The 72,089-nt window shown below is 39.7% G+C and overlaps 1 protein-coding gene and 1 long non-coding RNA gene across 2 annotated transcripts; one reads left to right on the top strand and one right to left on the bottom strand.

Moving 5' to 3' along the window:
* Positions 1-41,607: 41,607 nt before the first annotated feature.
* LOC148026630 (17.9 kDa class I heat shock protein-like) lies at positions 41,608-43,058 on the bottom strand. Its single transcript, XM_087691081.1, has 2 exons — positions 42,842-43,058; positions 41,608-42,012 (listed from the first exon to the last, which is right to left on the bottom strand). Exons 1-2 carry the CDS (start codon positions 42,948-42,950, stop codon positions 41,735-41,737), a joined length of 387 nt encoding a protein of 128 aa, XP_087547207.1. The 5' UTR covers positions 42,951-43,058; the 3' UTR covers positions 41,608-41,734.
* An 11,717-nt stretch (positions 43,059-54,775) lies between these two features.
* Positions 54,776-55,224, top strand: LOC148026629 (uncharacterized). Its single transcript, XR_015692908.1, has 3 exons — positions 54,776-54,835; positions 54,945-55,064; positions 55,174-55,224. It is a non-coding gene; the product is annotated as an uncharacterized LOC148026629 (long non-coding RNA).
* Positions 55,225-72,089: the final 16,865 nt, after the last annotated feature.

Below are 72,089 nucleotides of genomic sequence, written 5' to 3'. Positions count from 1 at the left end.
AAATTTAAGGAGGTTAGCAGCACGAAGAAATTCGGTGCGAGTCCTTAGCAACGCTACATGTACGACTAGTTTCGGAAAATCACTAAAGGACTGTTTTTGCACTTTATCAAGCTAGTTTTTAATTATGAAATGCTTGAGCACAATGGTCATCCACACTTGCATTGAGCATAACATGGTATCAAGCATGGACGCATTGCAATTGCTTTCCAAACATATGTGGAGTGTGTAAGGAAACCCAAGCTATAGGGTAGATGAATGGTTTCTTGGGAAAACACTTGGTAAGGAAAGATCAAATCTCCTAGATCAATCAAAATATATAAGAGTGGAGATTGTTCATATGTGCTTTATGTTAGAGTACTGCATCGGGGGGCCAATCCCCAAGGTGTAGGAGAGCTACAGTGGGGCCATGGCATTTAGCCGAAGGGTTTCCTCCCCTATGTTTGTATTACATTGGTGTACTCTACCAAGATGTGTGGGATCTCCCTCTGAGGAGTAAGGAAGGGAAATTGTTGGACTACATTCTATTATAAATGCAATATCCACATTAGCGATTAGGGCACTTTGTCCCTTAGTTGCTCCTGGCTGTGAGGCCATGTGGGGTTGTCTTGTGAGTGTTAGAGAGGCCCGCCTAGTGCCTATAGCCTGTGTTGGGCCCGTTTTATGTCCCGAAAGGTGGTGCATTTTCCAAGAGCTTCCTGCAAGTGGCAGTTTTTGTGCCTTGGTTGATTGGGACCTATTCTCTAGTGTATGCCAGAAATTAGTGAGCTAGACTCACAAGACCGTCAAACTGGAGGTGCAAAAGCAAGAAAGGGTTGAACAAGCTAGATGGCATGCCGAGATAAATAGAAGATACTCTCTACAAAGGAGTGGCCTAATATATTTGCGAGGGCGGGGTTTTAATAATCCTAGCTTGGCACACAGTCCATTAGGGGGAGAAAGCTCTAGTTCTTTCCCCCCTCCAATCAATTCCTCCACTTCGAGTGGAGCTATAGTCCCGGTCGTTCGAACCCCTATAGTGAATCCAGTTGTTACCATGGTGGCGCAACCTATTGCTATACTTGCTGGAATGGCAAATTTTCTAGTTTTAGGTTTCCTCCTACCCATCTTTAATGGGTTAGCAGAAGAAGATGCGGAACTGCACATTAATGAATTCCGAAAGTTGATGTTCAACTATCATATCCAAGATGAAGGACATTTAATGATGTTATTTAACATGACTCTCAAATGAAGAGCTACCATATGGTACAACGGCCTAGAGGCCGGAATCATAACCACTATTGATTTATTTTTTGAAGCTTTTTGAAGGGAATTTGTGATGGGAGCTCAGATATGTGGAAAATATATAGCATGTAAAGTGAATTTATTGTATCAAAATTCCATGTAATCTATCCTCTTATGTATTCCAAGATATAAAATGCAAAGTTTTGTATGGTCTATTATGTGAACAATGAGGACTAAGGTTCTCGGGGGGTTCACTATATATATATTCTCTATATAACGTGCATTCATGGCCTATTTATAAATATCCTAATCTGTGAATTTTTCTTGAATAAAACACAACCCTTTTCTATTCTATCTATAAGTAACACCTTTATATGACACCCTTCTGTATGTAAAAAAGTATAAAAATGCTAATTTAAAAACCCCTTATTTTGAACTCACGTTATATATACATATATTTATCAGTGACCCCCCTGAGCTAAGGTTATAAAGTCCAATCTCTTTGATGTACTCAAAATACTTTTTTATCAAGAATATAATATGGAAGAGTTGAGTGAGAGGTGGTTGGGGAGTTGCAACTGAATTGCTCTCTCTTTATCATCTTCCTTATACGTATATTTTCCTCTCTCTTTTTGCGGCACAACTCTTGCTTCTTTCTCTATGTGTATTTCTTGTTGTATCTATGGAGGAGAGAGAGTGTGAGGATGAGGAGAGTGCTGATATTTTGTGTGCCTTGTTTGTGAAGGAAGAGAGGCTTGAGATTCAAAGTCAAACTTTCCACATAGATTCTGTGGGAGTGTTCTCTGGTTTTATTGCTATTCTTGGTGTCTGTGGGAGGGACATTCATGTGGTGCACGACTGGGGAAACTCCAATTTCAAGTCAGGAAAGAGAGAAGGTGAAGTGGGGTCTTTGAGGAGGATTGAATGCGATGATAGAGAAGAAGGCATGTTGTTGTTGACCAAACTATTCTCTATTGCAGCCTAACAGTAGTCAGCTACTCTTCTAAATTTGACTCATGCATTTACCTATCCTATTCAAGCAGATCTTGGTGTCGTTTTTAGGCCACTATCTCGACATCAGGTGCTTAATACGCTTGTAACATGACATCAAAGTTGGTCTATTTTCTAGTGCAATTCTGATGAACAGCTCGAGATGCTCACTATCTCCCTTCTTCATACAGATTCGACACCCTTTTCTATAAATCTGATAGCTTGTTCATTGCACAGTTGAGGCAATGATTCCATCTTCTTTTCCTTCACAAACCCTTATTATCCTTTACCTATTAACCCTCATTTCTTTTACTTTATTAAACCATGTGAATAGACATTGGAAAAAAACCCAATAGAGAGTCCCTTATTCACATGCTATATTGGGCACACAAATAAGTGGCATGATATCATGGTCTCAAGAAAATTGGTGGAAATCTTCATGGACTGATATGGAAGAACATTTTTTCTTGAGACTATGTAATGTTTTTAGTGTGGGAGTTTGCAAGGGCCCCTTCCCTACAAGCTTCATGTGGCAAGTCGACTTTCCCCTTTTGATTTCCCTTTTCCCCTTTGCTTGATGGTGATTCTTCTTCAGTGGTTTGTGAGGATGCCTCACTTCTTAGTATGGGAGTATGATGGGAGCTCAAATTGTGGAAAAATATATGGCATGTAAAGTGAATTTATTGTATCAAAATTCCATGTAACCTATCTTTTTATGTATTCAAGATATAAAATGCAAAATGTTGTATGGTCTACCATGTGGACAATGAGGACTAAGATTATAAAGTCCAATCTCTTTGATGTACTCAAAATAATTTTTATCAAGGAATATTAATATGAAAGAGTCGAGTGAGAGGTAGTTGGGGAGTTGCAACTGAATTGCTCTCTCTTTATCATCTTCCTCATACGTATATTTTCCGCTCTCTTTTTGGGGCACAACTCTTGCTTCTTTCTCTCTGTGTATTTCTTGCTGTATCTATGGAGGGAGAGAGTGAGGATGAGGAGAGTGTTAATATTTTGTGTGCCATGTTTATGGAAGGATTATAACATTCAGGTGTAGCTGAGTAGTGTCACTTTGCCGGATGTAGGCACTACCATTAGATGAGCACAAGAAGTAGAATCCCGACTACAAGTGGCCTATGCCTCTCACATCAATCTTAATATGGATCTAGTTTTGGGAAATAATCTAGCATTGACCAATGACAATGGAAGTCAAGGGATAGCTATGACTAACCCGAATGTGAAAGGAAGCATGGTCCAAAATGTGCCTTTATTGCCAGCTCCTCCCATAGTGACTATGCCTATGGCTAGTTAGATGGCTCCACCAAATGTTAGAGGCGAAGCATCAAACCCTAACATTGTTCTTGTGAGTTAGTGACCAATGCCCAATCAAATTTTTAGGCCAATGGAACGATGAATAGATGATCATGGCTATGAGTCAAGTGCATCAAATGTCCTTGGCGAAGTTAAGGATATGATGAAGCACTACACTTACATGATTTTTGAACAATATCGAAAAATAGATGTTTAGGATATGATGAAGCACTACACTTACATGATTTTCGAACAATATCAAAAAATAGATGTTAATGTCGATTTCCTTAAAAAACAAGAGAATTTGATAGGAACTAGACGCCCTGAAGAGGATGCAGCATCAGGATTTAGTTGTAAATGGTGTGGTGGCCAACACTACCCTTGAAATTGTCCAAACGTCAAATGCATAATTGTGAAGTCCGGCCATTTGACTGCCACCTGTTGGACTAAGATTAGTTCTCTCCAACAAGGTAGTAGACAGCTAGGTTCTGTTAACCATCATGCGCAAGGGAACAATCTTCATCAAGATGATGGACCAAAACAAATACTTCAAAGAGGTAAGGCTACTATAGAGGATCTGCCTAATGGCAATGGAGTTAGCCTCATTGAGGCTATATGGGTTAATGGCACTGAAGCTTCTAATCTGCACACCATTACAAGAGGTCAAAAGGGTAGAGAAGGCAACAAAGTTAATGTAAAATCTGTCGATGGAAAACCTAAGCAAGACTACAAATGGATGAAGGTCCTTAACTGTGACATGGAAGGGGGACCTTTAAAACTTGTAGAGAGTAAAGCTAATGCCAAGAAGGATAAGGAATTACCAAGGAGAAATGTGAAAGCTAAGAAGGAAGCACCAAAGCCAGTTCAACAACCAAAAGAGAGAATGGTCTGGTGAGAGAAGAGAGCTCTAGCAAATTATCAAGATTTTGATTTGGCAAGCTCTCTTTGGGAAGTTAAACTAGACGTGAATCTCTTGTAATTGATTAAGCTGTCTCGTGTGAGTAGGAGATGATTGGTGGGAGCATGCTGAAAGACATTGCCCAAGGGTTGTAGCCTACGTTGATGGAATACTAGTGGATCATTCTATTGTAGATACAGGATCATATGTTAACATCATGAGTTCATAATTTATGGAGAGGTTGGGTTTAGCAATCCAAAAGGATGCCTCCACAATTCTATGAATGGCTGATGATAGTTTAAGACAACCTGAAGGTTGTATTACCAAAGTCCTTGTGACTGTCGCGAGTGTGGATTGCACTGTGGACTTTAGGTTATTAGGTTCACAAGAGGGCCAAGCTATAAAGTATTGTTAGGAAGGCCATGGATCTTGCTATCTAACTATTAAGTGGATATACCTGCTAGTTGATTGATATTTGGCAGAGGTGCCAATCATGTGGTAGTCGATGCTTACCCTGAGTCTCCTCAAAGCGATAGAGATCCTCTATCCTCTACGGAATTAGGGACATTAGAAGATGTATCTGCTATAGTGAGACATCATCACGTGATGAATTAAAAGAAGGGTCTATTACAGAGGAGATCTATCAAATAAGTTTGAATGAGCCAATAGAGCCCCAATATTGAATAAGAGACATGGATGTAATTGAGTAGGATCTTGGTACGCCAAATGATCCGCGACCAATTAAATTAGGGTCCATGCTTAGTGTGGAAGAAAGGGAGGACTATGTGTCCCTTATCCAAGAGTTTTGTGACATTTTTGCCTGGAGTTATGACGAGTTGAGAGGAATTCCTCCCATCCTGGTTATTCATACCATTCCTCTAAAGGAAGGTAGCCATCCTATGCGTCAGAATGTAAGGCGTATGCCTTTCGAAATGAGGGATGGGCTGTTTAAGGAGTTACACAAATTGCAACAAGCTGATTTGATCTTCCCTATTCATCACACTGAATGGTGCTCACTTATTGTTATGAGGAAGAAGAAAAATAATCAAATCCGACTTTGTGTAGACTTTAGAGAGCTGAATAAGCAAATAGTTAAGGACTACTACCCATTTCCCTTTATTGACCAGATTTTGGACTAGTTAGCGGGTAGGGAAATATATTCATTCATGGATTGCTTTGCAAGATACAACCAGATGGCAATTGCAGAAGAAGATAAGCTGAAAATAAATTTCATTACTATTTTCAATACCTTTGTGTACCGTGTAATGGCCTTTGGTGACATCTCCCCAGAGGAGTTGAAAGTATTTATCGATGACCTGGGGACAACCACCATATGAGAAAGACAATTGATTATTTTAAGAAAGTGTTTTGAGCACTACAGACAATTTTTGATAGCTCTTAACCCACGGAAGTGCATCTTTGGGGTGCCTTATAGGCTATTGTTAGGCCATCTAGTTAGTTCAGTAGGGATCGCGACTGACCCTAAAAAGATCAAGGCCATAGTCGCCATGAGTCACACACTCCAAATAAGTACACAGCTTTCTGTCATTTGTAGGGTACTATTGGAGGTTCATAAATGCCTTGGCAGAAAGAACATTGCCACTAACAAATCTATTATCTTTTAGCTATCTATTTGAATGGAGTGACCCTTGTACGGTAGCTTTTGATGATGTGAAATAGGAGCTAATGAAAGCACCGGTTTTAAAAGTACCTAAAAGGGATGGAATATTCTACATATTTTCAGCATCCACCATGTATATTATTAGTTGTTGTTTATCCCAAATCTCAGATGAAAAATGGTATCATCCAATCGCATTTGCTTGTTGAAGTTGGGCACATTTGAAATCAACTACACCTACATGGAGAAGTTTGTCAAGAATCACATGGTGAGGGGACTCGCTTGAGCTGCTGCGCCAAACACACACTGTATACACAAGAGGAAGCTCACTCAAGAACACAAGAAGAGAGATGGAGGCAAAAATGTTTTCTTGCTGATTTTTTGTTCTTCTTCCACACACTCTACAATGTACACAAAGTATAGATAAGATACAACATAAAGGAAAGTGGCCTACTAAGTCAAAAAGTGCATAACAAACTACACTAATTGACTGACGCTATATCTTTGCCAGCTGTAGGTAGGTGTAACAAATTAAATATAATAAGCGATAATTCAGTGGCCATGTGAGTATCATAATGATCACCAACATGCTAAGTATAGACATGCAGACCCATCTATCCAGGCGGTCCATCAATGTCCCACGTGTTGAGCTTGCCATCTCAACACTCCCCCTCAAGCTCAACTCTATCTCTCCAACTCCAAGTAAGCTTCGGAACTTTTGAAGCTTCTTTGCACCCAATGCCTTTGTGAAAATGTTAGCTATATGATCCTGTGTGCTGAAATATACCAAGTCAATCTCTCCTACAAGTACCTTCTCTCTCACAAAGTGGTAGTGTATCTCAATGTGTTTTGTCCAAGCATGGAACACTGGATTCCTAGCTAGCTGTATGCTGCTCATGGTATCACAATGAATGACAACTAGACCATTCAAATCACCTAATAACTTTTGCAGTCATATCACCTCACATGCTACCATAGCAGCACCTCTATACTTAGCCTCTGTACTCAATAAAGAAAATGTAGGCTACTTTTTGATGCTCCATGTAACTAATGCATTACCAAGGGAAAACATGAATCCGCTAGTAGATCTTCTATTTGACATGCTACCAGCCCAATCTGCATCCGTGTATCCAAAGACATGTACATCCTTACCTACCTCATAAAAAAGTCCATAAAAGTAGTAGACGCTATGTGAGAGGTAGCCATTAGTACTCACTTGAAACACTTGAACAATAAGTGGTTTGTGGATCTTGGCAATATAGCTCATGTTTGTCTCTACATTTTGGTTCCGTTTCTAGTGCAACGGATTTAAGCTTGAGCGCTTACACGTTTCAAATCAAGCATCAAAGTAAGGGTTTCATCCTCGAACCGGAGCTTGATGTAGATAGGAGGTTTTGGGTCTTTAATCCATGCTATCTTTGATGGTTAGTTTAGTAGGAGAAATTAGTTCACTACCTTGCTTTTGATTCTTATTGCATTTAGAGTAGGTTAAGGTTAGAATATCGGTTGGAAAAGAGTAGGGTTTGCTGCTGTAAAATAGGCCAAACATGGCACAGATCTATGAAAACGGGAGGAAGGAGAGCTGAAGGGGGTTAAGACCGGCGAGCGAGGGGGAAAAGTGGCAAGAAATTTGTGGAGGAGGGGTTTAATAGCCATGAGACCAAGGGGAAGCTCATTTGAAACCCTGGTTGCCTCAGAGAGTGAGAGTGAGAGAATAAGAGATAGCTTCATTGCGTGGACTTACTTCAATCTCATCATTGACGAGTTCATGGCCCACTATAGGTATTTCCACACCTTCCTCTGCATGTGTAGCTAGGATTTGGAGGTGCTCAACCAGTGGGAAGGCCTCAATTTCCTGGTGCGACAAGTTTTGCACAAGCTCTGGGTCGCATTCAGCCCAAGTGAGGGCAATTCCGGGCCAAGTCCTAGAATTGGCCCTCGGCCCACTTCAGCCATCCAGCCCACTTGACTCAGATACCCGCCGTTCAGCTGCCATCTGAGTCAACTAATTGGACCATTTGCATTCGCAGCCCACTTGACTCTACCCTTGGCCGTTCCCAAAGCCATTTGGACAAACCAGTTGACTCTCAACCTGGTTGATTTGGCCCACTGCCATTTGGTCATTCAGCCCTCGGACAACCTCATTCAGACTGGCCAAATTTGACACTCAAATTGATCGCATTCGGCCCTTTCTCATTTGGCCCTTGGCCATTCGGACAGGGCTGAATTAGACATTCAGCCCCTAAAATTCGGACATGTTGGGCGAAGTCTAATTTTTTAGAATTTTTTGAACATTAGACCAGACCACCTAGACATCGACTATCTGAACATCCAAAGACCACATAGACGCTAGAGAAGCCTTTCTGGCACAAGGAACAAAGAGATCAATGAGACTCGAGCATAGAGTCGACTCTAGTTGACCATCTAGCAATTCAGCCTGACAGCAATAGCAAGTGGAGTCTTAGAGCACTATCAAATTATGACAAAGTAGAGAATAGCAGAGAACCCTATGAACCAGTGGGGATGGCCAATAACCGAGCATAGAAGCCTATCTGGCTAAACCCACAACGATATTAATAGAGTCATCTCTAGGCACTTTTCTTGTCACTCACTCTAAATTCCAACCCTCGAAGCACAATTGAGAAAAGCTAAAAGCCTGACTTCTCACACTGCACGAAAAAGAGCACACACACACACACACATGCACAGAGTGAGGGTAAGTTGTGGACTAGTTGTAATTAATAAGGAACTCACCCAATAAGAACTCGAAGGAACCCACCAGCAGGAGAAGACCCAAAGACATAGGTGGGCGATTGAATCCCCAAAGGTAGGACCAAACGAGGAATACAGCTGAAAACCAGACGCGTATTATTGTGGAAGTGGATCTACTTGGACTTATCGACTTGATCAATGACTTGGCAAAATAAGAAGTCATAGACATGGAAGAGGGCAGCTCAGGCCATAGAAGCAATGAGGAGCTTAACCTAGAAGACTTTCCTGAGGTTGTTCAACATTTAGTGAACCGATACAATGCTCAAACCCGAACACCATGATAGGTTGGTAGAGGACATCATTGCAGACCTAGAGAAAGAGAGAAAACTAGCCCACTGGGCTTTGCAAGGCCTAGTTGCATACAACTAGGATCAGCAAACTAGGAACTTATGCCATAGTTTAGAAATGCGAGAGATCCAGAGGGTGCTAGCCCTAGCAGGCAAAAGTCGGTCCAAGAGCAAGAGATTGTTAGAAGGAGACCTTACGTTGAGCGAGCTCCTGACGAAGTAACTGCTAGATATCACGATTGTAGAACAAAGTACTGCAACTCTGGCAACATCACTACTGATAGGGTTGGGAGTTAACCAAGGCTCTAAGAGCCAATAAAAAATCCCATGGTGAGCTTTGAGGCATCAATGCGCATGTGAAGTGTTACGTTCCAATCTGGGGCTCATAGAATCGGCATGGTCATGAGAGAATTTTTTAGTTACTTGTAGGCATGGTCCACTCGAATATGATCAACAATTTGTAAAGGAGCTTATCGATCAATGCATAGTTTTAAACAAATCGTTGATAGTACCTTGTGTGTCCCAGGAAGCACTGAACTCCCTTACAGTTCATGGGTGGTGATAAATCAACAATGACTCTGACTTTGGAGAAGTTGGTTGCAATGCCATTCTTAAAAACCACATGCCGTAGGATACAGCCATGTTTCACCTAGAACTAGCACTTCAAGGGGTTCAAGGAGAGATTATATAGCCTACACTGCTCAAATATTGCACAAAGTTTATTTAGGTATTTTGACTCTGACTTTGGAGAAGTTGGTTGCAATGCCATTCTTAAACACCACATGCCGTAGGATACATCCATGTTTCACCTAGAACTAGCATTTCAGGGGGTTCAAGGAGAGATTATATAGCCTACACTGCTCAAATATTGCACAAATTTTATCTAGGTATTCCCTCCAACTAGAGTGAACGTATAGATCACCAAAAAACACCTCCAATTCTTGCCTAAGCATGTCTTTCAAGATGGTACACATGAGGCATTGAAAGGTAGTTGGTGCATTCATCAGCCCAAAAGACATGCCTATATAGGCAAACACACCCCTCAGGGTGTACCTACACCACCTAGTTATAATCTAAGAATTCGTCTAGGAAACTATAGGCCTCACTTCTTGCTACTCTCTTGAGCATGCGCTCAGTGTAGGGTAGTGGATAGTTATCTCTCTTTGTCATAGCATGACTTTTTTTATAGTTTACGCACACTCAAATTTTTCCATTCTTCTTCAAGATAACACTATGGGTGATACCTAGTATGTTTCTTCAATTTTGTAGATTAGCCTGAATTCTAACAACTTATGTATCTCCTCCTTGACAGCATGTTCGTTCTTTGGATTCATTGGGTATGGTTGTTGCTTAATAGGTGTTGCATTAGGAGTCATCGGGATGTCCTTTGAGTTCATCTACCAAAGTGAATACATCTATGTACTCCCACAGGAGAGCAACAAGATCAGCCTCCTCTTGCTAAGTCAAGTCATCAACTATGAACACATGTCGAGGCTTTTCCCCTTCCCCTACCAAGTTGGCTCCATTGACTTTAGCAGTCCCTTTGATAGTTTCATTTGCTTGTCCTTTCCTCTTAGCTCTTAGCAAAATCGCTACCCTACCACCCTTTTGAATTTTGTGAATTGCTTAGGTAGGTCATGGGGCTTTTGTTGTTCTTCAGCTTCCAATCCCCTTAGTTGCTTTCTCTTATCCTCCTTCAATGGCCCGTGGGGACTGGGAGGTTCCCTTTGGTACATTTGGCCTTCGGTGGTCAAAAAATTTCCAAGTCACTCTAAGAGCTCACTTCCAACTTGGATTCAAACTCACAACCTTCGCTAGAAGAAGGAGTTTCCCCTGGTGGTTGCAACTCCGAGGCTGAATTTGTTCTAAGGAGTGGTGTAGTATTGGTTGAACTAATTCAACTTGCTCATAGTCTATCACCCCTAGGTGGTCCATGGTCACATTTCATTCTAAAGTCTCCTCTTTTTATCCTAAAAATATTGGCTTTTCATGGCTTGGAGTCTACTCATATCTATTCAATCACTTGGTTGTCCATGTCATACTTTATTGTGTCGACTTCTTTCTCACTTTCCTCATTTATATAGTAGCAAACTTCATACTTGTCATTCGAATCATTATCTTCTAACTGTTCATCATTCCCTAGGCTTCTAGCCTCAACCCTCTTCTCATCTGTGATCAATTGTCCAATTGCATGTTTAGGTTCAAGTTGTGCACTTTGGTCCACAGCCACTTTGGCTCATCCATGATATCCTTAAGGGGTTTGAGATTGGTAGCTAGGTTACCTGCAAGTCCTCTTGTCAAGTAATCAAGGCTCCCCTAGAGTTTGAGTCTTTTAGATGGAATGTTGAAAGGGACATGCATTGGTTGTCTACTAGGGCTCTTGGTCATCATGCAAAGTGGTACTACAAGTGGGGTCTCTATCAGGATACAAGGCTGAGGGTCGGTGCTAAAGTTGTTTTCTAGGCCGTTAGATCATGATTCATGAGTTTTGTGGCCCTATGAGTTGTTTCATGCATTTGGAGTCCTACAAGGGTATTGTATAGATTGGGCTTAGCCCCTTTGCTTGCCCTGGGTGGGTCCAATTTTCTAGAATCTAGCTTTTGTGCACTCTATCTGAGTGATATTGTCCGAGTGCCTGACTTGGACCATTCGAGTTTGAGTGGCATGTCCGAGTTGCTTGCAGACTTGGATGTCCGAGTCGAGAGGACGCATCTGAGTTCAAACTATCGGAGTCTGAGTGGTCTGGCACTCGTCTGTCTAAGTTATTCAAATCAGATGGTCAAATTGTCTAAGTCGGAGTGGTCCTGGACTATTTAAGTCTATGTGGATGGCCATCCGAGGCCAAACGAATTAGGTCCAGGGTCCGAGTTCGAGTCTCAGACAACTCGGACGGTTTTGTGGCTGTCTAAGTGGAATTGTGACTTGGACTATCTAAGTGGTAGTGGGACTCGGACAACTATGGAATCCGTTTGAGTGTGATAGTAGCTAGGGGCCCAGAACGACAAAAAATCACTTAAATACTCATGGTGCCTATTCTAACATTGCAACCAAGCTCCTGACTAGGATCAACAAGCATCAATTTAACACTCAGAGCATACCTATAGAGCTTAGGGATGCAAGAATGCTAATCGATGAACAAATCTATGCTCTTGCTTGTAGCTCTCTCTCTCTCTCTCTAGCTCTCTCTTAACTAAATGCACACAAATGAGCTCTCTCTATGCCCTCTTGGCTTCCAAAACCCTTTCTCTCTTGCCCTGTTACTTTCCCCTTCCCTCTCTTTGCTATCCTAATGCCTTGAAGCTCTCTTTTCCCTGTTTTGGGCCTACTATTATAGCAAAAACTCTACTGTGTGTTTCTCTATGTTCCTTTTTTTTAAAACCTAAGTGCATCCAAATCACAAGCAATCACTTACACTAATTCAATCTACTTACCACTAAATCCAAAAAACCAAAAAAAATAACTTGCAAAGGAGATCAAATACCTCTTTAACTCCCTCGCTTCCTACCTATCTCAAGCATCATCTTAGGGCAAACCCTACTTCAATGCTCGAACTCGATTTGGAGTACGCAAGCACTCAAAGATTGAATCTGTTGCTCCCAACAATGGAACCAAAATGTGGGAGCTTCTTGCTCGACTGCCAAGACCCACGGATCGCTTATTGCTTCAAGTGTTTCAAGCCAAGTGCAATGGCTACATCTCACATAGTCATGCACACTCTCACACTTACGAGTGTAGTGAGGTTACCTCCATTCTCGATCGAGTTGCCTCTTTCCTCAAGCACTCTGGTAGCTCCACGATCCAAGGTGCAAGCTTAAGCAAGCTCGATCCTGAAGCTTCAAGCTCCATGCTCTCCATGCAAGACAAGAGAAGAGAAGAGAAGAGAAGAGAAGAAGAAGAAGAGAGGAGACGATGGAGAGTTTCTCCACCATGGTCCCTCACCCTCACACACTCACTCCCTCATACTCCCTCTCTCAAGCACAAGATCAAGCAAGCAAGAAGAAGAAGAAGAAGAAGAGGAGGAGGAGGAGGAGGAGAGCTAGTTTTGGCCACCACAAGAATGATCTTCTTCATTCACTTTTTGCCTTTTGTATCGAGAGTAGAATTTAAAAGCACAGGACATGCCAAAAAGGAATAGTATGATGCAAATTATATGTGGAATATAAAGCTTGACGATGGAAGTAGAAGACACAGATTTCATGATTTTAAGTGATCATGGAAGATGGAAATGCAAATTTCAATCATTGAGGTGGTTGCAAAATTTTCATAAATTTTGTAACTACCGAATTGAAGTAGGATGACTTCTTGATCGTTCGGGACCTTAGGCCGGATACACATGATTTTTTGGATTGTCAATTGGTCATCGATACAAAGGAGTTATGGGATGCTAGTTGAAGGGTCAAGAATGACTAAGATTTTAAAAACATAATGGCCATGGGCCTTTTGGGGGCCCAAAGGCCCCAAATTCTTGGCATGGGGGCATTTAAAAAACAGCGTTGGATAGACACCACCCCCCATCATGTCGATTTGGTGGAAGAGGGGATATGGAGGCAAAAAAAATCCTACTAATGAGAAGACATCAGCATGATCCTCAAATTTTTCACTTCCCATCACTTATCTTTACTCAATCACAATGGATGTGTGGATGAGAAGAATAGAATCTAGTATTTCTCTCTCCTCCCTCTCTCTCCTCCTAGTGCTCGTTTTTCTACACATCAATCTATGTGAGAAGGGGGTGGGCCGATTTGAGAGATTTTGACTAGGAGATAATGATGAGACATGTGAGCATAGATTGATGTTTGGTGGAGCATTAGTGGCCATTAATTAGCGTAAGCAGTCTTCCAAATATGAGATACATGTGAAATAAAGCATAGTTTTATAAGTGATGAATTTCATTGTTTTATGGTAAATCTCTGTTGCAAATGGTTTTTTTTAATTGTCAATGATCTAATTTATGAGAAACACTAAGATAATCAACAAGAATGGTCGTTTATTATTCTTTCTACAAATACATAAAACCCTAAATTATAGTTTTAAGGTAAATAATCGATTTTGGGGGTTCTGATATGTTAATATTGTTCACATGGGATAAAATGAGGGATGCAAATAATTCTTAGCAAAAGTGTAATCAAGTTGCATTAGAAAATTAGGAATTTTCAGTACTTATTGATAAATAAATAGGAAAAAATAGAGAAAATTGAATAAAATTAAGTTTTTCATGCTTTAAAAATAGAAAAAAATATATATGTGTCCATGGATGTATGGTATGACTGAAGCATAAGGTTTGGTCCTCTCTTTATGTTAAAGTGAGTATTTATCACTTTTTATGAAGAAAAATGCATCAAAACGCTCTCTAAACCTACCACCAAACTGCACAATTTTAAACGATAGGGAGAGGAGGGGGTAATAAGTGCTTATTAAATGTTGAATCTGATTTTTTCTTATGCACTTTGCATATAGAATACACATATTTTGAGAATTAAAGGGTTTAGTAGCACGAGCATGATGCTCGATGTTGACCCTAGGCAACACAGAATTACAATTAGAATGAAAGCATGAAAAGAAATGGCTTCCCCTTGTCACAATGCTTTTTAATTGAATAAAAATGGTTGAGCACTATGAACCATTCACAATTGCATTGCATTCAACACATGGTATCATCTTGGATGCATGGAAATTGTATTCATAAACATTGACCTAGCTGAGAGTGAGGTATTTTAAGCCATATGGCTAGTTATTCTTTTCCTTTGGGGAGTGTTTAGTGAGGATTATCTTTTATCTCTTTGAATGATGATTTAAAAGAAAGGATTATGTGTCATAGGTGTTTTGTGTGTTCACATCGTATCTTAGGGCCAATCCATGAGGTGTTTTATGTGTGCACATCGCATCTTAGGGCCAATCCATGAGGTGTAGGAGAGTCGTAGAGGGGCTATGGCAATTAGCCGAGGGGTGCTCCATGTGTCTATTTTATGTGGTATACAATACTAATATATGTAGGGAATTCCTGTGAGGAGTTTGGGAAGGATTATCCATTGGACTACGAGCCATACAAATTCTTATTTGGATAGTAGCCTCCAGATGCTCCTGGCCGCAAGGCCGTGGGATGCTTTGGTTGAGCATAGAGACTCAGGTAGAGCTTTAGAGCCAGTGTCGGGGCCTGTTTTAGGTCTCGATATGTGGTGCATTTTTCGAGAGCCGCTAACAAGTGGCAGTGTCCAAATCTTCGTTGATAGGGATGAGTTTATTAGTTTATGCCAAAAGGCAATGAGATAGATCCAAAAGACCATCAAGCCGAGCTTCAGAAGCAAGAAAAAGCTAAATACACTAGATAGTGGGCCGAGATTATTAGGAGATATTCTCTTGATTGGAGTGGTTTGATACCCCTATAGGAAGAGGTCATAGTAACCCTAGTCCCAGCCATAGTCCATTAGGGAGGAGGATAAATTTCTAGTATTTCCCCTCTTCCAGTTAGTCAACCCACTTCTAGTAGGATAGTAGTGCCATCAATTCAAAATCCTTTGCTGAATCCAATTGTTATCATAGTGCAACCTATTGCGATCCCAGAGCACGAATGTTGCACTTGCCAACCTTAGGATTTCCTCTTCCCATCTTTAATGGGTTAGTAAAGGAGGATGCAGAAGTTCATATTAATGAGTTCCAAAAGTTAATGTTTAACTATCGAATCCAAGATAAAGGACACTTGATGATATTCTTTAATATGACTCTGAAAGGATGAGCTGCAATACGTTATCATAGCCTAGAGGATGAAACCATAACTATGATGGATCTATTTTTTGCGGCCTTCCAAAGAGAGTTTACCCGTAGAAGGGGAGGTTAGTATTGACTACGTGTTCTCAATGTAACATGGCAAGAACCTCATGAGAATGTTTGAGGTTATGCCAAGAAACTGAAGAAAGTATTTTGTGAGTTACAAACTTACATTCCCATTCCAATTGCTTTGCTAAGTTACAATAATTTTTGCATGGGCTAGACTTTAACATTCATGTGCAATTGAGCACTGTTACGCTTATCAACATTGATATGGCTATTACACAAGCACAAGAGGTAGAGTCGTGATTACAAGCGGCCTATATCTCTAGGGCAAACTAGAATCTGAGTCTAGGCACTGGAAATACTTTGGCATTAACAAATGGTGGCCAAGGGACACCCATGAGTACTGCCAATGGGAGAGGAAGCATGATTTTGAATGTGCCTATATTGCCAGATCCTCCCAGCGTGACCATGCACATGGCTAGTCAAATGGCTCCACCAAATGTTGGAAGCCAAATGACAAATTCTAATGTTGTTCTAGGGGATCAATAGCCCATGAGTTCAGAATTGATGGAAACTCTCGGGTTAGAAATCCAAAAAGATGCCTCCATGATTCTCCGAATGGTTGATGATAGTTTAAGACAAGTTGAAGGTTGCATCACTAAAGTTCATGTGAATGTCGCTAATGTGGAATGCATTTTGGACTTTAGGGCGATCATATTTGCAAGGTGGCCTAGCTATCAAGTACTGCTAGGTAGACCATGGATCTTACAAGTGGAGTGTCATGTTGATATAGCCATTGGTCAATTGATCTTTGGTAGAGGTGCCAGATTGTAGAGATTGAGAGAGACAGAGACAGAGTGAAGAGCTTTGTGCTCTCTTCTTATTCAATTCATTATCTCATAACCACACACATAGCATAAGTGTATACAATAGTACTAAGGTTTGTAGGACCATTCACACTAGGTCTAAGACACCGACTTATTTAATGTCCCACACTTGCTGATACAGCTAGACAAGGCTAATGTCGGTCATACATACTAACAGGAGAATAATATGAGCTTGATATTCTAACACTCCCCCTCAAGCTCAAATCATCTAATGAACTCCAAGTAGCTATCTAAAACTACTAAACTTATCTTTACCCAAAGACTTGGTAAAGATATCTACAACCTGTTCATCAGCCTTCACATGCATAAGATCTACTCTCCCTGCAAGAACCATCTCTCTGATAAAATGGTAGTGTACCTCTATGTGTTTTGTCCTAGCATGGTATACTGGATTCGTTGCCAGGAGTACACTACTGAGATTGTCACATAATATGGTCACTGGAGTATCCACCTGAATATCCAAATCGGCCACAAGCTTGAGCAGCCATGAAATCTCACATGCTGCCAATGCAGCACCCAGGTACTCTGCCTCAGTACTAGACAATGCAACCGTTGGTTGCTTCTTGCTGCTCCAGCTGATCATGCCACTTCCAAAGCCAAAAGCATAACCACTCGTAGATCTGCGATCATATGAGCATCCTGCCCAATCCACATCTGTGTATCCAACCAGTTTCAAGGGCTTATCTCTCATATAGAACAGCCCATAATCTACAGTGGACTTAACATATCTCATAATCCGCCTAACAGCATCCAAATGTGGCTTCCTGGGCTTCTACATAAACTAACTTATGAGCCCAACTGCATAACTCAAATCTGGCCTAGTGATGGTCAAGTAGATCAGACTTCCAACCATCTGCCTGTACATAGTCACATCCTGAATTTCAGCTCCAGTGCTAATGTCCAACTTGATGTTCTGATCAAGGGGTGTATCCAATGGTTTGCATTGCCATACGTTTTCAACATTTCCATGGCATAATGTTTCTGCATCAGCCATAAACCATTTTCAGCCTTAATTACCTCAATACCCAAAAAATACTTCAATTCACCTAGATCTTTCATGTCAAATTCAGATTTTAGCATCTTCATTACATGCTGTATGCCCAAGTCATCATTACTAGTGATTATCAAATCATCAACATATTTGACTAGCACTACCAAGCCACTGTCAGTCTTCTTTCTAAATAGGCTATGATCAGCCCTACCAACAGTCAATCCCAACCTCTGCAAGTAGTTACTGATCCTAGCATGCCAAGCTCTCAGAGCCTGCTTCAGCTTGTACAGTGCCTTTTTCAGCTTGCATACATAATGCTGAAAATCAGGGTGAACATACCCTTCTGGTTGAACCATATAGACATCCTCTACTAAGTCACCATTAAGAAATGCATTCTTCACATCCATCTGTTGTAATTTCCAGCCTCTAGCAGCAGCCAAAGCAATCACAGTGTATATGGTTGCCATCTTGGCAACATGGCTGAATGTTTCCTCATAATCAAGTCCATACTGTTGGGCATACCCCTTAGCAACCATCCTGGCTTTGTATCTTTCCACACTGCCATCCAACTTGCATTTGATTTTGTAGACCCATTTGCAGCCAATGGTCTTTTTTCCTTCAGGCAGTGGCACAAGATCCCATGTCTTATTTTCAGCCAAGGCATTCATTTCTTCATCCATGGCTGCACACCACTTCTCATCTTCCACTGCTTCAGCATATGTACCTGGTTCTTTGATCTCCATCACTTTTGTCATGTAAGCATAATGCTTTGTAGTGTAGCCACTATATGTCAACCTGTCAACAGGGTATCTGACCCTCTGTGAGCATCTAGGCTCTGGTGCACTGCTCGATTCCCCTCTCTCATGAGGCGGAATGTACCTGCTCTGCCTTGCGCCACGCGTATAGACAGTCAGAATACCAAGTTCACTGTCTAAAGTGTCAGAAAACTCATATCCAGAAGTCATTCTACCAGGTGTTATCATCCTCAGTAACTTTCTCTTTTCCTTTGCTATCCACGACATCATATCTCCCCCTCACTGACATACTGGTGTCAGTGGACGGTGAGCTCCTCAATCTCCCTGTCCATGGGAATACTGTCTGACTACTAGGTCCTATCATAGAGCAATGCTCTACTACATATCAACTGTAGATACATGAGTAGAAGGCATATTTGATGGCACTGTAGCCGGTGATACATACCAAGAACCCATCTCATAAAAAATAACATCCTTGCTCACCAAGGTCTTCCTAGTAGAGGGATCATAGCATTTGTATGCCTTCTTCTCCTGCGAATATCCAATGAAAACACACTTATGTGCTTTTGGATCCAGCTTCTTCCTTTTTTCATCTGGATTATGCACATAAGCAAGACAGCCAAAGACTTTCATGTGACTTACATCCAGCTTATAGCCATACAGCTTCTCAAACGGTGTCATCTCATGAATACCTGCAGTGGGAGTCCGGTTCAAGATATACATGGCTATCATAATAGCCTCAACCCAATAATAGAGCAGCATCTTCTTCTCATTCATCATGGCACGAGCAGCTTCCATCAAAACCCTATTCTTTCTTTTAGCTACCCCATTCTGCTAAGGAGTGTAGCTGCAGGTAAGCTGCCTACGTATGCCATTTTCAGCTAGAAAGTTGTCAAACTCATTTGACACATACTCCCCACCGCTATATGATCTCAAGCAAGAGATATAGCAGTCAAATTCCTTTTCAACCTGCTTTTTAAACTGCTGAAAAATAGCAAACACCTCATCCTTTGTCTTTAGAATGTAAACCCAAGTATAGCGATTGTAATCATCAATGAATGTCACATAATACTTCGAGCCTCCCATGGATGCATTATGGGCTGGCCCCCAAACATCAGAGTGCACTAACTGCAACGGACGTGTACTCTGCCTTACATGCTTGAAAAATGGCAACCTTGACTGCTTACCAAACTGGCAAGCATCACATACATGATCAATATCTGAATATTGGAACTTGGGTAAACCTGTAACAAGCCTTTTTTTCTGCATAATTTGCATCCTTTGCAAATTCACATGCCCCACTCTCTTGTGCCAAATTTCCAAATCTCTGATAGTGCCAGAACCATGGGCAAACATAGCTGAATTCAGCTCTGGCAAGGTAGCATCAAGAGTAAACATTCTGCATTCCTGTGGCCACGAGCTATCAACTTGCATCCATTGCCAAACTCTTCAATAAAGCAACCATGCTTGTTGAATCTAACCTGCAAGTTTTGCTCTGACCAACAGACAGTAAGTTCTTCGTAATCGAAGAAACATGCAATACATCATGCAAATTTTTCTTTCTGCCATCATGAACCACAAGAGGCACTTTGCCCTTATGCTCGATGCTATGCTGCGTGTCATCACCTGTACAGACATAGCCATGTTTTTTAGCCACCATATCAGTGAACCAATCACCGTGAGGAGTCATGTGGTTCGATGCCCCTGAATCAATGTACCAAACTGCATCATTAGTGCATTTTTCAACAACTCTGTCTTTTACATACTGCATGGCAAACAATCTATCTCCTGAAGTATCATCTGTTTGACTAGATGTAGCAAAATGTCCATGTTGTTTGCCTTTCTGATTGCCCTGCTTCTTCCAACAGTCCTTGGCAATATGCCCATACTTCCCGTAGTAATGACAATCCTTATCCTTGTTCGGATTGTCAGATGGACGCTGCTATTTCCAGGAGCCTCTACCTCTAGGGCTAGATCTCCCCCTGCCTATAAAGTTTCCACCACCACTTGCAAACATTACCTACTTGTTGTTATTGCCATAGGATGCATTTTGCTGGCCTCCTCTGCTAGATCCATAGCCTCTACCATGGTTTCCACGGTCGCGTTGATTGGAATAGAAAACTACATCCTTGTTTTTAGAACTGATAGATCCTGTAGCCAAGTCAAGCTTAACCTCTTCATGGATAAGCAATGCAACCAACTCATTGTAATCAGGCATTTCAGCCCGCACAGACACAGAAGTGTCAAAAGACTTATACTCAGGCCCCAAGCCATTCAAAGTCACAACAACCATGTCTTCATCTTCAACCTATGAACCAATAGATGCCAACTGATCCTCAATGGTCTTAACCTCGGTGACATAATCCTGTATAGATCTACTCTTCCTCTCCATGTTGTTGAACTTTTGCTTCAACTGTATCTTCCTGGCACTTATGATTGTGCCATAATACTTGACCAAAATGTCCCATGCATTCTTAGGAGAGCTGCAGTTTATTATTTGCATTACCATGGCATCTAAGATACATAAAGAGAGCCAATGCAAGACTCTACGAGCTCTTTCTGTCAAGCTCGGTGTAATCGTCTCTGATCAGTCGATCTGGGAGCTCAGGTTCAGCTTCTGCTCCAGTCACCAACTCCCAATAGCCTTTCCCTATTAAGAAGTTCTCCATGCGAAACTTCCATATGGCATGATTGTTATTGTCAAGCTTTTTCCCCACTATCTAGGTTATGTTGTCAGTCATCTCTGCATTAGCCATGTCGTATGCTATGTCTGACTACCTGCAAGCCAACAAGTGTCCCTGACTCACTGCAGTTCTTGACTGTTTTTGATAGTTTTATGCAACAAATTTATTGTCCAAACCAGGGTATTTCAGCCCTTTTACTGCTCAAAAACATCCACAAACATGTGGTCCCACCTGTAGACACATTTGTCAATACATATGCTATGTAGTTGCTTCAAGTATGTAACATGCAGCCTTACTGCCAAGGTTCATACATGCAATCTGAAAACTGTAAAGTGTCAGTGAGACCAGCAGCTTATTCAAAGCCAAAATTGAGTCTTATACATGTCATACATGTCCCAAACCTTCATAGACAGCTGCTAGTACATGTAGCAGTCCAAACATAACCATACGGGCACAAATCAATGCATAGACAGCAAGTATAGGTGTCAAACTTCCTGCTCATAGATTGCAGTCACCAAATGCTCAGTAAAACCTAGTCTATCCAGCTCCAAAACAACCTCAAATCATGTCATACATTCACTTTGAAATGTTAGGTTCAATACATGAGCATTCGAGTAACCATAGACATCCTGTCTTCACAAATCCAAGTCATAGATTGCATTTATAGCTAGCAACCAGCCAAGACAGTGTCACTGTAGTAGTTTCCAGGTCCAGATTTCAGTTTTTAAGAGCCTTCAATGCTTATTTTAATCCTCAACACATTCAACATCCATATCCCATACCATACATCTCCCTGAAGCTAACAGAAGGCATGCATTTCTTCAAAGCCAATGAGTATATATTGATGACAGTTTATGACATATTTCAGCCTATCATAAACTCACAGATCTCAAATAATTCCAACTCCAATGCATGACATCAAGTCTATATGTCTTCCTGGCATATACCTGTGCTTCAATGATGCTTCTGGGCATGTTTGAATGCTCCTGTCTCATGTTAGAGATGCATACCTACTGTGTGTTACTTGTATATAGCAGTCCATTATTTATTCCAAATCTGTGATTAGTCCTTCAAGCTCATTAATGAGTCCATGATCAAGTACTGACATATCCAGAACTTCAATTACCTTCCAAAGAGCATAGACAAGATGTGTGTCAATCTATGGATGATGGAGATGATGATTTGCAGACCATGAAGGTATCAACAAAAACAGGGGCAGTCACGCTGTTTTCAGATCTTGGAGTAGTAGCTAATGTTGATGATAATGATGATGATGAGCACTCAAATGTGCTCAAGGATGCTCCCAAAGAGTCCCAGACAAGTCTTCACCACTGCCATGAAGCATAGAATCTCACATGAACAAATGCATACCTTGGAGAAACAATGGCAGCCTGTTTGGTCTTTGAGAAATCTTGATCTTCAACTCCTGCAAGTCTTCTTGACTTCCTCCTACTCTAGAGAGCCCGCCTAGCATGGCTCTGATACCATGTAGAGATTGAGAGAGATAGAGACAGTGTGAAGAGCTTGTGTGCTCTCTTCTTCTTCCATTCATTATCTCATAACCACACACATAGCATAAGTGTATACAATAGTACTAAGGTCCGTAGGACCATTCACATTGGGTCTAAGACCACTGACTTATTTAATGTCCCACACTTGGTGATACAGCTGGACAAGGCTAATGTCGGTCATACATAGTAACATGAGAATAATATGAGCTTGATATTCTAACACAGATGTGTAGTAGTAGATGCCTACCTTGAATCTCCTCAAAGTGAGAGAGTTCCTTTATCTTTGTCAAAGTTAGATACATCAGATGATCCATCTATAGTGAGATGTCATCAAATGACGAATCCAAAGAGGGGTCCACTACAAAGGATATTTATCAAGTAACTTTGAATGAACTGATAGAGGATCATGAAAGGATAAATGATGCAGGTGTAATTGAGTTGGACCTTGGGACGATGAATGATTCATGGCCAATTAAATTAGGGTCTATGATTAGCTTAGAAGAAAGGGAGGACTATGTGTGATTGGTGTTATGATGAGCTGAGAGGTACTCCTCCTAACCTGGCTGTTTATACCATTCCCCTTAAGAAAGGTAGCCCGCCTGTGCATCAAAAAGTGAGGCATATGCCTTTCAAACTAAGGGATAGGCTATTCAAGGAATTCACAAAATTACCAAAATTTGGCCTGATATTTGTGGTACAACACACAAAGTGGTGTTCACTAGTCATTATTAGGAATAAGAATAATAATCAAATTTAGCTTTGCATAGATTTCAGAGAGCCTAATAAGTAGACGGTTAAGGGTTACTATCTATTACCATTCATTGATTATATTTTAGATCAATTAGCAAGTAGAAAAAAGTATTTATTTATAAATTGCTTTGTTGGATATAAGCAAATGGCTATTGCAAAGGAGAATAAGCTGAAAATGATATTTATCACTATCTTCATACCTTTGCATATCATGTTATGGCCTTTGGGTTATGCAATGCACATGGTTCTTGGCCAACGAATAGCTTATAAGACTTTTGGTGACACCTTCCCTGAGGAGTTGAAATCTTTCATTGATGATCTAGGAGAAGCCACCATAAGGGATAGACAGTTGATCATTTTAAGGAAATGTTTTGAGCATTGTAGTCAATTTTGCATATGCCCTTAATCCACAAAAGTGCATCTTTGGGGTGCCTTATGGATTGTTACTGGGCCATGTGGTTAGTTCGGCTGGTATTGCAACTAATCTTGAAAAGATAAAGATCATAGTCTCTATGAGTCCACCACATACTCCCAAAGAAGTGTATAGCTTTTTGTCATCAATGGGTTGTTATCATAGGTTTATCAACGCATTGGCAGAAGACATTGCCATTGATGAACCTATTATCTTTTTACTGTTTGTTTAGTTGGAGTGAAGCATATTATGTACCTTTTGAGGATGTGAAGCAGGAGCTAGCAAAAGTGCCAATTCTAAAAGCATCTAGAAGAGGTGAGGTCTTCTATATGTTTTCATTAGCAACAATGCATAATATTAGCTACTATATTCAAGCCAAATTTGGGAAGAGAAATAGTATCATCTAATTGCCTTTACTAGCCATAAATTAGGAATATCTTAAGTTAATTATACTTATATGGAGAAATTATGCCTTGGAATGGTTTTCATGACAAATAAATTTAGGCACTATATTATTCATGAGAAGGTGGTATTTTTTACAAAGACCAAAGGACTTAGACTGTTGATGAACATGTTGCATTCACTTGATCGGTTAGCAAAGTGGTTAATCACCTTTGCAAGAGTTTGATTATGAGATTAGGAGTAAGCCACCAAAGCTATAGGGCATTGTGGAATGTCTTGTGGATTTCGGAGAGCCAAAGGAAATTATGGCTGAAGGAAGTGGCATTGATGGTTTATTCAAAATTGATACAACTTCCATCCCTTCTTTGTTTGCAACTACAATGCATTATCTATCTATAGGAGAGGTTGGTGCTGCTCTATCAAAGTCTGAGTAGAGAAAGATTAAGCACTAATAGGTGCTACACTTTTCAATTATAGCGGGTGTCTTGTATCGAAAAGGTGTGGATGAGATTTGTTGTCAATATGTAGTACTTGATAAGGTACCATTTATTCTTAAAGGAATGCCATGATTCAGCATGTGGGGACATTTTGTTGGATGCCTTACTACCCAAAAAGCTCTATGTGCTAGCTATTGGTAGCCAACAATTTTCTAGGATGCTTTCAATTATGTTAAGCGTTGTGATGTCTATCAAAGACATGATGCCAGGGAGAATCATGAGCGACCGTTGAGTCCCATTTTAGTTATGTTACCCTTCAAAAAATGGGGTATTGATTTTGTTGGACCAATATACCCTTCATTGACTATGCGAAGCGATATATCATTTTAGCGACATACCATTTTTCAAAGTGGTTTGAAGCTCGAGAAACAATGAAGGATAATGCTAAGGAGATGGCTAGTTTTATTATGGAGCAAATCGTTTGCCATTTTGGTCCACCTAAGGAATTAGTGTCAGATCGAGGGACACACTTTTTGAATAAGGTTATAGTAGCCTTACCAGAAGCTTTGAAGATTAAACACAATAAAACCACCCCGTATAACCCGCAAGTAAATTGTCAAGTTGAGAGTATGAATAAATAGCTCGTACGGATCTTATCCAAGATAGTGTCTGAAAGTAAGAGAGACTGGGATAAGAAATTGTATGTGGTAGTATGGGCTTACAATATGACACTTAAGAGAGCTACTACAAGTCACACCATGTTTAAACTGGTATATGGGGAAGAGTGTGTCTTATAATTGGAAATAGAGTTGCCTGTGTGTGATTTTCTCTCAATCATTCGTTGGATGAGGCAAAAGCATTACAGAAAAGATTTATTTCTCTTGCGCATCTTGATGAAATTTGATTGTAGGCTCTATTACAACAAGAGGTAAAGAAGAAGAGAATGAAAGCACTTCACGACCTTCGGGCTAAAAAATATAAATTTATAAAGGGTCAATTAGTGCTGTACTATGATGCTCGTCATGAGCTATTCCCTAGTAAACTAGAACCCAAATGGGATGGGCCATACAAAATTGTTCATATAGGAAAGAATGGCTCTACACCCATTTCAACAGACTTGCAAGGGATAAAGTTTAAAGATAAAGTAAACTTTAATAAGTTGAAGCCTTACTATGTGCAAGGGGCTAACATTGGGCTTGGTGCCTGTGCAGGTCCTTCAAGATTTACCTTTAACTTGTAATAGATACCAAGACAATCAAATGGGAAGAATCATTCCTTATCTTGACCATCTGTATTTAGAGCAGCATTAGCACCAAGGTCGAGTGATCTGGTGAAGTAAAGTTTATGAGGTTATTGAGTGGTAGGATGAATATTTCATGTGGGATATTAAAGTCTATTGCCACCATTATCAAAGGATTCTTATGAGTGTCCCTATCAATTTCAGCAAAGAAAGGAGGGATTGTACCTATTGTACATCCTCTCTCTTATCTCGACTTTGATTATCATAAGTACGAATGAGTTGATCAGTAGTATGGCATGGCCTATCAATGAAGACTGGGTCTATACTTTGTACTTTAATGGATCTTCTAGAGAGCATATGAGTGTTAGTGTGGTCATTAAAGATCCTCAGCATAGAGTTGTTATGAAAATGGGAGCATATCTTGGCATTGCTTATGAATAACATGGTGGAATACAAGGCCTTAATCATGGAACTGAATGCATCCGAATGTGGTGGTATCCGTCAGTTATTGGTAAAAGGTGACTCACAACTAGTGAGATCAATCAATTGAATGGAACCTACACTGTGAGGGATCCTATTCTACACATGTACCATTGTGCAGCCTTGGATATGATGCATCTTTTTGAGGAAGTGACTTGCCAACTTATTCCCCGACAGAGGAATCACTTTTTTATAGACTCCCTAGCTAGTTAGGCTTTTGTTGACGATATATTTTTCAATTGTGATCATGGAGCACTCTTACAATTGCCTCCTAATATTAGCTCAGGGATACTTTGGGGATTTCTTGTTGTGTCTACTAACACGTCCTATTTTGGCCACCACTGGTTAGTATTGATTATGAGTTGGGCAAATGGCAGTGGGCAAATGGCAGTTCATCACCTCCTATTGTGTCATGGACACATAGGATTGTTTATTGTTATATTCATTGAATACCCCTTGCTATTTATGCAGGGGGGTTAGCCAATAACATGATGCACCTAGTGTAGGGCTAAAGGAGCGGTCTTATGCTTCAATAGAGCTATGTCGATACCAAGGGTTTGTTTCAGTAGAACATTGTTGAATGGTCGTTTCATGATTTATTCCATTAGGCCAAGAGGGCCAGCTATTTTGTAGTGAAGTGCTATATTGCACTAGGCCAAGAGTGCCATGTGTCTATCTAGTGTGGGTGCAATTAATCGTTTTGTTTTAGTGTTGTGCTATACAGATTCAGTGGAACCTAGGGGAGCCTCTTGTTGCATTGCAGAAGCTTCTTGTGGCCAAGACCAGGTGATACTTTTCCTTTTCAAGTACTTTATTTCTATGCTATATGTGTTTATGTACTTATGGGGGATTGTTTTTGTTGGGGATCAACAATCAAGGCATGAAGTCCTAGGGTTCCGTTAGGTGTGTCTGAGGGAGGTTTCAGTTGTCCCCAGCCTCCTGTGAAGACATTATCAAGCACTTTAAGAACTACTTTAGAAGGTAATCATAGTGACCCTATTCTACTAGCTTGCTAGGTAGTTGTTTCTAGGAGCTTTTGTTACTAATGAGGCAATTAGAGAAGCTTGTTAAAATAAACAAAATAGATAATTTTGAACATCCTTGAAATATAAAAATACAGAGGTGTGCAAAAAGGAGTTCTAACCCCTCATATAGAAAAGGAAAAGAAGAAAAAATCAAAGAGTAGTTAATCATCACCTTGCAAAGGCCTGGTAAGTTCCTACGGATGAGTCGAGAACTTGGGAACTTATGCCTTGCCTATCCCTTGTGGGTTTCATGCCTTGATTTTGCCAGGGGGTAGGGTAAGAGCTGTGGTTGTGCTTTGTTGTGTATTCTATTTTGTGGCAGCTTGATATTTTTTATGGTTGTTGTTTCTACAAATCAATTCATGGATTTGAGGGGCTGAGTCACCCTATCTTATGGTCGTAAATGAGAGAAGAATTTAAAAGCCCAGGACATGCCATAAAGGAGTGGTATGATGCAAATTTTACGTTGAAGATAAAGCTTGACGAAAGCGAAAGATGTGGATTTGATAATTTTAAGTGACCGTGGAAGATGGGATTGTAAATTTCAACCATTGCAGTAGCTCTAGATTTTTTTTGTAATTTCTCTAACTACCCAATTGATGCACGATGACTTCTCGGCCCTTCAGAACCTCAAGCCAAATACGCAAGATTTTTTGGATCATCAATCGATCGTGCCGGACGAAGGAGCTACAGGAGACCGGACATTTGAAGGGTCAAAATGACCAATATTTTTAAAAAATAATGGCCATGGCCTTTTGGGGGTCCAAAGGCTCCAAATTCTTGGTGGGGGGGCCTTAAAAAACAACGCTGAGTAGATGTCGCCCCCCATCATGTCGATTTGGTGGAAGAGGAGATATGGAGGTAGAAAATATCCTACTAATCAAAAGACATCAGCTTGATCCTCAATTTTTTCGCTTCCCATCGCTTGTCTTTGCTCAATCAATGGCTGCCTTGATGAGAAGAATAGAATCTAGTCTTTCTCTCTCCTCCTAGTGCCTATTCTACGCATCAATCTTTGTGAGAAGGGAGTGGGCTGATTTGAGAGATTTTGATTGGTAGATGATGTTAAGACATGATGAGCATATATTGATGTTTGATGGAGCATTAGTGGCTATTAATTAGCATCAACGGCCTTCCGAATACGAGAAACATGTGAAATAAAGTGTGGTTTTGTAAATGATGAATTTCATCCTTTTATGATAAATCTCAATTGCAAATGGTTGTTCTTGATTGTCGATGATCTAAATTATGAGAAACATTGAGATAATTAGCAAGAATAATTCATTTATTATTTTTCTATAAAGACATGAAACCCTAAATTGAAGTTTTAAGGTAAATAATGGATTTTGGGGATTTTGATGTGTTAATGTTGTTCGCATGGGATGAAATGAGGGATGAAAATCGTTCTTAGCAAGTATAATCAAGTCACATTAGAAAATTAATATTTATTAGTATTTATTGATAAATAAATAGAGAAAAATAAAAAATAGGTTTTTAATGCTTTAAAAATAGGAAAAAATAACATATGTGTTTGTGGATGTATGGTATGACTAAAGCATAAGGTTTAGCCTTAGTTTGGCCCTAACCTTATATTAAAATGAGTATCACTTTTTATGAAGAAAAAATACATCAAAACGCTCTCTAAACCTATTATCGACTGCACAACTTTAAATGGTAGGGAGAGGAGGGGGTAATTACTGCTGATTAAATATTGAATCTAATTTTTTCTAATGCACTTTGTATATAGGATATGTGTGTTTTGAGTATTAAAGGGTTCAGTAGCACGAGCCTGCTCAATGTTAACCCTAGGCAACACATCAATTATGCTTAGAATGAAAGCATAAAAAGAAATGATTTCACATTCTCACAAATCTACAATGCTATTTTAATTGAATAAAATTTATTGAGAACCATAAACCATTCATAGTTGCATTGCATTGAAAACATGGTATCATCCCCTAGATGCATGGCAATTGTCTTCATAAACATTGACCTACGCTGAGAGTGAGGTATCCTAAGCCATATTGCTAGTTATTCATTTATTTTGGGGAGTGTTCAGTGAGGATTATCTTTTATCTCCTAGAATGATTATTTAAAAGAGAGGTTATATGCCGTATGTGCTTTATATGTTCACATCACATCTTGGGGCCAATCCCTGAGGTGGTGTAGGAGAGTTGTAGAGGGGCCATGACAATTAGCCAAGAGGTGCTCCCTATGTCTAGTTTATGTGGTATATAACACCAATATGTGTAGGGACTCCCTATGAGGAGTTCGAGAAGGATTATCCGTTGGACTACGAGCCATATAAATGCTTATATGGTTAGATCTGTGTGTAGCCTCCGACTCTCCTAGGGTCGCGAGGCCGTGGGATGTTTTGATTGAGCATAGAGGCTTGTCGACTAAAGCCTTATAGCCAGTGTTAGGCGTGTTTTAGGTCCTGACATATACAAAAACCTAATCCCCACTAAAGCCTAATAGCCAGTGTTAGGCGTGTTTTAGGTCCCGACATATACAAAAACCTAATCCCCTTTGGGCACCCATCTCTTTTTTACATGCCTGGCCATTTTAGTCTGGGTTTTCTTTTCCTATTCCCTTCATATTTGCATTGTGTCTTCACCCATGCGCATCTATATTTACAAATTGCACATGAGGGAGCTCGGCGCTCTTTTACAAAGGATTTAGAGTGTGCTTTTATATTTAAAATGCACATTTTCTCTTTTGCACTTGCCCTAAACTTTTAAGGTTATCCTTGCACTTTTGGCCTTTTTTCCTCCTATTTCTTTAGCTAAGGCCGCCTCTTTCTGCTTTGCCCTACGTCTTTTTAATTTTCTTTTTGCTTTCTTGGCATTGGGATTAACACCTTGTCACAATTTGGGCAAAAATTTATGAGTGAATTTCACTCATTGTGCTAGTGAGAAGCTGATTTTAAAGCCGAGATTTAAGTGTAAAAATACCATGAGACCCATAAAAGATGCATTTTTTGTGCAAAATGAAATGGTTGCAAATCAAGGAGCTAGAGTTTTCTTGGATACATTTCAATACCACGATTCCAATGCAAGCATTTATTTGTTAATCCGAGTCTATTTGACCCTCCATTTAATAGCCGCAAGGTTTGGTGTTATGAAGCAGTTACTAGATCAAAAGCTGAAAAGCATGTGACAGAGGCCAAGTGATAGATTTTGATGCTAGAAAGCTACATGTCAAATCAGATCGCATTTCTGAGATCATTGCCTCCTCAACCAAGTCGTAACCACTTTGCTCAAGTGTGAAAATGCTAGAATGAACTAGATAATTTAAAGCTTATGGTTAAACTTGATTAAAGAAGAAGAAACAAAGCAAGAATTGGAACTACATGGATGGGAGGGGGACGGGGAGTGCATTTTATCGGCACCTCCTCCATCCCTCCAAAAATTGCATTTTCAAGCGTGCCATGATTCTCTCCCTACTCGGGCCTTGAATGCTTCAATTTTTTGCTCTTCAATGCTCTGACCTACATGAGAAATGATGTAGTATTCAACAGATACAAAAATAGTCTTTCTCTCTCCTCTTACTCTCTCACCATAAACATAGTCCATATGGGCTGAGAGGATGAGGGACTGTGTGTGCATGTTTGTGATGGAATGCAAAGGGATAGATCAAGAAAGCACCAAGGAAGCATCAATGACTATAAATGAGTGTTACAAACTTCATGTTTTTGAATTACAATGCGTGCGTATGCGATTTTAAGAGTAAGTGGGCTTTCTCTTGGTTTTATGATGAATATTGGTGTCCTATGGCTGAAATTGGTTTTCAGCGTTTGAAAATGGTTCATTCCATCATAAATATCAACATGAATAGCAATTCTTAATCGTTTAGACACTTTATTCAAAACACGCAAAACACATGAAAGTGCGATGACAAATTTTGTTTCCATGGAGGAAAATGGGGAGAAATAATGAATCTTAATATTCTTAAGTGTTTAATTACAAAAAACCTAGAATTTTAATTATAAATCATTGTAAAAATAGAGAAAATTGAGTTTTAATTGAGAAAAAGTTAGATATCATGCATGGAAAATAATGGAAAATTAGGGGTATGTTTATGCAAGTATAATGGAGATAGGTCATAAGAATTTACCTCAGCTTACCCCCATTTTTATGTTTTGGTGCTTATTTATAGGTTACATTATGAAGAAACATACATGGAAACACCTCTTAACCTATCCATCATAAGCAAAACCCTAAACACTAGGGAGATAAGAGGTTTTATGTGTTGAATATGGTTCACAATCTTATGTGTTTGCTACACTTTTCATATAGATTTCGATCTTGTTAAGGATTAATAGGTACTGTGGCACAAAGTAGTCCAACATAATCACAGCAAAGTCGTTAGTAAAAGAAAATCATGAAAAGAATGTTTGAACACATTCACAATGCTGATTTCATTTAAGTAAAATATTTGTGCACTCAAAGTCATCCACTTTGCATTGCATTATATTTACATGGTATAAAGAGAATATCTCTTGGATGCATAGCAATTGGTTTAAAACTATTGACCCATGATTTGTGTGAGGCTCTTTATGCTGTAGGTTTAATATAGTCATTTCCTTGAGGATTGATTTGGTGAAGAATATACTATCTCCTTGAACAAATATTGTGAAAAAATGGACTTTGTGCATATGTGTTATATGTTGAGTCAACGCATCCTAGGGCCAATCTCGAGGTGTAAATACAAAGAAAACTAGGGCTCTTACTTGTTGCAGAATTAATTAGCATATAAATTCTTCATAAAAGAACAAAATAGTTTATGCAATACTAGTAATAGTGCACATAGAGACCGAAATGAACCCACATCAAAAACCTCATGATACAACCACTTATGGGCTTCCTTACAGTAGTTTTCAACGTGCAAAAACTCATCAAATCTCATCTAAATCTAATAAATCAAGTAGAGAGTGTTGAGGACTCTAACCAAGAGATGAAAGGTTGCTTCTATATGCACAATTGGGTTTAGGATTGTGAGAATGCAAGCACATAGTGAAAGGTGAGAAGGATCGAAGCTTGCACGAGAGAGTTATGGCGGATGAGCAAGAGCAAGAGAGAGAGAGACTCACAATGTTCAAAATGTGTGACCAGCCTTCCCTTTATTCATCTATCACTAAAAGAATAAACAATAAAGTGATGGTGACAAGTGCTCGTCGCCACCTATAGTGTGCAGGCGCGGGTACTGTTAGTATAGTAATACACGGGCGGTTAGGTAGAGACACCTTTACCCCAACAGCCTCCTTCTTAAAGGTGAATGTGCTCTAGTGAGGAGTGAAAAAGAAAAAAAGAAAAGATAGTACAATATGTACACATGTACAACAAGATAAGGAAAGACGTCATCTCATCTCACATCCATCAATCTCCTAAGGAAGGCAAAGCACTCCATAGAGAGGCTTTTGGTGAGAAAATTTGCAGGATTTTGGTCAGTCAAGATCTTGATAAGGTCAATAGACTTGTCCTCAACGACCCCACGTATGAAGTGATACCCCACCTCAATGTGTTTCATCTTCGCATGGAAGACCGGATTCTTGGCTAATTGAATAACACTCATAGAATCTGAATGCAGTGTAGGGATAACATCAATACCAAGGTCATGAACCAAACAACCTAACCATATGGCCTTCTTGCAAGCCTCAGTGGGGCTACAACATACTTGGCCTCAGTGGTGGAAAGAGCCATAGACTTTTGCACCCTAGACATCCAAGAGACAGCACCTCCAGCATAGGTGAACACATAGCCAAAAGAGGACTTCTTACTATTTGCATGTCCTGCATTATCAGAGTCAATATAGCCCACAAATCCTATATCTTGGCTACCATAGCATATACACATATCTGCAGTGCCCTTCAGGTACCTCATGATACCCTTCACGGCATCCCAATGCTTCTTGCTAGGTGTAGCCATATAGCGTGCCACAACACCAACTGCAAAGGCAATATCTGGACGAGTGGCTATCATGGCATATATAAGACTGCCCACTATGGATGTATAGGGAATCTTGGCCATCTTGGCCCTCTACTCATCTATCTAAGGACAATCGACCTGTGATACCTTCACATAGGAAGGCAATGGACAGCCAATAAGGTTCATGTCCTGCATGCGGAAGCACTCAAGGACTTTATGAATGTACTCCCTCTATGACAAGTAGAGGAGTCCCTGATGTCTATCGCGTCTAATGCGCATACCAAGTATGTGGGAGGCCTAACCCAGATCCTTCATCTCAAAGTTCTTCTTGAGCTGAGCCTTAAGAGCATCTAGCTCATCATGAGCTTTCCCTGCTAATAGCATGTCATCCACATAGAGTACCAAAATAAGAAAAGATCCATCATGGACTTTCTTCGTGTACAAGCACAGATCCATAGCACTATGTTTGTAGCCCTATGACTGCATAAAAGCATCAAACTTATGGTACCATTCCCTAGGTGCCTGCTTCAAGCCATAAAGACTTTACTTCAACTTGCACACTAGGTGCTCCCTGCCAGGCTCTGCAAAGCCCTTAGGCTGCTCCATGTAAATCTCATCATGCAAATCTCCATGTAAAAATGATGTCTTGACATCCATATGATACAAGTCTAAGTCAAGCTATGCAACTAAGGCCAAAACCAAGCGAAGGGTAGTCATCTTACCCATAGGAGAAAAGACTTCATCAAAGTCAACTCCATGCTCCTGTTTAAAACCCTTAGCCACAATTCTTTCCTTATAAGCCTGCTTGGGGTGTCTAGGGGTACTCTTCAACTTGTATACCCATTTGCATGGCAGAGCCTTCTTGCCACTAGGCAAGGAAACCAAATCCCAAGTCTCATTCTTATGCAAGGAGTCTACCTCAGAGTGCATAGCCCTCTCCAAGGAATGATTATTACCCCTGCATATAGCCTCATCATAGGTGAGAGGCTCTCCTGCATATGTAACCAAGACATAGTGCATGGAGGGCTCAAATATCTATCTCTAGTAGAATGCCGCATTGTAGGCTATGCTGCCTACCCAATATTCTTTCCAACACCTTGGCCATAAGCATCTGTTGCTACTACTACAGGCTATCCAACTGCTGTACGGGAGCATGTGGCTCCTCTTGAAATATAACCCTGTGTATCTCCACTATCTTCTTAGGCTTCCTATGCGTCTGGTCTTCATGGAAGACTACATCATGGCTATGGAGCTAGGGAATATGCATTTAACACTTTTAGGATCCAAATTGTTACACTTGTCCTTGGGCACATGGAAAAATGCCTCACATTCAAAGACACGTAAATGCGCATAAGAGGGAGGCTTTCCCTCCTCTGTAACTTGAAAATCAATGCCTCTATAGGGCGATCTATTAAAGATATGCACGACAGTCGTAACCGCCTCAACCCAAAAGTGATGGGGTAGGCCTGCATGGCTAAGCATACTACGAACCCTTTCTTGGATGGTCCTATTCATCCACTTAGCCATACCATTCTAGGGAGGGTGTAAGGGGTAATCAACTGACGCTTAATACCCCTCTCATCACATAATTGCTTAAAAGCACGTGATACATATTCACCCATGTTATCTATCCTAAGGCATTTCAGCCTATGCCCAAATTGGTTTTCTGCCAAAGCAAGCCATCTTTTGAAAAACTGCCAATACATCATACTTCTGCTTTATGGGATAAGCCCATACTTTACGTGAAAAATAATCTATGAAAGTAACAAATGCTTTGCACAACCTATAGACTGACAGGGCATGGGCCTACAAACATCGGAATGAACCAAATCCAAGGGCTCACTCATGCGTGACATACCAGACTTCTTATGCATAGCCCTAGTCTGTCCGCCATAAAGACAATGATCACAAGAATCAAAATGAGAATAGTCAAGGGGCAATAAGTACTGCAAAAACTAGAAAGCATTTTCATTTCCTTAACAGACATGTGCCCCAAACAGGCATGCCAAAGTAAAGACTCCACAAATAAAACATGATCAACTACTGTAGATCCAGAAACAACTAAGGGGTATAGGCTACTAGCCTTGGCACCTCTCGCAAGCACAAATCTACCACGAGTAATCTTCCATGCAGAGTCTCCAAAAGATACATGATATCTTGCGTCATCAAGCTGCCTAGTGGACATGAGATTGCATGTCAATGTAGGCACATGAGTACATCGTGCATAACAAAACTGCTGCCAATTTTTTTTTAAAAAAAAACTGTAGCCTAACATCACCAATGCCGACAATCTCAAGAGACTTGTCATCACCCAAGTGCATAGAACCTGAAACAGAATGGTATGAATGGAACCGCTCTCGGCAAGGTATTACATGAAAGGATGCACCTGAGTCCAAGAGCCAACATTGTGCATACATAGAGTATATCTCGGTCATTTACGAAGCACTAGATGAAGGTGTTGCAAATATATAATCCCCATCACTATCCTTCGGCTACATAACATTGATATCTTCAATTTTAACACTTGACTTAGCAGGTACTATGCTGTGATCAAAAGACTTTTCATGCACTTTCTCTTTCCCCTTGTCTTTGTGCAATTCATGACACTATGGCCTTTCTTCCCACAATGATAACAAGTTAGATTTGCATTTCTCCCACAAGACTTACTACACAACTTGCGACACGACTTGGACCTAGATTTCTGCGAATCCCATTCACAGCCATTACCACGGTCATTCTTTGCATTTCCATCATGTCAGCCTCTGTCAAAGCATGAGACACACGAGAGGAATCCAAATTCTTATGGTTTATCTCTTCCTGCAAAAGAGAGTTCTCAACATCAGATAGCTTCAGAGTAGTGGCAGAAGCACATAAGGCAGTGTGGAATACATCCCAATACTCATTAAGAGTTCCAAGCAAGAACAATGGAGTGACATCCTCTTTGAAATCAATGCCCTACAAAACCAAGTTCTTAAGAATAGCATGAAACTAGCTCAGATGAGCTGACATGGTCACATTCTCTTTCATGTGGAGATCCATAAGCTGTTTCAGCCAATACATTTGACTTGCAGGACTTTGCTTGTCATAGAGGTTCTTGATCTTATCCCAAATCTGCCAAGCACTCTGTGCTTCTTCAACCACATTGTAATGCACCTGTTCAGTGAGAGACAAGATGAGGGTGGACTTACATAACTCATCAAGCTCCATCCATTCGTCATTAATCATAGTTTCAGGATGCTCTCCACTCAACCTTAGTGGCTTTATTTGTGATTTTTGCACAAATACCTGCCAAACTTGGATCTTCCAATAGGCATAATTCATACCATCAAGCTTAATGATGTTGAAGATAGCACTGTTAGTGGAAGAAGATGTCATACTGCAAGCTAAAACAGTGCAGACAATTCAAAACTGCTTGTTGTAAATTGCAAAAAATGACCAAAAAACCACCAAAACTAAGGAAAAATGGCAAGAAACGAGTATTTAGTGATGTTTCCCACCAAGTACCATCAAAATTATATCCGATCAGGATGATTTAGCATGAAAAATACATCATAGTCTGGAGATATATGCTTGCTATGATAATTTGCAACAGTGTACAATGAGAGCTGACAATAAGCAAGAAACAATATTCCAAGTCAACCACTGATTGTCCATGCAAAACCAACATCAAGCATGCATAAACAAGCATGTAACAGTCAAACTGGCATGACCCAACACCCAAGCATGTCGGACAAAGCCCGTCAGTAAAATTGGTATACTCCCACTGATTAAGGCAAAATGTACATACCACTGCCAAGACTTGATACAAGTCGATGTCTACTCAGTATACAAAGCCGAATCAGCCTAAGTATATCTACATGGACCAAGGTATATCAACCATACATCATCCACAAGGAGATCCTGGTCTCAAAGATCCAAAAGATCAATATGCATGACCCACACTGCTCAATGTCTGGTAAGCATACAAAGACACTCCCACTGGCACAAAATCCGTGAGTATCAAGCAAATAAGCTTAAACAAAGCATGTAAGAGTACCAGTGACGGAGTACATGCATCAGTAAGACATCCAGAGTAGCTGAGCGGTCAAGTATCCAATGATAGCATCCAATGTCATGAAGACAATCCCAATCAATCTCTATAACGAGCCAAAGCAAGACCAAAATAAGCTCCAGAATATCCAAAGTCAAGCCCAAATGAAGCTCCAGTAGCATTAAAGTCCAAACAATGTAACTAGCATGTGTAGTAACATAAGCATCAAGCATGTACCAACGGGTTATACATAGACCATAGATATAATCTCTGTCATAGAGCATGCTAGTGTAGACCAATGTCAAGTAAATACCAACCAATATAGAGCTCAAAAAATGCTCAAAATACATTCTAGAACCATCCAAAGCATTTGCTAACCTTCATTTGCATCCCAATAGTCATATGAAACACTCGAGAAGCACCCATGACCAATAGGCAAAGCATAAAGTGACTAAATAAGCTTCATCCTTAGAGTGTACAATAGTGATTTACTGTGTAAAAATGAGTATTTCAGTCCACTAAATTAGCTCTAAATGATGGCCAATTAATAGGCATACATTCCCCTAACATTCGGGGACCATTCAGACCACTGGGCATCAAATGTCAATGCCAACCAAGCATAAACATAAAGTGTTGATGTAATATTGTTTGTGGCTGCCTATGGACTATGGAAAATAGTCCTGGAGTGAGGAAAATCAGTCCACAAATCAATGCCAATGATAGCCACCAATGCTGAGCATCAAGGGAGTGTTCCCAAGTGCCAAATGAAGTGTTTTCAAGCTGCCAATGAGTGTCAAGGGAGGGATGAAGTAAAAAAAGAATGTTTTGCAGGTCTTTAAGCTAGTCCAAATTGATCTGAGGCTTGTGGAAGGGCTAGACAAGGTCGAGGCAAGGTTGGGGGAGTAATCAAGGATTTCCAGGAGCTCCCTCTTGAAGGGAAAAATCATCGATAGAGTGTAGGCATCACAAGAAGCAAGAGGACATGGTTGCCCTGCTTCACAAAACCTATGGACTGAAGTAATATAAAAAAAAGAGAGCTCCAATACCTCTAAAGGAATGCCCTAAGGGTTTCCAAATGGTCCGAGTAGGTACTCAGGAAGCTGGGGAGTGATCGGAGCTCGAAGGAGTCGGATATGGCTGCCAAGAGTGAGAACCAATGGTATAGAGATTCGAATGAATGTTGAAGGAATCATGGACCAAGCTCGAACGCTCAAGCAATCATGCTCTGATACCAGTTGAAAGGGGAGAAGGATCGAAGCTTACACGAGAGAGCTATGGCGAGAGAGCAAGAGCAAGAGAGAAAGAGAGACTCACAATGTGGGAACTCCAATCGTCACAATGTGTGACCAGTCTTCCCTTTATTCATTTGTCACTAAAAGAATAGAGAATAAAGTGACGGTGAAGGGCACCCGCCGCATACAATGTGCAAGCATGGGTACTGTCAGTGTAATAATACACGGGCGACTAGGCAAAGGCACCTTTACCCCCAACACATAGCCTGGAGAAGAAGAAGATTTATATTGAGAAGTACTGTTGAAGAAAATTTATGAAGAAACACGATATTAGCAACTTTGGGAATTTCCATGCACTTTGGGAGTCCCCCAATACCCTTATCATTTGACCACATGGTCAAATCTTTTTGATATTACTTAAAGGTGGAGTCTATCCTAAATGTTATATAAGCTACCTTTTCAAATCCCACTTTCAAATATGGATCAAGATTTAGCCACATGGTCAAATATTTATCACTTATTTAAAATTGAGACTTGGGAAATTCCCAAATTCTCTAATATGGTGTTAAGATGAAGTGTGCCCTAAAAGTTAATAGGCATATATACAAGGGAAGGGTTAAAAATTATCCTAAAGAGGGGAAAAGTGCCCTCACCACGGTCATAAGTATGTTCACATGCATCATTATCAAAATATGGTAACATTATCATAGTGATGTATGAGCATTCTTTAAAGCCTTTAATAGTGAGGACATGGCCTAGAAGGTTATCCATAAAGCCATAAATAAGGTTTATCTTTCCTTTGAGCTTGACCTTTGATGGATTTTGTTGTACATATTCTTGCTCTATTAAAAATAAAAATATTATCATAATATTAAAAACCAAGGTTGAAAATATATATGATGGAGGAGTCTTGGGATGATTACTCAAAATATGTAACCATATCATTTGGGTACAAAAGAAGGGATTTTTAAAATACTAGTTTTGTACATTTTTTACATATAGAATGATGCCATATAAGGGACCATTTACAAATGAATAGAAAAGGGTGTGTTTTACGTTGAGAAAATTCACAAATAAGTGTATTCTTAAATAGGCTAGTAAACTCCTTGAGGGAGGACTTAGCAAAGAAGTGGAAGCAATAAGAGGAGGCATGAGCAAGAGTGGTGGCATGATGGACATCACACTTGGGGAGTAGTAATGGGGAATCCTTTGAATCCTACTTCATTTGTAGCTGATGTTTGATATTTATTATTTTATGATAGCAACTGGGGATCATTTGAGGCCTATCCCATCTATAACTCCTATTTAAATGTGTTGTTTCATTTTTAAATTAATTCCTAGGATATACAAGAGTGGAAGTGCTAAGAGGTGATGTGAACACAAGTAGCTTTGATGTTGGACTTGGCGAGAATAATGATTGGGGGTCTTTTGAGGCCTCCTTCATAGGTAATTTGTGTTTTAAATCAAATATTTCTTTCTTTTATTGATTTGCAATTATTCAAACACATTTTTATGATAAAAATCTAGAAAGCATAGAGCAATAGGTATCTAAACTAATTTGGAGAGGAATTATGGAAAGCAACATGGCTTATCCATTCTCATCAATTTGTATCTTATTATTTGTTCATTGACTAGTCATTTGATAGAGTTAAAATTGTTTATGCTTTTGTTGATTAATACTAGAAAGCCACATCCATGTGACATGGGTGGCAGCATGTGTTTGTAGGACACACATGTTGACCCCTAAAAAAATAATTTCTCAATAAAAGAATCATTATAAACATTGAAATTTTGCTAATACATATGTGGATATTAGTATCAAAATTTTACCATTTATATATTATATGCGCATTGCTATGACCATCTATTTTGTCACTATTAGGGATGCTAATAGTTGAACACGGAGCAATATTTATAACAATGTATTTGTACTAATGGTTATAGTGATTCTCATTCCGATGGATTTTTTTTTGCATGCTTTTCTTGAATTACTAACTAATATTTTTAGCATTTTGTGAACCATAAACAAGTTCAACGCTCCCCTTTAACTCTACAAAACAATGAAATAATGCCATTTTATATCCATAAGATGGAGCTAAACAATTACTAGTGTATTTTGCACAAACACACTCCAAATAATTTGACAGCAAAGCTATGTTAATCACAAATAAAAAGATGTACACTTGAGTGTGTAGAGGTGCTACTAGATATGGATCCTTTGGATACATCTACAAAATAAATTAGAGTAGAAAATGTATCCATAAGTTCTAGGAAAACACACATCGTCAATGATTTAATAAGCAATATAGACCATAACCAACTGAGCTTATGTACATGAGCAAGTAAAAGTGTCCCACTGACTCAAGAGTCCAACCTCTACAACAAAACATCAAAGTGCTCCCATGGAAGTAGATCTGGCACTTCCAAGAGCCAAGCAAAGCTCAATACATAAACCACATAACATTGAGGTGTCTAATGACATGAAGCAATATATCCGCGAGCATGTATCCACAATAAGCTTTTAAGCTCATAACTAATATAGATTCAATGCAAGTAGCCATTGTCCAAATGCAACCAACTAAGCTCAAAATAAAATACTCAATTCAAGTTATAATGATTATGTCCAAGCTTGGAGGATACCTTCAACTGAGACCTTCACTTACATTGCTTGGAAGTTGGACACCCATGCCTCACAAGCTCACAAATTTTCATTTTGAGTTTTTAGGTCTATTTTCTAGCAACATATTCTGAAATGAACCACAATAGCTTTGTATATTTGAAATGCATTGCTAAGTTGAGTCAACCACTTAAGTTAGTCATAAGAAATAGACAGTGGAAGTGTTATTATGTTTCACAACATAACAGAATGTGTCTATATCATAGCTCTCAAGCTAATGCTTTGTCGATTTTCTTAATGAGAAAATATTATCTTCAAGTGAGAACTTTATATAAAATGCAATAAAGCTAAAGATGGATTCACAAAAACCAAGATTGCTCTTAAAAACAAAAACAAAAAGCTTGCTCCAACTAAGAGCTTATTCATATGTGGTGGAAGTAAATGGCATTTTCCTCGACATGGTTGATGTAATATTGAGGCTCATCAATATGTGCTTGGAAGCATAGAAATGGGAATGTTGCGAAGAAAGCTCGTCTTCGCCTTGGGTAGTGTGACATTGAGCACACCCTTCTCATCAAATGCAACAACTTCATTAGCTTTCACTGGCCCTGGCAATTGGAATTTTCGAAAGAATGCACCCAAAGGTCTCTCTCTAACATGCCATTTTCCAAATGATCGATCTGAGGTTGCTCTCCGTGCGCCTGTCACTTGCAAAATGTTTCCTCCTATCACTTCCACATTCACATCTTCTACTTTCAAACCTGCAGATTAGATGGATGTGTAGTGTTCTTAAAAACGTTAAGTGAATGGAAATTTTTGTGGAAATACCTTGGCATTTGAAGGTAGATTGGCTAGAAAGTTGTGTAAGTCTATGGATACACCTTAAATTTATATATATATATATATATATATATATATATATATGGATGGGCTACAAAATATATGAACTAATCCTAAGTCTTTGGGCACACCTTACATTTGAATAGGACAATCATAAGATAAAATGGTCAAGTAAATGTTGCTAAAAATATGTAGCTTTAGATAGAATTCCAAATCTGTTTGTGGATGCATAAAGACAAATGATGCAACATAAATTGTTTGTCCTATCTTTCTACATTCTTTTACGCTGAACCTTTGTCATAAATTTTCTTTTAAAAAGCCTAACATAGTTAAGTTGACTACAAATGTATGTGCATGCTTGTTGTGAAAGAGCGTAGAGAATCCACTTCTCATATAGTAATGAGGATAGCATGGTGAACATTTTAATAAAGGGACCTTAAGTCTTATACATGCTCCTTGTGGCTACAATGAGATATTCATCAAGCTTGACCTACTATTCATCAAGCTTGACCTACTCAAGCCTTGAAGATTAAGACCTTTAAATAAATAGATAATCACCTTTTAATTATTAAGTCATGCAACTAATAATGCTAGCATTACATCACAACAAAATTACATAAATTGAGCTACCCTTGAAGAGTCGTGGAAGAGAGGAGTGTTGGTGGGTTGTAGAATAGAGAGAGAGTGTATAGTAGTAGTAATAGGGAGAGAGAGAGAGAGAGAGAGAGAGAGAGAGAGAGATCGACCGACCAGGGATATTGAATTTGAAGAGGTGCATATCATCATCTTCCAGCCAGTCCACCTCGACACCACCGTAGGTGTTGGAGGTGGAGATGCTACCCACATTGTAGCGATCCATCTTGTATTCACAGCCTTAAGTTGATCACACACAGAAGCTGTATGCCCAGTAACCCACAAGCCGAGAGAGAGAGAGAGAGAGAGAGAGAGAGAGAGAGAGAGGGAATTCTGAGACAAGACATGGGCTACCTGCCATCTTTATAGGTTCCATCATTTTCCTTTTGCAACAACGAAAGAAGGCGGCATCTCAACCTTTCGTGCTTTAGACTCCACCTTTGCTTCATCTCCGGTCTATGCCTCTCCCGCCCTCCCTTGCAAAACAAGCAAAGTCGAGGGCAACAGTTCTCTCGAGAACGAAACCTGCACGCAGTCGCGCCTATCTGTTTCTTTTGCTCTCTATAATAATATTCACATAAACAGCCGCGAAATGACATTATCTTCATTTGTAGGAATTTTTTTAATTTTATTTTTTTTTTTGTGAAAACGAGAAGTTGTATTAAAAATAAAGTAAAGGTAAAAGTATTACAAAATGTGGGCTTGAGGAGGAGTCCCACCTAGACTTAGCTAACTAGTAGTTCTTTACAATAACTTGGCTTGTCTTTACATGTTCAGACTTGTTTTTCCATTACATCAAGCATGTCACCAGTGGATTTTTGAAACATTTCAAGGAACCATGTTTCTTTGCACTTCATTTTCCTTCTCCTTTCTTCATGGATGAAGAACTTCCTCATCTCAATGCCAAGTCCTTCATATGGGTCCTCCTTCTTTTTGTTCCTGGTTGAGGGATGTTTGCTGCAATCCCTAGCTAATTGCGTTCTTTGACACTTGACATGAAACAAAACTGTACATTGGATCCACATTCACTTGTTCAAACAATTTTTTATTTCTAGAGACCCAAATCTGCCACAAAAAGAAACTGTGCAGCCATTTCCAAATGGCTGGATGCACTCCATATATTTCGCTCAGTATTATTTCTTTCCATGTTAGGGATGAGGGATGGAAGGAAGCTATCATTTTTCACAGCAGATTAACAGCATTCCGATTATCTTGGCACAATAAGAAAAGATGGGGAATGGTTTCCTCTTCTTTTTGGCATCGAGGGCATAAGCCTGTGCCTAATCCTAATATTTTGGCCCTGGAGGCTATCCAAACAGCTTTCAACTGAATCAACCACAGAAGGCTAGATTTTTTTGATTGGATGCTGGGAATCCAAATCATGACAAATATATAGATCCACTAGTGATGATTCCAATTGATGTGCCATCTCCTGTTTAGTTTTTTGACCAATTTGTTGGGTGATTCCTTCCTCTCTTGAATAGGTAGCAGTGGTTTATCATTTAACCAACATATCCCTCTGACATTAAACTCTCTGTTCATCTGAATTGCACGGTAGATGTGGGGTCCCCATTTGTTTCTTCTCTGCATTAGCAGGGTGATTTCTTCTTCAGTCAAGTTATACTAATTCATTAGAGTATTTGGATCTTTCCAATCAGTTTTCTTGTAATCCTAGATGTCTGACCATTGTTGGATTCCTTTCTTGAACATTTTGTATGCACTCGGGGTTTGTTCCTCCTCCACTAGTCCATGAAATATGCTGAGCTAGATTGAGTCAAAGGCACTCCATGGAAGAGTGAAGTTGCTGATTAAAGAAATGCCAACCTGATCTGTAAAAGTAAACCATGAGGTCAGATGCTTCTCATCAGATCTGAACACCCTTTTACTTTTACATTAGCTTGACTGAAAGCAACTGTCAATGGATCCATCTCCCTCCATCTTGGGTAGGTTGAGAGAGAGAAATTCTTGCAATTGGTCTTGATGAGGATAGAGACCACTCTTCATTTTCATATTGGAATGTTCTTGGAATCCATTTTACTGCCAGCTTATTGGCAATCTTGTCCAAGTTTGGGAGTCCCAGTCCTCCCATTTCCTTTGGCAGAGTGCAATCTTCCTATGCTGCCTTTAGAATTTTAAATTGTTCACTGCTTCCTGACCATAAAAAATTTCTTGCAAGAGTCTCTAGCTTTTTGATTCTAGCTTTTGAAGGTCTCCAGCAAGCTAAGAAATAGATTGTGGAGGGGATAAGGATATGCTTCAATACCACCATTCTGCCAACAAATGAGCACTGGAGTCCATTGAGATAGTCAAGCTTCTTTTTGACTTTATTCAACACACATTCCCATCTTTGTTTCAATGAGACTGCAAAGCCCATTGGAATTCTAAGAAGCCTGAAGACTTTACCTTCTTCCAACTCCTTGCATCCTACATCAATCAGCCATAAGGGAGGAGGATTATTTAGTGTCTTTATACTAGTTTTACTTGGATTAACAATAGATCCTGATGCTTGACAGAATTCCTGTATGTATCTCCAAAAAGCTTCTATGGAAGAAGGATCGTTATTGACTGTGCCATTTGTGTCATCCACAAACAAAATAAGCACCATATCTCTGTTGTTAGGAAGTTTGATTCCTTTGAGCCTTCCCTCTTTAATTTCCTCCTCAATTAGCCAGCCCAGTGCATCTGAAGCTATTGCAAATAGTAGAGGGGCCAATGGACAGCCCTATCTTATGGACCTATAAAGGGGGAAAGGAGCAGACAGATCTCCATTGATTGCCACTTTAGCACTCGCATTACCGAATAATGTACTGACATACTTAATAAATCCCCCCCAGCCCATATCATGCAGTGACTGTAAGACAAAGCACCAATCTAGCCGATCATAGGCCTTATCAAAATCAATTTTGAAGAATAAAAAGTCTTGTTTTTGTTTTTGGGCATGTTCAAAACCCTCCCAGAGGCTGATAATGGCATCTAAGATAAATCTACCCTTCACAAATCCTTTCTGTTCTTTTCTCAGCCATCCATCTAGATGAGGGCTGAGTCTTCTTGCCAGAACTTTTGCAAAATATTTTATAAGCTGATGTAAGGCAGGTTATTGGTCTCCAGTTGGAGAGATTAGCCTGTCATCTCTCTTATGAATTAGTTTAATCACTCCCTGATTAATATATGCAGGTACCTTGCTATTTTGGCCCTAGGCAGCAATGTCTCTGGAGATTGTTGACTAGGTGGAGAAAAGATTTCTTCAAAGAATACTATGCTTGTCTCTAGATTCTCCTCTTTGGTTGAGGAAACCAAACCATCCTTTTTCAAAAGCATGGGGACTAGATCTCTATATTCTTTTTTCTTTAACGTATTGAACATCTCTTTTGTGGGTTTGTCACTTTTTCCAGCCCACCATGTTCTAAGATACAATTGGATTGCCTCTGCTTCATCCTCTTCCAGCTTCCTTAATCTTCTTTTAATTACCAAGATATAGTTTTGAACTTCCTCCTTCCCTTGGTCCACTTGGTTCTCTAATTCATTAAGAAGAGCATATTTAGAGCTTCTATCTTGTTTTCTTTTTTTTAATCCTTTCTTGCTTGGCAGCTTTTAGGACAGCTTGTGTAGTCCTTATTGCTTCTACCCATGCTTTTGTTGGATACTTGCAGTTCTTGAAGGCAGAATCCCATATTTGTTTTATTTGATCTATTCTTCCTTGGTCTTTAAAGAGGGTGGGATCTGTATGGAACCATCCAGCCCTAACTATTTCAGTATTTGAAGAGAAACAAGAAGATACTAGATAATTATCTGAAAGGACTAAGTCTTTACTTACCTTATAGCTTATGCTTGAGAAGGTTGGGAGCAAACCTGAAGAAACATAAGTCCTGTCCAGTCTGGATTTTCTTAGGGCTGTACCTTTTTTATTATTGGCCCATGTGAAGCCAGTATTGTTACTTACATCAATCAATCCATGAAATGAGACCATCCTCTACCATGCCTCCTTCTCTTGCCCATTTATAACTAGGCCCTTTTTCAAATACATGTCTATAATTTCTTCAACCATATTAAAATCACCAACCAGGATTAGTGGACACTGCAACTGCATGAGAGAAGTCCATACCACTATTTGTTCTTGGGAAGAACAGGGGACATACAAAGACACAATAGCAAATTCTTCATTCATTTTAAAGTGGATAGCTATCCATCTACTTTCAGAATCCATAGTTACTCTATTAAGAAGACTTGATAGTCTTGTATTGAGCCCCACTACTGTACCTCCACTCCTTGGAGTGTGGTTTGTGGCCACCCATTCAAAATTTGGAAGGAGTTTCTTGAGATTATTAGTGAGGGTTAATCATGCCTCGTTAATTTCTTGTAAGCATAACAAATCTGGAAAATTGTTTTTATCTATGAACTAGTTCCTAATTATGTCCGATCTAGAAGGATCAGTGAGTCCTTTATAATTTAGAGAAACAACTTTGAATCAATTTAAAGACATGATGATTATTTTTTGTTTTTATTTTTCTTGGACCCTTGGTTATTCTTCCCAAATGGGTTGCTTTTATTCTGCCCCACTTTTGAGATCCTTCTTTTGTTCACTTTACTGCTATCATTGTTGTGTTTTTGAGGGCTCATTGAAAAATCCGGATTTTGAAATTGATCAGCATCCTCATTGTTTTCATCACGATCCTCATCATCAGCATTATCATTCAGATTAGGAACTATTTCCTTCCTTTGAGAACTTTCAACAATTTCATCTTCATCTTCTGAGTCATTAGATGGATTTTCCCCCTTAGAGGTCCCTTCAGTAGGTTTTGGGCCTACAGTGTCATCATGGACTTCTGATAGAAGTGGAGAATATCTGTTACTATTGCTATTAACTCTTTTAGTGCCACTGGTTCGTGCCTGGCTAGAATTACTTGCCTTCTTACCCTTTTTTTTAACAGCTTGAAAGCCATCATTCGAGGCCTTTTTACCTTCTTGTGATGTATGTTCCTTAGGTTTCATTTCAGGGCAATCCCTGATGTAATGTCCCACTTTCAAACATTTAAAGCACGCATTCGGTAAATTCTTGTAGGTCAAAGGTTGTTTGACCTAGTACTTGGCCTTCAGAGTCTGTTATTAGTAAAAAATCAGAGATTAGCTTGGAAAGATCCATTTCAATAAGTACTTGAGGAAACCATCTAGGGTTGATGAGGTTGGCTGGTCTCTGCCCTAGAATCCTACCCAATGTAGCTGTCAGAGCTTTGACAAATGGCCACAAGTTCTTGGGCAGATCCGCGAGTTCTACCCCTAGGGGGATTTTAACCGGCTTGTTTGTTCTAGGGTTAAATTCTAGCGTCCATTTAAACAGTGTTAAAGGGGCATTCTTGATCATCCATTTCCCTATCCCTAATAAGTTTAGGGCCATCTCTTTGGATTCAAATAAGAAGAAGAAGAAGTTGTTTGGCATGTAGTTAATCTCACTTACTGTACAACCAATGGACTCCCAACTATTTCTGATCCAGGATCGCATGTATTGAGTTGGGGGACAAGGTCCATGACAATACCCTACGAGTGCTTTCTTTTCAAATTCATTGTTCCACAATTTAAGACTTGCAGAAGAAACAGAAATAGGAATTATTAGCTCACCTTCTAGGTTTCCAGTTTCTTCACATTTCTTACCAGATGACGTTATTCCATTTTCAGTCAGCGGATATGTTCCTTATTCATTGCCAAACTGATTTGATGTAGGTGCTCTGTAAGGATCGACTTCAGTGGTTTGATGACATTGCTTCTCACCTCCTTGGGGTGAAGAATCCACTCCAGAAGTTTGAGCTCCTCTTCATTGAATCTCCTCGTTGAGTTGCCAGTTGCCATGTGCTGGGTGCCAAATCTCCTGTCTGAGCGAGTTCCTTAATAGGCTTGTGTTATAGAGTGGTTTGAAGGAGGCCCTCAATGAGTCTACTATTCCCATGTCCAATCCTTCTTGGTTAAAGACATCTCCTAAGGAGCTCATGAATCCTGCAGCACAGGGACTGTCCCGAACTGTGACATATGCACGTGCAGAGGAAGATCGGTGCTCATTGCTTGTTGTGGAGGAATCGCCATGCCTCTTTCCCCTCCCCTTAGGGGGAGAGAGTTTCTTTGATTTCCCTTCTTGATATCTACAATATTCTGCTCTGAGACTCTAGTGTGGCCCGAAATGTTGAAACTCCTTTGTTGAGTCATTTTGATTTTTATTGAGCGGCCTTTTGCATCCCAATTGGCAAATACATGTAGAGAAAGCAAGACAGTGTCACAGATAGCCAACAGAGAGAGGGGGGACAGACATAGAGAGAGGTTTCACCCAGAACCAGAGAGGTTTTTCCCAGAACCAGTGCTTCTCCCCCTTTCTGTCTATGGCTCTGTCAGCGCCGCCTGCCTGCAACTATGCGAGATTTCTACAGTGCACATTGCACACCAACAATGGCGAATCCCAACTGCGTCCCACCTACATTTGTAGGAAATTGTAACGACCCACCAACCAACTCACATAGAGGGTGGCTAAAACTATTTGGTCGAGTAGACTAGCCAAAAGCTTCCCTCTTGTGTGTAGCCCAATTCCTAACTAGGATGTGTAAGTTTTATGAGGTCTTTAGTACAAACCCTAGAGGCAACTCAAGGGTTGGCCTATCCGTATGGCATGTAGCCCAATTTCTAACTAGGATGTGTGAGTTTTATGAGGTCTTCAGTACAAGCCCTAGAGGCAACTCAAGGTTGGCCTATCTGTATGGCGTGCCCCATAAGCATAATCAGATGGGAACACATTGCCAAATGACTAGCCAAAAACTTTTAAGTGTTTCACACATAAACTAAACAAAAACTCTCGCTCTTCTAGCTATCTCCCATCCATCTGATTTATCAAACATACATGGCATATCCCAAAACCACTTTCCATTTTAGGCTATGGCCTCTCATTTTACTTCTCAAATATATATAATATTACTTTTCATTGTAGCTTTCTATATGGCTTGCAAGGTCATGATGTGCATAGATTGCATTCCTAAAACTTCAAGTCTATCTTGGCTATTATTAATGCCCAAGATATAAAATTCCATTAGGAAAAAATGAACCTTTTGGACCTTTTAATTCCCCCTCTCCTCCTTACAACAAGGAAATGTGGAGAGAATAATTGTAAAATAATCATATTCTCTCTCCACATTTCCAATCTTGTTTTGCTTTTTTAATATTATCCATAAAGATTTTTCCTTAGATTCATTCTCTATCCTCATTTAATAGCACTTTTAAAACCAAAAATTATGTCCAAATAGAGATTAATTATGGGAGTATGGTGCTTGGTTTTTAATTCAAAATTATTAGTACATGTAGTTAATTTATTGTTAAATAGAAAACAAGAAAAATGAACTTTTAAGGGTTCCTTTTAAGACATACTCAACTATCTCATTTTTGTTGACATCTTTATGTGTTTATCTAGCCTATCTTCATACACTAAACTATCCCATTTTCGCTGATCTCTCTTGCTCACATGCAAGCAGCTATACGTAGTCTATATAGTTTATTTGTGCATGTCTAGTCTACCTCCATAGACTCAACTAGCCTATTTTCATTAGTTGTGTGGGTATATTTAGACTACCTTGATATACTCAACATTCATTCAACTGAATTGTATAATCTATTCATATATCTCTAACTTAACCTCACAGTCAACATCATGATTTATGACAATTCTCTAAGACATTCAATGTTTTTCCTTTTTTAAGATCCTCCTAATCTATTACTTCTAAGAAAACCTCTCGACTAACTAAGATTATCCTGCCATAGGATGAATCTATCATCAAGGATTTTCCCTTCCACTTCCCTTTCATGATGGGTTTGCTTAGTTATCTAATTATTTAGTTTCACATATAAAAATAACTTTCTTAATTAACCTTTTAACACTATAATAGGGAATTTTGCAAATTTCTATGCACTTTGGGAACCCCTAATACCTTCATTATTTGACAACATGGTCAAATCTTGTTGTCTTACATAAAGGTGGAGTCTACCCTAAATACTATATAAGCTAACTTTCCAAATCTCACTTTCAAATATGGATTAAGATTTAGCCATGTGGTCAAATGTTTATCACTTATTTGAAATTAAGACTTGGGAGATTTTTAAATTCTCTAATATTGTGTCTTTTAAAACAATGTTTGTTCAGGTAATAAAGGGATCGATGCATATTATTATCCCTCATTTCTCACTCTTCGAACTGCTAAGATGCCAAGCTCAACAAGATACTTACATACTTGGATGATCAGTGCTATATTTATATCACTGACATAATCTACATTGGCATATTATTATAGTGATACTTTATAATTGGACAACAATTAGTCCACCTACCTAAGTTATAGGATATTTATCTAATTATCTTTGTAGTTATCATTTTCATACTATAGACCACTTGTATATTATGTATGTTGTATTCTCTCTTTATTCTTTGCAAACTATTATAGCGAAGAGGAAGAAGAAAGACTAGGATTGTCAACTTCTCATCTTGTGTTCATTCTTTTGTGTGTTGTGTGTCTTGCAAGATCTTAAGCTCCTCTCTCTCCCCTCATGTTTCATGGTGTTATTCAAGTGAGGGTCTCGGTCATGAGCAACAATCACAATAGTCTACAAGGAAGCCTTGCTATGGAGAATCCTTGTGAAAATCTCTCTCATATGATCTTTAATTGAGGAGCCATCTTTGTGAGCTTGGAGTCCTTAAGGGAGTTCAATAAAAATGGAAAAATTTGTATAATAATTATGCATCTACTAGTAATCATGTTGATAATGAGAAGTTGATTTTTATGTAGCACATGGTGAACACATTGGATATAGATATATTACCAAGAATGACTAAGGATGTATGGTATGTGGATTTGGGTGTCTCCAACCATATGATGTCTCATGGAGAATGGTTTAAAGAAAATAAAAATCCTAAAATGCTTGGTTTTTTGAAAATAGGTGGCAATACATAACACCCTATTGCTCATGTTGGGAGTGTCCCATTGTCTATGCAAGATGGAAAACTTAAGTATTTGATTAATGTGCTACATGTGCTTAAAATCACAAAGAACTTCGCTTATATTGCTAGATTTTTGAGCAAGGATTGCAAATAAACTTCAATCAAAACGGTTGCTTTGTAGAAGATTTCAAGAATAAATATAAACTTATTAGAAAAGGAAAGCATGTGGAAAGGATGTTTATCTTGGATGTAAATGTACCTTAGCTAAATTCTAAACTAATTAGAAAAGGCAAGCATGTGGGAAGGATATTTATCTTGGATGCAAATGTACCTTAACTAAATGCTATTATGTTTGTATTGAGATGTTAAGCTTAACATGAGCTAACACTCATGTACCTAGATGACTGTTTCCATATTCATATCATTGACATGGTTGGTATCTACTTTGACTTATCATTCTAGTGATATGTTAAACTAATTAGAAAAGGCAAGCATGTGGGAAGGATGTTTATCTTGGATGCAAATGTATCGTAACTAAATGCTACTATGCTTGTATTGAGATGTTAAGTTTAACACAAGCTAACACTCATGTACCTAGATGAATGTTTCCATATTCATATCATTGACATGGTTGGTATCTACTTTGACTTATCATTCTAGTGATATGTTACAACTAGTAGTCCACCTACTTGAGTTACAAGATATCTATCTAGTCATCTTTCTACTTAGCATGTTCACACTATAGACTGCTTGCATACTATGTATGTTATACTCTCTCTTATTCTTGGTAGAGTCATATAGTGAAGAAGAAGAAAAAGAAGAAAGACTGTGGTTTTAGCTCCCTTTCCTATGTGCATTCTCTATGCATATTTTGTGTCTTGCAAGGGCTCAAGCTCTCTCTCTCTTACACTATCTTTCATGTTATCATAGCAATGTTCAAGCAAGGAGCTATGAGTAACAAGCACAATAATCTACAAGCAAATCCTACTATGGGGAGTACACATATGGAGTTCTCTCTCATATGATCTCTAATTTACAAGCCATCTACATCTATGTAGACAGATTCGTGTTTTGGGTACATTTTAGCCTATGTTCAAGAGTTTGAGGTTGTTCATATGTGAATCTAGTAACATTCACAAACTCTACAAACCTTATCATTTTGCAAGCAGGTTGCAAGTATTAGGTGTGGCAAACAATATTTGAATATTGTTAGACATTACAAGTGTTACTAAAGGTAAGCATATACTGAGTTCAGTATAGGTCACAATTTACTTGATTTACTAGGTTATTAATAAAGGCATATTTCTGGGTTTTTTTGCATAATTTTTGAGGGATTTAAATAGAATTCCAGCAACAAGATTAGGAAAGCACGACTTCCATACTTGGAAGTTTAGTTTGACCAACTTTTTTATGGGTAAATGTTATTGGGACTACACTGAAGGAGATAATGCTAAGGCTCTAGAGTTACCAGAGGAAAATCCCATGCTTAAATAGGCCAAATCATTTAAAGAATGAAACTAGGGTGCTCAAAAATTTATGTAGTGGCTTTCCATTAGTATTTTAGACAACATGATTGGGCATATACAAAATCTAGATAGCCATGTAGAAGCATGGAATAACTTGGCCAAACTCTTTGGTATAAATACCAAAGCTAGGAAGTTATAGTTGAATTCTGAGTTAAACAATGTCAAGCATGGAAATCTTTCCATTAATAACTATGTCACTACAAGGATTTGAGCTAGTAGAGATGGCGATTAGCGACGGCGGGTATCGGCGTCACTATTTGCATTGCTATTTGCATGACGCAAATAGCGACGGTCCATAGGAAAAAAAGCGGGCCGAAATCGAGCGCGGATTTATTTCGTGTTTTCGCGTTTTGTGTTTTGAGAGCGAGAGCGAGGGAGAGAGCAACCGTCGTGAGAGAAGGAGAGGAAGAAGACTTGCCGCCGCCGTTGTTCACGAAGGAGAGGAGGAGCCTTCATCGCAAAGAGGAGCCGCCCCACACTCGCCATATCTCATCGGTGACATTAGGAGAAATATGGACTCTCTTTTTTGCCCCTTAAGGAGTGAATAAACAAATATAGGCCTAACCAATGAGAGAGCTGGGATTCCAGATTCATGTAACATGAATCTTCTAGCCATATCTTGGACCAAATCTTCCCTCAGCAATAAAATAAGGGAAAAGGGGAGTACAAAGCTGTCACTTCTTGGAAGTTTGTGCCTCGAATTTTCATTTTCTTATTTTTTATGTTTGACTTTTCTTTTCTCCCCTTTTCAGTTTCCCCCTCTTTTTTAGGCGGAACTCAAATTTTTCATATCTCTTTCCCCGCTTCTTCTTTCCTGACGAAATTTTACAGCCTCACTGTTTCTTGCCATGTCTGTAACCCTGTAAAATTTCATTTGCTTTGCACAAGCACAGAGAGAGATTCATGTGTTTTATGAGAGCAGAGCTTGTTTTACCAAAGCCCTAAGATTCTCTTCACAAAACTCTACAGGTATATTTTTCTCTTCCATAGATGTTCTATGGTAAAGTTTTATCTCGTTTGGAGAAAACCTGTGCAAGTTATGTGCATTCTCTGACATGTAATTTCTTTTGTTTTGATGCTCTAGGAGTCTCTTACAGTCAATAATAGTGATATTTTGAATACTCAACTTCTTCTTCAACATCTTAGGGTTTCTCTGTAAACAAAGTTACAGGTATATTGTCTTGTTTTTTTGTTGCTCCACTGTTAAATTTTATCTCGTTTAGACAAAATGTATACAAGTTACATGCATACTGAGATTTCCTTTGTTTTTTTACTCCAAGAATCTCCGAGGGTGAAGAACAATGATTTATTAAGAACTCAACTTCTACAACGTCTTTGGGATTTTGAATACTCAACTTCTTCTTCAACATCTTAGGGTTTCTCTGTAAACAAAGTTACAGGTATATTGTCTTGTTTTTTTGTTGCTCCACTGTTAAATTTTATCTCGTTTAGACAAAATGTATACAAGTTACATGCATACTGAGCTTTCCTTTGTTTTTTTACTCCAAGAATCTCCGAGGGTGAAGAACAATGATTTATTAAGAACTCAACTTCTACAACATCTTTGGGATTTTGAACACTCAACTTCTTCTTCAACATCTTAGGGTTTCTCTGTAAACAAAGTTACAGGTATATTGTCTTGTTTTTTTGTTGCTCCACTGTTAAATTTTATCTCGTTTAGACAAAATGTATACAAGTTACATGCATACTGAGCTTTCCTTTGTTTTTTTACTCCAAGAATCTCCGAGGGTGAAGAACAATGATTTATTAAGAACTCAACTTCTACAACATCTTTGGGATTTTGAACACTCAACTTCTTCTTCAACATCTTAGGGTTTCTCTGTAAACAAAGTTACAGGTATATTGTCTTATTTTTTTGTTGCTCCACTGTTAAATTTTATCTCGTTTAGACAAAATGTATACAAGTTACATGCATACTGAGCTTTCCTTTATTTTTTTACTCCAAGAATCTCCGAGGGTGAAGAACAATGATTTATTAAGAACTCAACTTCTACAACATCTTTGGGATTTTTTGCAGAGAAAGCCACAGGTATATTGCCATTTTTTACTACTGTTCCATGGTTAAATTTCAACGCATTTGGACAAAGCCTATATAAGTTATATGTATGTGTTGACCCAATATTTCTTTTGTTTTTGTACTACAGGAATCTGTCAGTGAAGGAACAATGGTCTTGCTATAAGTCAACTTCTTGTTCAACATATCTAGGGATCTTTGTGAAAGAAATTACAGGTACAATGTTTCTTTTTTAAATTGATCCATTTAAATTTAATTTCATTTGGAGATAACATTTGCAAATTATACATATGTTGATAGGTAACTTTTGTATTTGGTTGTTATAGATGTCTTCACGGAGGAGAAATATCAGTAGCATACTTGCAGTGGAGGTCTTCAATAGGAAAGATAATGGCGGTAATTGGATTTGTGATAAGTATTATAAGTTGGATTGGATTTTGATGCACCCAAGTACTCGAGGGAGTTTCAAGGTCAAGCGCAAGGATGTTGCAAACCCTAGCAAACATTGGAAAGGTAGAATTCTAGAGTTTAGAAAAGTGTTTAATGGCACAAGTGCAGTAACAGAAGTGTTGATTCAACATGTTTATACGCATAAACAAATCTCTGTACACGACGAGAACAACATTGCAAATTATAAACAAAACAGTAAGTTGTTAAATTTTATCATTGATTATTCTTTTGTATCAGAGTTGTTTTTAAAAGTCTTTGCAATATTCTAATTCAGTCTTGTTTGATTGACAGCTCTATATCCATCGACTTTGCATGAATGGCAGAATGTGGAATGTTTAAGCGGCAAGATACATGTTTGGCATGAAGAGATAGGTTCTTTGATCTATGATAATACCTCTACAAGTCAACTTGCCACTCAAAATATCTTTTTTTATAATTCATTGTATGTGGTAGAAAGCCAGAGATTGCAGCATGTCCCATTGCCGCCACTGTCTAGTGGTGAATGGTTCATTGGTAGCTTGGAGTTGTCAGGAGCTTGCAAGTCGAAGATAAAATCTGACATCAATAGTGCTATGAAACCCACCACAGGCTCCAAAGATGTGCATCTTAATTGGTTTATTCCATTCTCATTGTTTGCACATTTGTTTGGTTCATGTGATGTTTTGAAGAAAACAAAGATTACTTATCAATGCAAGTGTCCATCCGAGGAATGGATGAGTCAGCTATTGGGTGAGTCTTGGGAAGTCAAAAGAACACATTTTGATGAGACGATTGAGTGCAGGGTCAACCAATCTGATATTACATTCAGGTAAAACTTTTCTACTACTTTGCATACCTTGATTTAATTGACATAGGTCTCGCTTAGATGAATTGTTATGTTAGTCGCATTGATCACTTACCATTATTTTTGTTTTTATTACAGGTATTTCATTGCTAGACAAACTCTGTGCGTTCGCTTTCGATATAGAAGATGGCGACTTTTGCGAGGGGAGTGGATCAGCTTGGATCAAGATATCCGAGATGACACACATACAGCGCTCGTAGATGTGGTAATCTTGTGGAGTGGTCATAATCCTTTCGTAGTCAGTGCAGAGAGTCATTGGCCCATTTATTTTCTGAGACAAGAAATCCAATTAATGTCTAGTGAGCCCCTCTACAACTTCTATTTCAAGTTAGATAATAGAAAAGTCAGGACTCGTAGTGAGCAATCCATGACATGTAAACAATGTGCTTCTCCACATATCCTTGAGATAGTGGAATCCTTGTAAAAAAACTTTATAAAGAGCGAATACATACCTTTTTTGAACTTCTGAGTACTTTAAATTTTAGTTTACTGTGATCCAAGCGTGCGATAATACATACTGTAATTACTCAATCGTGCAGTTAAAAATCATAATTAAATTGCAGGTTAGAGGTCTATAATCTAGAGAATATTGTCTTTGCACAATGATATATTGTAGCGCATCTCTGCTGCTCATTTATTACATTTTAATATTAAATTGGATCCAAAGGGAATTTCAAGGCCTTTTAGATTTATTTTCTTTAAAAAATTATATATTTTCTCTCGTTAGACTTGAATATACTCAGCGACCCAAACATATTCGAGGATATAATAATGTAGAACGAAGCGTTTGTTTGTATGAGTAATTTTAACAGTGACTTTAAAGTACTGAAATAAAGAAACTAAGGTAAGAGTTTTAATTTGAAACTTTAGAATTAATAACTTTATAAAGAACCTTTATTTAAAACCCTAGACACATAAAAGCTATAACTCCAAACTCATTTTCGCTTTCATTCTCCACTTCCCTACACTTGTGCTCTCATTCCTTCTCTCTTTGTGTGCCATGGCTACCACTCCTGCCTTCGCCGCATGGATCAGTTCCACATGCTACGCGCACATAGGGGACCAGATATACCCTAGGTTTTGCGTGACCTTGAGTCTAGAGAGCTCGGTTTCCGCTGTAGACCCTGACTCTAGTATACTAGCATCGTTTTGTGATGCAGTGAACCCTCTCACTTGCTCTATTCCCGACTCCACTCTCAGGTGGGTTCCCATGGATTTTTTGTATAGTTTGTGTGCCAGATCCAGCCATACAAAGGTGATAAGTGGAGCCCTGGTGCATGTGGGGCAACATCTCCGCGCTAGAGTAGTGCCCACCTCGTCATAGGACCACGTCACGATGGATCTCATTGAGAGGGATGCCGCCTTTGCCATATATGTTATGTGCACTGAGGTGCAAGAGGACAGTGACGAGGACATCGATGCACCCTCTCGGCCACTATTAGAGTACTTTGAGAGGGAGCCTGAGGAGATCACTCTCGATCTGAGTGTTGAGGCAGCACAGAGCTTGGCCATTGTGCACCCACCTCCTTGCCCTGATGAGATGCCCACGAGCGAAGAGCCACCCCTCTCTTCTCTCCATGCTATCACCATCGAGGGGGTGGAATATCTACTCATGCAGGATGTGCTAGAGTTGCTGGAGCTTAGGGAAGAAGAACTATACTGTATCATGGTGCGTGATGCACCTAGTGATTTCATAGATTTTGATTTACAGGATGCCCCACCACATGTTGATGAGGTGGCTCGTTATGATGGCACGAGCATCGATGACATCTCTGCCATTGTGAGCATCCAGGAGCAGATTGAGGATGCGGCGCCACAGTATCAGATCTCTGATGAGGAGTTCGAGTGGTTGCAGGAAAGCCTTTTTGGTCCTCGACCCGACTATGCAGTGCCTACCCAGGAGAGAGAGGAGGGCAGCCTAGTGGCAGGAGCAGACCTGGATGCTCCATTACAGCGGCAGATAGATGATGCAGAGAAGGTAATGTTCTCAGTTTCATATGAAACTTAACCAGTAGGGCCTCTAGGGCATCGAGAGCACACACATGTGTTTTTGTCGGGATCGGGCCCCCAGATGTGCCCTGGCCGGAGGCTCGCGTCTGGGGGCCTGAATCTGCAGTTTCATATGAATATGATTTATATATCTTCAGCACACTCCATGCATAGTGAGTCTGATACTAAACTTGTGTGTTGCAGGAGATTGTCTATATAGATGAGTTTTCATCTAGGCAGGGTGGCCGATCTGGTAGCCAAGGAAGGGTGCAAGACTCGGCATTGAAGGAGTATGTTGGGCAGCTTGTCAACGACATTATTGTATTTCATAAGACATGCTCCTCTGCTTTTGCAGAGAACTTCTTGAAGTTGAGGGCACTAACAAAGGCTGGGCCCTTCAAGACCATCCCGACCAACTCCAGCCTGGAGAAAGTAGCGTTGCTTCGACGTTCGAAGCTTCTCTACTTATTCACGAGTACTAGGTCTGGCCCACTTTTCTCCATGGTGGCCCGTGGCATGGTTGCCGGTGTTGAAGACCCCACTGTCATTAGACAGGAACTATTGGGGCAAAATATATTGTTGCCTATGATCAAGAATAGCTCTGACCATGGGGAGCCTAGCTCCAAGAAGCCTAGGAGAGAATAGATGTACTTATTGCCTACTGATATCGCATCATTGATGTACTGCACTTTGTAATCTTCTCTTCAAGTAATGAAAACTGATGTTTGTTGGATTCGCGTGCAATGTAGTTTGTGATACGTGTCATTTACTGTTTTTTTTTACTTGAATGTTACATTTATTTATCGAATTTATACGTAACACGATTCGTACCCTAAATTTAATACACAGTGCTTTATCGAATTCGTGCGCAACATGTATTTGTTCGAACACATGTAACGATAACTCAACGACGTAAATAAAATAAATATCAAGTGACTAAACAAAAATAAGACGCGCCAAAAACTTTGTATTTGTATTAATAACAATTTTACATGGGGTCCATTACAACCAAGGCTTTACAAAATGTCTTCAGAAGCTACATTCCATGTGCTTTTGAGTTTGTACACCTCTATCCTTGCTGACCTCCGCGAGGACTATCTTTCCATCGCCGAAAGAACCTGACTATCCGCAGATCCCTCTCGGTGACAGTGACCCTCCTTGCATGCACCGCTGCATAGATTGAGTCTCCAAATAAGTTGATGAGGTAGGCTTCAGCAGCTTCTTGTAGTGTGAGGAGGGCCTGGGCAGTCCAGCGATCCGGTTGTTTCGCACGTGATGTGTTTGGAAACTGGTTCCTGTTGTTCATGATCAGTATGCCCTCCATGATCTCCCGCACCAACTTCTGGAATGGAGCCTTCGGTATCAGGAGGTGAGTGGTCTTCTGGTAGTGGCGGATCTCGCGAAGAGCCACTGTGCCTGGCTTCCATCGACGCTTGCGATGCTGGCGTGGTGGTGGTGGTGGTGGAGCTGGAGGACGTGGCTGCCGTATGGAATTTCCAGGGGGGTATCTCCGGGCCGCTTGCTTGGTGCGTACCATGTCTTCTAGGAGAGAGAACTCAGAACTCAAAAGTGAAATGTGTAAAATGAGGTGAAACTTTAAACTTATAGCCAAACTTTTCAAAAACCCTAAAATTTAAATTAATGAATCCACGCTTAGGAAAAATATCACCAGTGCTCCGATTCACATGAAATTTTACCTGTAGGCTCCTCAAGGACACATCAACCATCCAAATTTTTTTTGGCCCCAACAGAAGCCTCTGGATCACCTGTCCGGAGGCTGTCCGGAGGCTCGCGTCTGGGGCCCTGAATCCCCAGATTCAGGGCCCCAGACGCGAGCCTCCGGACAGGTGACCCAGAGGCTTCTGATGGGGCCAAATTTTTAATATAAATGAGTTTTTCTAATGCTCAGCATGAGGGTGAAGTTTCACCAGATTCCGATTTATAAATTTGACGGTTCAATCTTTTTTTGAAAATGCGTTAACTGCATTATACTGCACTCATAATGTATTGTCAACCTCGCAACTGTAGATTAAATGTATTGATAATGAGTGTGTGCAACTGCAGATTAAATGTATTGTCAACCTCGCAATGCAAAACATTGGAAACTTAAAAATTGATAAAAAATAAATCATGGGTAAAATGGAATATCGCATCAGATATACTGTTGCCAAACCACTAAATATAGTAAGGATATAGTGCATCGGCCCATGTACAACTGATCACCGATGTGTACGTGGTTGCACATTGAATTTATCCTCAACAAAACTACTTACAAATTTGGAAACTTGAAAATTCACACAATGCGAAACATGGTCAAAATAGAATATCACATATTGGATTTAGCATTGCGAAACTATGAAATACACGGTAGATAGTGCATCGCACCAAGTACAACTAGAGCTAGGGAAAATTTAGCTCCATTTTGCAGGCCACTACTATCAAATACTTGAAGGTCTATTGGAAAGATAACCCAAAACTAAGATCCTTACAATCTACAACCAAACCTAAGCTAAAAACATAGATCCAATTACAAGGTAGCTTCTCAAAGCATATTGTTGACATTAAGATTAAATGCATCCTTGTTATTGCGGATCCTGCGAACAAGAACCAGATCTATGGGCTTAATAGTGATACGTCAGGCATGAATGGCTAAAAGTTGACCATCACTCATTAGATCAATCAAGTAGCTTTCAACTGCTTCTTGGAGAGCAAGCAAGGCTTGGCTTGACCATCGCCCCACATTCCTTGCCTGGTTCCTCGAAAAGAACTTGTGATGATGCCCTGACTGTAGATCTTGCAGTATTTCTCGCACCAACCTGGAGAATGGTGCCTTAGGAATAATCAAGTCGGCACTCTTCTGGAATTTCCTTATCTCGCGTAGCGCAGCTGTGCCCGGTCTCCATCTTCACTTTTTATGTGTTGGAGGGTGTGTATTACGAGCTGGAGCAATAGTGGGAGGTGGAGCAGCTGGAGCATGTGGACCACCATTTCTGGACAATGGCGAACCATCATTATCGACCATACTAGGGCCACCATTGTTGGCCACAGTAGCGCCACCATTATTGGCTGCAGTAGGCCCACCGTTATCGGTCACCAGGGGATCTTTGTCACTCACAGTACACTCACTAGATTCGGAAGAGTGTTGAGCTCTTGCTCTCGCAGGCGCCTTTTTGATAGGAAGCTTGGAACGTGCCATGGCTGTGATGATGAAGGATAGAAAGGTGGAGGGTAGAGTGGAGAGCAATGGGAAAAAATGAAAGGAGAGACGACTTAAATACGAAACTTTCAAACTTACTGTGGTGTAAATGAATTTTAAATTTATCATTTCATTTCATTTCTCCACCCCATCCCTACCTCTCTCTATCTCCTGACACCCCCCTCATGCCCCCCCTCTCTCTCTAGGCCAATGAATGTTCCAATGTTTAGAATTTTCATATCTTTGTCTTAGGATTTCAAAATGGACTTTTCATAATTAAAAAACAAAGTTCGAAATCGACTTTGAAAAATATAGTGACAAACCTTTGAAATTTAAAAGAAAATTTATAAGACATCTCATGTTAGAGATATGAGTATTGATGTGTCATATCCTTGGGACTTGTGCTCTCTTGTGGACTCTAAATGCATCAAAATTATTATCTTTATCTAGGTCTCCATTTTTTGCCATCTCTCTCTTGGGTTGCCAACCATTCTGCGTGCCGTTGTCTAGCTGTGCTGTTTTCATATCTTGCTTTTCTCACTTCATATATTGCCCTACTTATAGATTCTGCTTGAGATGTTTTGGACTTCTTTTCTTTTTCCTCGTATCGTATCTCTAGTCTCCTATACCACCATTGGAATAATTGCCTCATAGAATTGGAATCATTGATGCCACCTCCATGATCAGTTGCCTTTTGAAAAGCACAGTGAGCTTGCCAGTGAGATCTTTCCATGCCTTGAGTTGACCATATTGCCAAACTTCCTTGATCTGCAAAGTATAGACCATGTGCTTCAAGTATATGCTGCACAAGAAAAGAGATTAGAAACACAAAGTAATTCGAAATGATGATTTTTTTTTTGCAATGGTGATAATACTGACCATGTAGTGTGTTATGCTATTTGTAGTCCATGCCTCCACCATGGACTTATGAAATTTAGCAGCTGTCTCTTTAAATGCATTGGCATCACCATCCATAAACCCCAACTTCTGTAAGAGAGCTGCTAATCTATCTAGGTGTATCCACACTTCTGCCTTCGCAATCCTCGTTCATCCCCCATTGCTCCAATCTGAAACAGCAAGGTGCAACTTTTTCCATGCTTCGTACTTCTCTAGTTGTTTTACTAGTATATTGCCTTCCTCATCTCGAGGTGGAGATAAAAACTTCCTAGTCTTGGGTCCGCCAAAGCATGGTTTACAAGGAACATTTCCACTCTTCCCCGATTTTTTCTCGTCCTTTTTTATTTCTACTTGGCCTCCGTGCAATCCAACTTCAGAGAGGACTTGTTCTACCTTCTTGCATGTAGCATCAGATTCTGACACGGGCTGCATCTTGTATGCAAAGCATATATATTCATATACTAGCTTCTCAATTATTCTAACCAAACAATGCAATGTGCAAAAGTGAACCCTTGTTAGTGGTATTTCCAAAATAGGGCGCCAGTTTGGATCCACTGGAATTAGCATTCCATTTCTCATGACTTTCTGATCACGTGTCGGAGCACCCTGTTGTCCTGCCTTGGCAAGCCATTCTTTCTTTCCATCTTTCCCTTTCTTCCTAGTTTGCATGCAGTATATGCACGGAAATTTTGCATTTGCTGCATTTGATAAACCAAACATACACTTCAATGTTTTTAAATCACCTGCAAGATGCCATTCAACTTGATAGTCCCCAAACCCCTCAACATGTAAAACTGCTCCATTATTTTGCTGTTGAATAACACTGGGTATATTAGTGAGGTTAAAAAAAACTTTAAGTACTTCATGGTCCTCCTTTGGTACTTCAAATGCTGCAAGCCACCATATTTCATTCTCCGATTGTACACTGAAGTATGAAGGATGTTTTTCATCGATGTTGGGATCCAATGCTCGATTCATAAGTGTTATACTCACACGCTCAAGTTTTTGCCCCTTGATAATCTCACTCTCATCAAGTTTGAGGACAAACTTAAGCTTGCCTCTACATTCTTCCATAGACATATTGTAAAACTTGACCATAGCAATCTGAACCCTACATATATCCAATACAAAGTTGTTGGATGCATTCAATACAAAGGCAACTTCTTTGGAACCATACTTCAATATGTGTGTGTGTTCCAGATGCGTAGGCTCACCAATTAGTTCTAAAACTTTCTCATTTAGTTGTTTTCGAGCCTTCTTCACGTGAAATGGTTTTGGCAGAGGCATTACTCGCTTAGTATTGAAAACTTGCTTAAAACCTGTATCCAATTGTTGATAGAGCATACTATATGACTCAGAACTCATTCCCACCTTGTCACATAATCCCTGAGCATCTGTAGCAGTAAACAAGTTGCTCACATCCCTAAGACGTTCACTAGCAACACCATCCACAATGTCCCTGAATTTACGCTTTTCCAATGCATTTTTGACCATATTCTTGCTAAGGACTTTGGCAATAGTATCATTCTCTGCATGAGGAAACATATTTCTCATTGTAGTAGATTGAGCATATATCCGTCTATGATATTGTCCACTTCCTTTGGCTAATTGGCCAATTGGTTTAACGGATCGGATGCGCCGACGTGCCTCTTTGGTTTTTAAAGTGGGCCCAATCTCCAAAGTTTTTGTGAGCTTCCTCTCTATGTTTTGATTCTCCTTCTCCAAGTCATTGACTTTAGACTGTAACTCCATATTCTGCACGTGTGTAGCATTCATAGCATCTTCAATGACAGACATTGCTTGTTGTAGGTTCTGGTTCTCTCTATCCTTCTCAGCCAATAATCTATCCTTTTCCATCAAAGACTGCATATTCCCTTGTAATCTTGTCTGCATATTTGTCAAGGTTTGATGAGCCCCTGCTATTCCTTGTGTGACAAGTCTGCATGTGTATCCATACAATCCTTCATTGCCTTCACAAGCAAACTTTACAAATGATGTAAGCCCTTCAAATTGTGGTGGCCTTCGAGTGAGTGGATCGGGTGGATAAATGCACCCATCAACCCAAAGGTCCACATTTTTTTCCCCTGCATTTCTTTCTTGTTGCATCCTGCATCTTATTGCATCATCTCTTTCCACAGTTCTTTTGAACATTGGTGCATATTCATCCTCCAATTGAAAGTGAATATCTCTCTTTCTCTTGGTACATCCTGCACCTGCATTCTGCAAAAAAAAAAGTATGCAAATGTTAACTTGGATTAACATTCAAATAGCAGAACTACACCCCTTTGATTCACTATATCTATGTTTTTTTAAAAACCCAGTTGGTTCTTGTCTCTTTCTCTTGCTTTCAGTCTTGATAGACCCTAATCAACCCCTAATCAGCCTGTAATCTTGGCTTTTAATCTACCTCTAATTAGCATCAAATCTTATCTTCTGTTCTATCCAAAATATTCTCTCTCTCTCTCTCTCTCTCTCTTTCTCTCTCTCTCTCTCTCTCAACAAAAATTCATCAAGGAAACCCTAAACACATTCATACTGAAGCTTGGCTAGTGGAAAACAATAACATCATCTTATCTTCTACCCTAATTTACTATCTGTCACTCTATCACTTATTTTCTTTGTTCATCTCACACAGTCTTCTCTGTCCCCCCCCCTTCTCCCCTCCTCTCTCTCTCTCTCTCTCCCCCTCTCTCTCTCGCTCTATGAATTGATGCTTAAGGACTGAACAACAACTGTGAAGAATAATAACATCACAAAGATTTAAAAAATAAAGATACCTCCATTATCACTGGATTGCTTGTAGTATAGACTGTTGAAGACGGAGATTTCTTACTGCATATTTCTGAAGAGGAAGATGGCTTGTAGCAGGGTAGAGTGTATTGTAGATAGAGATTCTTTGATTTCAACAAATGGTATCAAAACTACTCCTCAATGCTGCTTCAGAAGAACTCGTATGCAAGAAACCATATTCTGGAGGGAAAGAGAAGAATGCACAAAATTTGGGACAAAACTAGAGCTTTCTGAGGGAATGAAAAAATGCCCAGAAATAGGTATATACTTGTCCAAAAAAGACGAAAATTTACAAGGAAACTCTTGAGTCAAAAAGGTGTCTCTGGGTAAAAAATAATCTTAAAATATGATGTGTACGTCATTTTATATCATTTTTTAACTTCCGCCCTTTTAAGAAGCGAGAATGAGAATGATTGAAAAGTCATGAGGGCACTAAAGAGGGCATTAAAGAGTCATGAGGGCATTAAAGAATGATTGGCTGCGTTTTTAGAAAAAATAGAATTGTATTTTTTTAGTTATGAGGATTTTGAGAAAAAGTGACCTTATCCTGCAGTTTGGGAATAAAATAATAGGTGAAATCTATTGAAAACACAAAAACGAGATTTTCTTGATTGTAGAAGATCTCTTTTTATAATATTATTTTGGAATCTCTTTTTAGAGAGAGAGAGGTGAGAGAAACCCCTTAAGGGGCAAAAAAGAGAGTCCATATTTCTCCTAATGGTCTCCCTCTCTTCTTCTTTTGCTTGTTTAAGGTTTAAATCACTTTCTCTTTTGCTTGTTTAGGAGAGAAAATGAGAGAGAAAGAGAGGGAGAGAAAGAGAAAGAGAGGGAGAGGGAGAGGGAGAGGAAGGGGGAGGAAATGAGAGAGGGAGAGAAAGAGAAAGAGAGGGAGAGGGAGAGGGAGAGGGAGAGGGAGTGCATTCTCTCTCTCCCTCTCCCTTTTGCTTGTTTAAGGTTTAAATCACTTTCTCTTTTGCTTGTTTAGGAGAGGAAATAAGAGAGAGAGAGAGAGGGAGAGGGAGAGAGGGAGAGGGAGGGGGAGTGCATTCTCTCTCTCCCTCTCCCTTTTGCTTGTTTAAGGTTTAAATCACTTTCTCTTTTGCTTGTTTAGGAGAGGAAATGAGAGAGAAAGAGAGAAAGAGAGGGAGAGGGAGAGGGAGAGGGAGAGGGAGAGGGAGAGAGAGGGAGAGAAAGAGAAAGAGAGGGAGAGGGAGAGGGAGGGGGAGGAAATGAGAGAGGGAGAGAAAGAGAGAGGGAGAGGGAGAGGGAGGGAGAGTGCATTCTCTCTCTCCCTCTCCCTTTTTCTTTTGGAGAGTGTTAGGATATATTGTGAGAGGGAGAGAAAATGCAACAGAAAGAGAGGGAGACGGAGAGAGAGGGAGAGAAAGAGAAAGAGATGTATACTCAAATGGATAGCTTTATGGAGATGTATGTCTACTCAAATGGATAGCTTTTGTCTACTCAAGATGTAGTCCACCTGTGTGTGTATATATTGGAACGATAACATATCCATGATTATGGTAATGGTATGCACTTTGCTTTTTTTATGGGTACCATTACATCGATTCCTTAAGAGGGCTAAAAATTAGTCATACACTTTATAAAGTCTAATTAGGAGATTTAAGATGCACGATAATAGACTTATCGATAATGGTATGCAATGTGCTTTGCCATGGGCCACGTACATTGGTGACTCTTTAAGATGGCTTAAAATTGGTCATATCCTTCATAATGTCCAAGTAGGGGATCTAATTGTGATATGCATAATTCATTGTTTTTGTATTAACTTTATAGGCATAACAAATTAGTAATCATGCCAACTAGTCAACGGAAGGACTAAAAGAAAATGATACCCTAGCTAATGGTCATTATGGTACTTCATCAAAATGAACCCAAAAGTATTGCTATAGAAGAAGAATCCCTTAAATTGAGCATAGGATATTTTCTTCAAATGTTATGACTATGAGTAGAATTGATTGAAACAAATTGTATTACTATAGTTGATAAATTTCATAGATGGCATTAATTTGTATACATGGACCTAGGACAAAAAAACCACATTTCTAATATGCTTTTTGTTGAGACTGATTTATTATTAGACTAAGAGATCCTCAATGATGCTCATAAATGGATTACTTATACTCAAAGCCCTCTAGTACAGTTGTATAAGTAATCCTAGTAGAGCCCCTCTAAGATACTCAAAGTACATAACCTAGAGACCGTAGCTAGGTATATAAGGTATAATGGTTGTACAAGAAGACACCTCAATAATTGACTGATCACCACTAAATCCCAAAGAAGAATCGTGTTCCATCCCCTTCAACTCTATATTCACCTCATGAAGAACTTCATTAATCATAGCATCCTTGTCACCAATCTTTTTGTTGCAATGATGAAGTAACATATTCATCACTTTTCCTTTTAGCATCTAAGGCATTATCCAATCTTTTAGTCAAGTCCAAACATTTAGTCTTCGACTCATGAACCTTATGAACCAATGCTTTTTTTTTTACAATAATGAATAATTATCTACCGGGACAAACAAATCCTTGAGCATGGTATATGGCCGAGATATAACATCAATAAATCTCTCGACTACTATATCCAATGCATTCTTTACATCAATCAGTAAAGCATTTCTTGTATCTTGAAGTTTAGATTTCAACACCATGGATGCATCAATATCAACCTCAATGTTTTACAAAATTTGCTTCTCAAGCTCTTGGAGAGGCTAAAACCTCTCAAGCAAGAGCTTATGGTCAACTTGCAACTTGACATACATCTCCATAAAGCTATCCATTTGAGCCTCGTTTGTTGTAATGTAGATAAGATGGAAAACGAAGAAGGTCTTATTGTTCAAGATCGCAAGGTGTATCTTAATCAGCGTGTCCCATGTCCTTGCTCTCAATGCAAGTTGGCAATTAGATGAAAACGCAGATTGTCTATAGAACATGTACGATGATTTGGCGAGTTTCAATCTGAGATCATTGATCAGGCGATTACAGATTTTCAGCAAACGGTAATTTGAAGTTAATATTAATCATGCATTGTACTTGCAAGCTAATTGAAAACCATACACAATAAGATTGGGTCTTGTTGGCAAATTTTCTATCCAGGGAGGTGATGTCTCGTCCCAAGGAGGAGTGCACCCTTTGCGGCCAATTAGAAGAGTTCGTGGGCGTGAAATGGATGGAGTGCAGGAGCCAATCCACCACTCACAAGGCCAATCTATACCGTCAATGCCAGAGGAGACAGACAACCTTCCAGACCTACCTACAATCTTGGAGCCTGAGATGGAGGCAATAATCGATGCATTGATTCCCATGGATGTTGAGACATCTGATCTACTTAGAGAGGAAGCATCCATACCATTATATGATGGGTGCTGAGTATCTCAGTTGAAGACATTGCTTGTACTCTTAAGTGTGCAAGCAAAATACGGGTGGAGTGATACGAGTGTGACCAAGTTATTCAAGTACCTTGCACATAGGCTTCATTGATTTTTTTTTGACACTATTATTACAAACATTTGTGCTTTTTCAAGGTGTTTTATGATTTTTTTCAGGTTATTGAAATATCATATATTACCACCTACAAATACCATGCCTGAGTCTCGTGATGATGCACGACATGTTTTACGGAAGCTTGGCATGGACTACAATAACATCCATGCATGTATCAACAATTGCATACTGTTTCAAGAAGAATACGAGACTATGGAGACATGTCCAAAGTGTGGTGCTCACAGGTATCGACAGGACTTGCAAGGGCAAACCATCCCTCAAAAAGTTCTCAGACACTTTCCACTCATCCCCCGCATAAACCACATGTTTCGTATGTCCGGCACGGCGAGCTTGACAACGTAGCATGTGCAGAATAGGTCCACGGATGGAGTTCAACGAATATCAGCGGATTCACGCATGGAGCCACATTGACTCTACCTTCCCAGGCTTTGCGCAAGATCCAAGGAATCTTCGGCTCGGTCTCGCAATGGATGGCATGAACCCATTCAGTCTGCGCTCAACTTCTTACAGTGTGTAGCCTATAGTCCTTGTCAACTACGACATCCCTCCATGGCTTTCTACGAAGAAAGGACATCTCATCCTTAGCTTGCTCGTCCGAGGCCGCTACAAAGTAAAAAATATGGATGTGTATCTTCGTCCATAAGTCGATGAGCTTAAGAATTTGTGGGAGGAGGGGGTCACAGTGCAAGATATGAGCAGGCGCGATGGTCAATGGTCAGCCAACATTCGAGCCATTCTCATGTGGACGATGCATGACTTTCCGAGATTGGGAGAGTGCTCAGGTGAGCAGGCCTCCGTTCTTGCTAGTAATATCTATATTTTATCTCATTCAATCAAGTATTCACTAGGTCGTGGTGTCAGAACAAGTCTGGTTACCTCAAGTTATCATGCATGTCCATTGTGTGGGCCACAGTTAGACTCCCGAAGGTCACGAACCATGAAGAAGATGGTATATCAAGGACACGCCACTTTCTTGCCGGAGGATCATGAACTCAGGAAGGTTTCCTTGGACGACCTCCAACATGTATAAACGCCGCAAGCTGGTATGAGCTCAAAATGGTCCACGCGGAATCACATCCAAATGGAATGCGACAGTTCTCAGTTTTCTACGAGTTGCCATATTGGACCCACTTACAGGTCAACCACTTGTTGGATCCCATGCATATTTTCAAGAATGTGGGCAGCTTGATATGGGACCACATCACAGGAAAGAGAGACACTATAGGGGCACGAATGGATTTGAAGGAGGTAGGTAAGATGGAGGCGCTTTGGCCGCAGTCGAGTGTTGATGGTCGCGTGCATCTTCCTCGCGCTCCTTGGGTTTTGTCCACTAAAGAAGAGCGTATTGTGAAGCAAGTAATTAAGTCTATCTGCACTCCGACGGGTATGATGCGTTCTCTCAGGCCTGCATTTTCTAAAGACGACCAATTGTCGGGGCTAAAATCCCATGATTGGCATAATATATGCCAGGTTTGTGCTACGAATGGATTGTACTAGCGTGGGCATTTTGCAATTTGGAAAGTGGCCATTATTCATAATGCTTTCTCATTTGTAGCAGTTTGTCCTACCAATCACGATCGCAAGATGCCTTACTCCAGAAATTCGCGGAGCCATTTACAAGTTGTTGACTTTGGTGCAATGGATCTCACAGAAAGAGATTAAGACGTCCTCTATTGAATCCGTGAGGCGAGGAGCAGTGGAGATGGTCTGTCTCTTAGAGAAATACCTGCCCACTAGCATGCTCACGATACAAATCCACCTTCTTATGAATGTTGTGGATGAAGTGGAGATTGCTGGACCTGTCCATACGCGATGGATGTTCTTCCTGGAGCACTTCATGAAAACCCTGAAAGGCTTTGTGCGACAATGAGCTCGGCCAGAAGGTAGCATGGCCGAAGGTTGGTGTCAGAGGCGTTAGTGCATATTTCACAATGGCTACCAACAATGGAACCAGACAATGAAATGCTATGGATGCTGAAGGACGATGATGGACTGATTGGAGATGTGGTGGTTGGAAATGGGGTAGAAAAAAGAATGGATGCCTCAATGGAAGAGAAGGTGAATCGCTTTTGTATGTTGCACCATGCCTCCATGGAGACGTGGCTCGCCAAGTACCAGATTGCAAGGCAAGATCGAGAGGAAGCGCGAGCTGAATTCCAACGTAGTACGCGTCATCAACCGATTCGATATCCCAAAGGCATGGAGGAGATGCAGTGGTTTATGTCAACACAATGGTTGCATGGAGCCTTGACCTCAGCATCCAGCGAAGGGACAGAGGTCTCAATGGAGGAGTGGGAATTCTCGAGGGGATGTAGTCCAAAGGTGATGAGGGGTTTAGAATTTGTCGTATCTAAATTTTATATGCGACGTCTAGTTTGAGTGTTTCAATGTACAATACAAAATATATAGTGCAGCATGGTTGCGCGGACGACATTTTCATGTGGAGCGTATTGACAAAATGTGCTCCACAATGGACTGTGGTGTCATGGCAAGGTTCGAGCAAGAGAGCCGATGACGAGCAATGGATCCAAACACGGTTGTGGATGAGATGGAAGATTTTGGGAACTTGCAAAGTATTATTACGGTAGATTATCGTAGCTTCTCCATGATACTATTCGATGTGCAGTGGTTCAAAGTGGTACTTGGAGGAGCTGGAGCAACAGTTCGACGAGGTCCATCGGGATTTCTCGAAATAGATTCCGAAAAAAAATGGACGGATTTGCGCGACACCTTTGTATTGCCGGCCCATTGTGAACGGTGCATGGAGTCATTTGCTTGCTAATTGTATTACAACATGGTTTATGTCACAATGGTTTGAACCCGCTTTGTACGTATTTGTGAACAGGTAATCTTCTATCTAAATCCCCGACAACCTCGATGGTGGTATGTTATACCTTCAACTCCCCGAAATGTGAGAGCATCGGCTAACAATGATGGAAATACAGGAGTCCAAGAATTTTTTGAGAACGAGGTGGACTCATTATTTTGTGGTGACATGTATATCGACCTTCCAGTGTATGCGGAGTTGTGTTAGGAGATTAACGTGGGACCATAGGATACTTCATACTTGGAGCATCCACTTACTCAATTCGTTGACCAATCTCTTATAAAGGTATATAAGATATGCATTTTAAGAGAGATTTTTTTAAAATGATTTA

The sequence above is a fragment of the Lygodium microphyllum genome, chromosome 13, assembly GCF_053477565.2.
Source record: "Lygodium microphyllum isolate KBCC chromosome 13, Lygodium_microphyllum_v1.1.10, whole genome shotgun sequence".
Taxonomy (NCBI): domain Eukaryota; kingdom Viridiplantae; phylum Streptophyta; class Polypodiopsida; order Schizaeales; family Lygodiaceae; genus Lygodium; species Lygodium microphyllum.
Note: the sequence above shows the minus strand (reverse complement) of the source record. Positions and strands in the feature narration are given on the sequence as shown.

What these genes read in the sequence shown, in the direction of transcription:
- LOC148026630 (XM_087691081.1), bottom strand. Translation starts at nt 42,950, where the DNA reads ATGGATCGCTACAATGTGGGTAGCATCTCCACCTCCAACACCTACGGT. An exon ending in CTTCAAATTCAATATCCCTG is followed by an intron (nt 42,013 to 42,841) that starts GTCGGTCGATCT and finishes TCTAATCTGCAG; the next exon opens with GTTTGAAAGTAGAAGATGTG.